Source organism: Neltuma alba, unplaced genomic scaffold (assembly GCF_004799145.2).
Source record: "Neltuma alba isolate B1F8T4 unplaced genomic scaffold, ASM479914v2 tig00000613_pilon, whole genome shotgun sequence".
Taxonomy (NCBI): domain Eukaryota; kingdom Viridiplantae; phylum Streptophyta; class Magnoliopsida; order Fabales; family Fabaceae; genus Neltuma; species Neltuma alba.
Genome location: NW_021632115.1, coordinates 69,970 through 124,645, shown reverse-complemented (window position 1 = coordinate 124,645; position 54,676 = coordinate 69,970). Strand labels below are relative to the sequence as shown.

Genomic DNA, 54,676 nt, shown 5'->3' with positions numbered 1-54,676 from the left:
GTCCTTTGTTTGCCCGCTTACCAAGATTAATTTGAACAGAAATGCTAGCCTGTGAGAGATCTAAACCAGCACTCTGTAGCGCTTGAGTCAGGTTGTGTAACAGCCTGTTCATCAAATATGTCAAGTTTATCATTAGAGCTGAAAAACCAACCACATTAGCATAACAAATGCCGCATGCTTATTTCACTCAACATCAAAGGCCAGAAATTCAACAAAATTTTCAAAATCAAATCAAAAGAAAATATATATCAGAATCAAGAACTCAAGTTCATATCATTTACTTCAATCAACTGAGATACTCGGGATACCACACAACAATTGCTTGCAATTATCCATCAGTCTACACACACGATTGGTGCTTTATAAACATCAATTACACTTTAAACTTCAGCACAAGGAGGAAACCAGCTTGAAACCCATTTCTCCCAACACATGTTTTCTTGCATAACATAAAATTAAAATGTTGAACTGAACAAACCCAAGAGAGTATCCCACACACAAACATTCAACTTCTATTCAGATTTTAGCGACACAAAAACTAAGGGAAGAAATGCTGTATGGCTAATTCATAAACAGCAGCTAGTGGTCCTAGAGGTTTTACTGCATTCTTCAAAAAGCAAGGAACCATCACTAGGCCAATTATGCATTAAGACCCACTTGATAATTCTTCTCCTTGATCACATCAAGAATTTCACAACTCAAGAAAGATAAAAGGGGCATGAGATCACGATAATGAATCAATAAGTATCAAATTAAAAAGTAGCAGATCTCAAAACAGAAAATCAGCAGGCTTAGACTTGCAAAATATAACAAGGGAACCATGATTTATAATAATATTAATAATATGAAAAGGAATACCAAATATTTATGGCAACAGATAAAGGAAAATTATCATCTTTTAGCAACCACCCACCCTTGAGAGTATACACTTGAGATGTTGATTGTTCCTCCCTCAATTGTCAGCTCTTCCTGTTGGTTCTGAGGTTCACTATTGGCTGGACATTCAGCTGATTGCCCATCAGAAACAGGCCCCTGAAGAGGATGGGCTAGTGCACCATCGCTTCTGACAGGAACAGACATGTTTGCATGCATAGGCATTGGAAGAGGTACTGCCTTGCATTCTAACTCAGCTTGCCTCTCCACTGTTTTACTGATAATATCCCTGCTCTGTTCAGGGTCGATCGTATTTTGGGAGCCACTGAGCACAGTGGGAGAGACACTAATGTTGCTTTCATCAAACTTCCCGGGAAAGGTGACACAGGACCAGAACCATTCTTCACAGCTTGATGTTGGCCATAGCCTTGAACACGCCAGTGACTGTTTCTCTCTGTACCATTGAGGTATGTAAGCAAACTAAACCATTATAAATTTAATGGTTCAACCAGAAAAAAGAGCCCAACAATTAGAGAACTAAAAACCAGTCCGTAACTGATATAATAAAAAAAAATTCTGATAAACTCTGGATCTTGGACAAATATAACAAGACAAATTCGATTTTTTTATCCAAATTTCTTAACTTTTTTCTATCTACTCTTTGATTCATCTGCTCATGTGTCCATTCAGATATGTGTTGGTCAAGCGTCCCATCATGGTTTCTGTAGAACAACAACTATACAATTTAACTCTTTTACATAGAGTTAAAAAAAACAAGAGATGAACACAATGTGGTTTCCACAATTTATTTGGATAGTTGCATCTGCTTTATCCACCTCTCCTCAAGTATAATAAGCTGCAAACTTTAAATTGATGTCACACATATTCTGAACAATGAAAACAGAAGAAAGACTAAGGTTGCTTTCTTTCTTTTGTTTTCTCTTTGCCAACGGCTAAGATTGCTTTCTGAAATAGTATGAAATGTAAAATATGATCAAATAATTGACCACGCAAAGTACTACTTTCCCCAATTCAACCAAGACATTTGATCTCTTTCTTTCTTCCATCTCCCTTTCGTCTCCTCTCATTGAGTAACAATAACAAGGTTGCAAATTTCAAATCAAATCATGAAATGCAATTTCAGAAAATCAAAATGGAAAAAAAATGTTATGCGGGTAATCGTATTCCAGAACTACACAGAACTAGGATGTTGTATAAATGAATAATATCATAAATCAAATTAAGTAAATTAAAAAAAAAATAAAGGGCCAAGAAACATGTAAACATGATTAAATTATCCTTTCATTTTATATTCATCCACACATTGTAGAAAAAATATTTAAAAATGAGCACATTAGCTACCGCAGTCGTGTGATGAAGTCAATGGCATATCAAACCAATAAGCAAGCATAAAATATCTTTCATTTACCCAAGGCATCAACTTTGTGGGCTCTTGACCCCAACCCTGATATGAACCTTCATACTTTTGCACCTTCTCTTGTAAGTACTGGACATACTCAATGACCTAAAAAAAAAAAAGTGAAGAAGAAGAAAAGTCAACACGTAATATGACTGTTAAGTCGATTTAACAAGTTTGAGTAGGCGATTGCCATCTCATAACATACCTCTAATAGGAATGATGCAGTATCCCTCTTTTGATCACTATGAGGTATGAGATCTCTTAATATCTGGAATCTGAAGCAAGGGGTTAATTTTCATCAATCTACAGCGTGATGACTCTTTGCAAGAACTGATACCAGAAAATTGCAGTAAACTTCCCAAGAGAAAAATAAATTCCAAGATATGCTACAGAGTGCTTATGTAGTGCCGGTGCAACATATAACTCTGTTGGCCTCCAAGTCCTATATGATAACATTATATGCTTTGCACCTCATAAAACATAGGAAACTCGATTTGATCTCTATGATTTTGTCTTACAATACATTATTAACCTGCTTTGCACCTCATAAAATACAAATTACACAAACTACATGAGAAACTTGTTCTGACCCTTTTTTGTTTTTGTCCTACAATACGTCGTTAACCTTTTGCAATAATTAAATTAACAGCTACTCTGAAAGTGATTAAATGTCCGAACAAAATCAATAAATTTACGCCTGAGATCTGATGTTTTGAGACTGTTGAAGCTTAATTGAGAGGCACAGAAATTTACTTTCAACGACAAACCTATCAATCTCAGCACAAGCATATAACATTTAGATTAATGGACCATCAAGGATATCACTCGTGCCCAAACACTTGTTTGAAAAATAACAGTCTCATTTATGGTGATGAGAAAGTTGAAATCATCACCATAATCAATGACTTGAATATTACACATGGTCCACCAAATTCTTGAGGCCCAAAGAACAATTTTTTGTACATACCTCTCATTTATCTTGCTCCGCCTTCGCTGCTCAGTAACTGAATGTTTCGATCTTATAGCACTAGCTTTATCAATAGCTTTTGTATCTGTTTTAACACCACGCTTCCCAACATAAGAACTCCAACTAATCCAGAGGCGACAGTAAAGAATTGCGCAAGAACTCAGAAATGATACATACATTTATACATAAACAAGTTAATTCCACCCAACTTTTTCCCAGACAAGGTAAGACAGCATAAAAAGTCGACCAAACATTTCTGATTAACAAACCTTGAAGTTCTAAGCCGATGGCTAATTTCAACATCTATGCCAAAACAACGCCAATGATATTCAGCATATTGAAAAACAAATACAATCTGAAGCTAAAAAGGTCAGAGAGGACAGAACTATTTTGCAACAACAATATGCAGATTTTCTGACAGACGCTGATAGACAGAGCCAAAAAAATTTTAGGACTGTCCAGATAAGATTAACACTTGACTGACAGAAATTGCAACGTGGTTTGTAATTACAAGATAACTGGACAGAAAGAAAATTAATTTAAGGGGGGGAAAAAAAGGTAACATGATGAGATAAGCCTACGAACGGAATAAATCGACAAGTAAAATAGGACCTCGTACCAATAAAACAAATACCCAATAACCGGATCTAACGCTCACGTAAAACTAGATGATAAATAACGAAAAGAACTACCTTTGCCGGTGTTATTGCTATTAGGCGTAGACGAAGGACCTTCCTTTTTAGAACCGAACTCCTCCTCCTCGTACTCATCGTCCTCCTGATTCCCTTTCCCTGCCCTCATTCTTCTCTGTACAAGAGGACGCAATTTCCTCGCTCAAATGTTGAGAAGATTAGCTTCCGAATCTAACGATCAGCCCAAAAGATTAAAAGGCAAAATTCAGAGCCCCAGAAGTGCTCAGATGCTGACCCCAGAAGAAAAAATTGAAGAAAGCAAAAGCTCAACCTGGACTAATTGATCAATTGATTAAAGATTCGAAGAGTTTCTAGTTGTTCGGCGCTGCGGCCACCGCGAGGAGGGGTTGCTATAGTGTTGAAGTGCGAGGCTCAACGGTTGGGAGCATGGCCTGAAAGGCACGAGTCACAGGGACTCATTCGACGGAGTGACGGGATGGGCTGGGGGTGGGGACTGGAGAGAGAGGGGGAATAGCATGTGGGTTGCCTCATGTGTCTCTCGTGAGGGCAATTATTCACGCATAATCAATAGGCTTGTAGGCTTTTCATTTTTTTCAAATAAAATTTGTTACTTTTTTTTTTTTTGCCCACACTTATTAAATTAACAATAAAAATAAGAGAAACGTCCTGAAAAATTGCTTGTGACAAAATTTTTTGCCTAATGTAGTTATAAGATTCTAGGTTTCTTTTTTAGTGCTTTTATTTTGCCTTCCGTGGGTGGTGTTTGTACTTATTTCTTTGGGTTGTTAATAAAATTGACCTTGTTTGGCAAAAAAAATTAATATATTTTTTAGTTTCTCAAGTTTGTTATCGTTTTACTTTTAGTCTTTTAAGTTTTAAATCATAGATTTTGATTTTTTTTTAAAAAAAATAGTTTGAATTTTTATTAAATTATAAGAACTAATATTTTAAATAAAAAGAAACTTAGTAGACCAAAAGTTATAGTTTAAAAGTTAAAGGACTAAACCTAAAATAAAAACAAACTTAAAAGGCTAAAGATTATATTAACCCAAAATATCTTAAGGACAATCTTTTTTAATTTGTGCAAATTTCTTTCCTTTACATATATAAAAAAAAAGAAAGGAAAAAGTATACTAGTTGAAAATAGGTTTATGAATTTTTAAACAAATTTTAAGTATTGTGGTAAATTTTTCCCCAATTTTCCTAAAAGTAATAATTAAAATTTCTGTTGACCTTCCGCAATAATTAAAATTTTAAAACTTATCAAACATAAAACAAAAGGAGCGCTGAACATTGACATGGGGCGGGGGAATGAGTCATGCCGCTCATAGTTTATAAATAATCGGCCTTTTTTTTCTTTTCTTTTTTTTATACAAGTTTGTGAGTAATTAATATTTTTATTAAAAATTTAATTAGGAATATATTACAATTAATTTCCTATCATAAAAAAGTAATTATACTTGGTATTAAATAAAGATAACGTTTAAAAAATATAACCATAGCTATTTAATTATAGAGTAAAATACATTGACTACCCTTCTATTTTACTTAAATTACAGAAACCTCCCTTCTATTTTGAAAATGTATATGAATTTTTCTTCGAATTAAAATATATGTTACACAAACCTCCTTTGTATTTTTAAGATTTAATTTATATCTATCTAACCATTAGTTGACCGTTAAGTTTGAGTTTTAAATTTTTATTTTGACCAAAATATCCCTCTTTAATATAAATGTTATTTAAACATCTATATCTATAAAAAATAATTTTGATACAACAAAAAATAATTATAATACATGTATTTTCCAAATTTTTAATTTCAATTATATTATAGAATTATATAATTTTAGTTTCTCAAGAAACATTGAAACTTAATATTTTTTAAATGGCTAGAAAAAATTTTGAATGCTTATTTTCTTATCACATAATATATATTGCGAGTTTGAAAACTTATATAAATTATTTAAATTTACGTTTACATTAACTAAATAACTTAATTTTTTGTAGGGGTGTTCATAGGCAGGACTGGGCAGGCCATGCCCCCTGCCCGATGCCCTGCCCGAAAGATGAGCGGACTGCATTTTGTAGCCCATTGCCCTGCCCTGCCCATAGAAGCCCTAACCATTTTCGGGTTGGATAATAACGGGTTGGGCAGGGCGGGCTTCCAAGCCCAAATAATGATACCCTGGTGAAAAATTTTTTAGTTGAAGTAAGGGTATCTTATAACAACTATAAAGAAATAAATACTTGAATAAACAATAAATTCAACAAATCAATAACTTTGATTTGTGTTAAATAGATATATCTTTTAATACAACACTAAAGTGAGTTTGTTTTTGCATCTTTGCAAGACAACCAACAATGAAAAAAAAACTAAAAGATACTAAACCAAATTAGAAAAACATTAAAAAGATACTAAGAAGGAAGAATTACACATACTACTAAATGTATCTAGGGCAAATGGAAGAGGGGAAAATAATATATATTATTATATATATTATATATCATTATAAGTATTTCTTGCAAAAAAAAAGAATTATAAATATATATCACAGGCAGGGCAGCATATCTTGCCCGCAGCCCAGCCCTACCCATAATATGCCCAGTCCAAAAATGCCCATTTTTCTTTGGGCTTTTTTTTTTGGGCTAGCGGGCTTGATGAACACCCCTAATTTTTTGGCCCAATACGATAAAAACATTAAACAAACAAAAATTTTCAAAAATGAAAAAATAAAATTAAGGTAAAGGAAAAAATCTTAAATCCTTCAATATAGTTTGAACCAAGATTTTGAGATTTAATATTATGAAGGGTAATTTAGCAAATAGAACGTATTTCAATATAAATTTAAATTTAAAAAAATCTTTTTGAAATATTCTAAACGAAGTTAACAGGTTGGATTTAAGTGTATGTTTTCAAAATCAAGGAGACGTATATGTAATTAAGACAAAATGCAAGGGAGGTTATAGTATTTTACTCCTAATTATAATAGTTGTGTTTTAAATAAAAATCCACTTACATTTTTTAACTAGAAAAATGCCTTACATTTGAACCAAAGGGAATTGGTTATTCTTCATATAAAAACTTAATTAAATAATTTGGATAAATTTAAAAAATTAAATAAAGCACTTACTTGCAATAAATGTTATCTAATCTTTCTTAACTATTTATATTACGTTAGATTTTTATAAATATATGTATAAAAATTTATAAGGTGAGCTAATAGGATTGAGGGAAAAAAAGATAAATATAAAAGATAAAATAAATTAATATCTTACTACCTCTGGTTTTTAATATTAGAGTTGGTTGACCAAGTTGAGTCGAATAAAAAAATTAGTTAAGTTAATTATTTATAATACAAAGTGTTGTCCTCTCTAAAATATCTTTGCTAATCAACTTTATTAGCTAAAACTACAATTTGATGTAACATTTAATATGTGTAACTATTATAAGAATTATTTTGATAAAAATAAATAAATATAAGAGACAAAATAAATTATGATCTTATATTTAAAATCAAATTAAAAATAAAACTAGTTTTTATCCTAAGAAAGGCAAGTAATATATTCTTTTATTAATTCTTCATTTGTGGATAGAGGGTTCTTGCCAGCCCCATTTTCGATTACACCAGTGATAAAGGGCTATCAATCGTGAAAAAACAAGACACTGCCTCTAATTTATGACAGATTAACCAAATTTGACTTTATGAGGCATCCAGAAATGTTTCATGGCGGCGAGCCGCCACCCCACCACACGGCGCCGCAGCCTTACTCATGATGGCGTCTTCAGTCAAAAAACCTGACTGAAAATAGTTTGGGAATGATGGACCAAAATGACAAGCTCTTCTTCTTCATCGTCTTATAACCCGTCGATCTTGCTCTGTGAAATTGGAAACTTTGGATAAGCTATTAATTAATTAAGCTCTCGGCGACCGGTTCACCTTGATTTGTTTGTGACTTTGGTTCATCAACTAACTACCTGTACGCATGTGTGTGTGTGTGTGTGTGTGAGAGAGCATATACAAAATTTTGATGGATATTTCTTTTTCGTTCAAACTATTTCTTCAACTTTGACTCTATTCAGTCAAAGTACTGAATTTCTGGGAATCTGCATGCGTTTTAGTTCCTGGATTACTCCTGAGGCTACTGTTCTGGGTGTGAAGCCGAACTGCCATGAAGATGAATAAGCTAAGCGGGAGCACGATGACTGGCTAGCCAATAAGAAGCAGCCACATCAAGATTCGACCTCCAGCTTTTGAATTAGTTTGATATTTAAAATAATAATCCTAAATATAAAACTCCAATTTATTTTATTTTTTATATCTGTTTATTTTTTTTAAAGTAATTCATATACTAATTACACATGTTAAAAGTTTCATCGAATTGTAGTTCTAGCTAACACACTTAATTAATAAAGATATTTTAAGGAAAACAACACACTCATTTATTATAAATAACTAACCTAACTAAAAAAATGGTAGTATAATTATTATATATTGCTTTGACCTATTTATTTTATATATTCTTGCATTTGATGTTTTTGCCACGTTTCTTATATGCCTCATTAGTCATTATTAGTCATTAAATTAATTAATCCAAACACCATGGTCAAAAAGAGTGATCCAAGCACATTCATTTAATTTGGACCATGATCTAATTGCATGCTTTATCAGCTTGGAAAATTATTTGTCGTCCCATAATCAAGCTATTATTTAACACGTGGTATATAACTTGAGATAAGAACAAGAAAGTGGAGGAACACTATTTCTGAGGCAAAAGGATCCTGTGGGAAAAAGGTGGTAGGCGAGCCTCCCTTTGGGTGTTTGGAAACCTACCTCAAAAGTATTTTTATGTCTTAGGATATAAAACTTTCATCACGTATTTAACTGTACAATGCAGAATTACTTAAAATAAGCTAACAAATGAAATTATCCAATTATTTTCTGAAGTTTATTAAACTTATAGCTCAATAAACCTAAGCATGGAGCCACGCCGAAATGTGATAGTATATCAAAGCGGGCTAAGCCATTAACATGTTATTTGTTCAACCTAATATATACTAACTCCAATCTTAATTATAAAACATTATTTATAATCTATAAATAAAGTCTTATAATTAGAATCGAAAATAGTATATATACACACACATATATATAACAAATTTTATCCCACGACATGAGATCAGTTATATAGTTACATAGATCTCATGATGTGTCACTCTCTCAAATCCTTAGAAAAATCATTAAAATAGTATATGGTATGAGAGATTGCTTGTCACGTGGGATTAGTCAAACCCATATATGTGAAATTGAGGAATACCATCTCTCCTCATGATATTATATAATCCTACATCTATAGGTTTGATTAATCCCATATAATAAGTAATCTCTCATTCAGAATCCCTGTCCTTAATTTTTAATACTTCTTATCAAATGAAACTATACTGTCTAAGATATATCAAGTCCAATATAATAGCCTTCTTTGTAGTTTATACAAGTTTAAATCATCATAAACAATTTTTTATAATTTTCTCTTCAATATGTGCCATGACAGCTCTTTCTTAAATATTTTCACTACAAGTCTTATCTTTTCTTGCATAACAATAACACATCTATCTCAACATTTTGGTCCCATTTACCCCCAACTTGACACTATTATTTAGTTAAAGCCCAATATTTACTACCATGGAGCTAGTATTGCTAGTCTCATAACAGATCAATGAAATTTCATTTTATTTTATTAAATAATTTCTTATTATAAATAACTCTGATAATTGTTTTCCATTCAAGCCACACAGCTTGAATTCTGTAAGTACCATCTCTGTTAATTTCACTATCTTTTGTATAATTGATTGATTCCAAATATTTGAACTTTGTCATTTGTGGAACAATTTAATCCCCTATTTTAATCTTCAAGTTAATTCTGGCTTGCCTCTTATTTTGTACTACCTCTGGTTCTATTTATAAGACTTTGTTTATAGTTTACAAATGAGGTTTATAATTAGAACAGGAGGTAGCAGTACATATATGATATCTTACTTCTTTTTTCCTCTTTTATTCGGCCAATGGATATTCTACCCTACTTCTACTCATATGAAAAACCTTGAACTCTGGGTCTTTTTAATAACTTAAGTTTAAAGTTAATTAACTTAAGTTTAGAGTTAATATAATCTCTCAAATGACTAGTCACCATATCATCATTAAAAAGCCTGCATTTATATAAGTTAAAACATCTAAAACCAAGTTAAGCAAATAAGAGCTAAGATATGATTCATGATTGCCCAAAGCAATTGTACTCTTAACTCCATACATGATCATGCAAAAGGTCCTGATATTTTAGGGGAGAGACCCAACGAGCAATCTTGCAAAACTGTTTCCAGGAGTTAAGCGATGAGAATATATAACCCATGGACTCACCAAGTCTGCACCATCAGAGTTGTAATAAATTAACTTTATGATTCCGTTAGTATTGAGACTTTTTGATATTCCATTCCTTTTATTTTTATAATTCTAAATTGATTCCTTAAATTAATACTCCTCCGATCCTTAATATAAGACCCATTTAACTAATTTGATTAGATTAAAGAAGTTAGGTAAGTTAGTTAATTATAAGAAATATGACACGTCTTTCATAAAACAGCATAATTATCTTTCTTAATACCCCATCCCCTCTTCTATTTGATTATAGCTGGGGGAGTATCTATAGGAGTAATTTAGATAAAATTGATAAATATGATAAATGGGTCTTATATTTAGGACCAAAACCAACATAATAATTAAGTCCTATATTAAGGACCGGATGAGTAGTATGTAATAAAGATAGTGTATAACTACTCTAGTTATATAACAGAGCACCTGATTAACGAGGATCCACTTGTGGGGTGACCGGGCTACTACCTATTAGCTAGTTGACTTCAATATATTATTTGCCATTTTCATGGTTACCCAGATCAGTCAGCAGCGGAAACACTGAGGAAAGCAATAAAAAGTAAAGCAGATTCCCAGAAAATAACAATTGGTTTGACTGAAGAGAGTCAACAAAGCAACATCGAACGTTCTTCAAAAGTTTAATTAGTTTCAATGAAAATATTATTAAGAAACTTGATCAACACGGTTTTAACTTATACATCAAGAAAAAAAATGCACACGCACACATATATATAAAAGATAGTTGACGAATCCCAAGTCGCAGATAAATCGATCTGAATCAGCAGTAATGGAGAGCTTTTTAATTGATAGTTGGCTCTGGCTCTGTTTGGGTCAGCGTTTGCTGACCCAAAAGCAGCTTATATTATAATTTAAGCTAGGTTGATCATACAGGTCTGTTTGGGAGAGCTTAAAACCTATTGAGTTTATTTATTTTTCAGCCTCCTAAACGCTCAATGAAAATAAGCTCCACACAGAAGCTTATTTGAGAAGAGCTTTTACCAAATGTGCATGTCAGGAGCTTACCAAATGTGCGTGTCAGGTCCTTTCTTTTTCACCTACAAGTCCTCCTTTCTTTTCCCAGACTCAAGTCCCACCCGCAAGTCCCACCAGCTTTCCTTTTTTTTTTTTTTATCATGTTTTATTTTATACTCAAAATATTTTTTATGGTTTCTCTCAATTTTAATTCAGTCATTAAATTTCACTTCTTTATTATATTATCTCAATTCTTTTTTTATGTTTCAATTTATATTTAAAATATTTTTTATGATTTCTTTAAAATTTTAAAATTTAATTCACTCATTAAATTTGATTTCTTTATATTAAATTATTTTAATTTCATTATATTATATGAAATCAATTTTTTTTATGTTTCATTATTTATTAAAACTCATACCCATTTTGGTAATTTTTCAGCCAAACTTATTTTTACTTAACTATAATCCAAACAAACTTTTACCAATCTGACTTTTGCAAACTAACTTTTCTGAACTCCAATCCAAACACAATTCAGCATATCCAATTTAACTTTTACCAACTTTACTTTTTCATAAGCTACTTTTCTTATAAGTTGCTTCTCCAATCACTGATCCAAACGGGCACAGTATTTCACAAAGTCCTGGGCTAAATGGGCTACAAGGTGGAGAAGAAAAGCTTGTCTTTGTCGGCCATGTTTTATGGGTTATTTTCTGTTAGGCCCTCAGTGGGTGGAAACGATGAGCAGACGAGCAAAGGCGAAGCAGCGCCTGGTAGTGCGGCGGAGGCCACCATGGTCGCCGCCATGAAGCATTTCTCTTCAACTACACGCAAAGTAAGGTTCGGGTAATTCAAGAAGACAAACCAAACCGTGGTTTGGAAAAGTGATTCTAGAGAATAGATTTTGGGAAGAATAAATTATGTAAAGAATAGATTTTATAAAAAAGTGATTTTGAGAAGTGAGAGTGTTTGGATAGTTTTTATCAGAAGCACTTTTTATATATACAAATTATTAAAAAAAAGACCTAAGTTAATATGATAATTACAGAAAAAATAGATTTTATGATATATTTTAATTTGAAGGAATGAAATTGTTAATAATAAATTTTTTATTAACATAATTAATAATACATAATATAATATAATTAATAAATAATTAATATGTATATATTTATAAAATATAAGATTAAATATGCTTATAAAAAAATATGTTTATAAAAAAATAACAAGATACATATCCTATAGGCTCTCACACTCTCCATTTTTTCTCCAAAAGCAAAAATTTTTTGCTTTTTCCAAAACCATAGTTTTGGAGCCAAAACCATGGTTTTGGTTTTTGAGTGGGTATTTGGGTGATTTATTCCCCAAATCATGGTTTAGGTCTCCAAACTATGGTTTGGGGTGTCACCCAAACACAGCCGTAGAGTTACAAGACAGCTGTAGGTTTGGCCTGGCCTGATGAGACCGCCATAGTTAATTGCTGCAATCATAGACCGCCTGATGAGGTAGACCGTGAGCCTTGTAAAATAGTTGGACTTATAGATTTCCAGATGAGATAAGATAGGGTTTTTGTTCTCTCGTATCCTGGGCTTCGTTTAACAGTATTAGTTATTTGTAAAAAAATTTGCGCGTACATGAGTTTTTTTAAAAAAATGTGTTTTTTAATTATTTACATTGAATGCTACTCATTTAATTTAAAAACCCCTTAATATAATAGTCTCTTTTTCATTAGTTGAATTCTATAATATTCAAGCAACTAATTAAATCATGAAATTATACACATATTTAAAATACTAAAAATAATCATTTATCCGCACACCAATTGAGAAATTTAAAAACACAGAATGAAAAAAAAAATACTGATAACATTATTTTCTAATCCCTGAACATAATAAAAAAATGACAAAAAATTAAAGAGATTGAGAAAAGAGATTAATTCAGCCCCAGTACTTTAAAACTTACTAGCTCCGATCCTTAATATAAAAACTAGTTGACTAATTTGAGGAGATTAAGTAAATTAGTTGAGTTAGTTATTTGTTATAAATAGGTGTTATCTTTCTTAGAATACCTTTGTTAATCAATAATCATGTATATTAGTTAAAATTATCATTTGATGAAACCTTTAACAAGTGTAACTATTATAAAGATTATTTTCAAAAATAAATATAAAAGACAGAATGGATTGAAATTTTATATTTAGAACCAAATTAAAAATCAAATAAGCTCTTATGATAAGGAACAGAAGTGGCATTACCCTAATAGCGGAGAGTTGCTGGTAAATTTTATTCTTATTATGAATTAATAAAAATATTATGATTTTTTTAGCTGAAAAAAATATTATGAATTTAATCAGATAAATTTCAAAAGCATGTCATTGTTTTTGTCCTTTATCCAAAAGTATAAAAGAGCAGACGGCTTCTAGAGAATTCTCAACGGCCTTCATACGCTGCCGTTTTGTGCATCACGTCCAGACTCATCCACAGTAACCTTAACGGTAACGACCGGGTTTTTCTAATCCTGCCATCGTCTTCCTCCCCATGAACATCCAAGGGCCGTACCTATCATCTGCCGGCGGCGAGCTCAGAATATCGGACGGCATTGACGCCTGGTACACTTGTCCTTCACTTGTTTTATTTCTTTTATCTGTCTGTTGAGCCTGCTTCATGGAATCCATGTTCGCTTGTGTTGTTCTCTTCACTTATTTTATTTCTTTTATCTGTCTGTTGAGCCTGCTTCATGGAATCCATGTTCGCTTGTGTTGTTCTCTGATTTTTTTGTTGCGTGTTCGTGGATACCAGAAGAATGTACTTGTTGGTTTTGAGATTGTTATTGGTTCGGATTCTTATGGAAGCTCTCTGTTTTGTCTAAATTAACCGCAGAAAAAGAAAATCGGATTAAGCCCCTCATATACAGAATCCAAGAATTCATCTGGCACTTATTCCTCCTGCAGATCAACTTCAACGCAGATTCTAGCATAGCTACCTCGATTTTAGTATCAATCTCTCTAACATAAGTAAGACTATGGAGGTCAACCATAATTGTCTCCGCAACTAAATCCGTGCTTTCTCTGGGCACTCCTTATTATAACAATGCATTGTTAGATTATGAATTGTTATCCATATTGCCATTTTTCCCGGTTTGTTGGTTAAAGGATTGAACTCAGGAGGCCAACGTTGAATGGCTAATGTGATGCTGCAAGATGTCCCAGGGCCCTTCATTTTATGAGCTTGGGAACCTCGCGACATACTAATTGTTTTCAAGGTCTGTTAACACAAAGTCAGGACCATTCCCCATAGAGGAGAGCCAACCTTTAAGTAACGATAGTTTAATTTGATTCCTAAGATGGTATAGTAAATACAATAGATTCCCTCCCTGTCTTACAACAACTTTTACAATCTTCATGTGATATTTTAAGAGAAGGATAAAGAGCTTCATCAGTTTCCTAGTTTCCTCTTTGATTGCCACTTATGATTGTTGTTACTTTTGTCGGATGACTCTGTATTTCACTCTTTTACTTGACTCCTGTTAATGACTGAAAGTTGATCACTATAAGAATTATGTTGATATTTCTCTGCATCATCTTGCTTCTTAGGAGAAGCAGGAGCAAACAAATTCTTCCTGTTTCTCCTCAGAAACGAGAGTTTCTTCTACAACTTCATCATTCTCACATATGTATTTGAACCATCCGCTTCATATTTGAGCCAATTATATTGTCTCCTTTTGTAAGAACCTGATCTTTCTGTTTCATATCTCAAAGTTTCGTCCATTAATCCTCTGGTATTCTTTTATCAAACATGTTCATAGATATCTTAGGTGAATCTCATAACCAACTCATAGAAAGTGCTAATGCTCGTCATAATTACAAACTACTTCTATAATTTGTCTTTTCTATCGATGATGATCCATATTTGTTTCGGTCATCTTTTATCTGATTTGGTCTTTATTCACAACAACTATTAATTTTCTGAAAACCATTTTATGCAGATTACCAATGGGAAAGAATGAGTTTCTTACACCAAAGGCTATTGCTAATCGAATCAAAGCAAAAGGGTTGCAAAAGCTTCGATGGTACTGTCAGATGTGTCAGAAACAATGCCGAGATGAGAATGGGTTCAAGTGTCATTGCATGAGTGAAAGTCACCAGCGCCAAATGCAAATCTTTGGACAAAATCCAAATAGGATCATTGAGGGCTACTCTGAAGAGTTTGAGAAGTCTTTTCTAGAACACATGAGGCGGAGCCACCGGTTCAGCCGGATAGCAGCTACAGTAGTTTACAATGAATACATTAGTGATAGACATCATGTTCATATGAATTCCACTAAATGGCTTACGCTAACTGAATTTGTCAAGTATTTGGGTCGGACTGGCAAGTGTAAGGTTGAAGAAACACCCAAAGGTTGGTTTATAACATACATTGATAGAGATTCTGAGACACTTTTCAAAGAGAGGATGAAGAACAAGAGGTTAAAGTCTGACATGGCTGAAGAAGAGAAGCAAGAGAAGGAGATACAGAGACAAATAGAAAAAGCAGAGCAGTTGATGAAGCAGCCATCTACCATTGGATCCGATCAACCTTCACAGGCTGAGCTTCCAAGAGAATTAAAAGTGGAAAATGGGGCTAAGGTTGGGTTTTCTCTTGGTTCATCAGCAAAACTTTCAACCGAGGAAAAACCAGAGGGACCAAATATAGTGTTCGACGAAGTTGAGGATGCCAAGAAGGAAGCAAGGAACCCCGTTGGCTCTTTGAAGAGTAAAGAGAGTGGTGGTGGGAAATCGACATTGGATGAACTGATGCGAGAAGAAGAGAAGAAGAAGGAGAAGATTAATAGAAAGGATTACTGGTTGTATCAGGGAATTGTTGTTAAGGTCATGAGCAAAGCTTTGGCTGATAAAGGGTATTACAAGCAAAAAGGTGTTGTATTAAAAGTGATCGACAAGTATGTTGGGGAAATAGAGATGGTTGAAAGCAAACATGTGCTCAGAGTTGATCAGGCTGAGCTTGAAACTGTGATTCCTCAAATTGGTTGTCTTGTCAAGATAGTAAATGGAGCTTATAGAGGATCCATAGCAAGATTATTAGGGGTTGATACCGATCACTTTTGTGCCAAGGTGCAGATAGAGAAAGGTCGTTATGATGGGAGAGTCCTCAAGGCAGTGGAGTACGAAGATATTTGCAAATTGGCCCAGTGAGTTTAACAGCAAAGGATAAGTATGTGTGTCATCTTGTAATGAAACATGTACTTTGCATGAACATTTTTGGTAATTTTTTCACTCTGACGAGTATTTCATTGCCCTATTCATTTCTTGCTTTGTTGATCTTAACAAGATTTGAAAACTGCTTTCTTGATTCTTCTCAATTAAGTGATAAGTGACAACTGAAGAATGCTTTGCGAGACAGAAAACGAAGAAAAGAAAACAGTCCATTTCGACATGCAATATTCTACGCTACATTTACTCTCTTCTCGGCACATTCTTGCAGAGGAAAACTGATCGCAACCATAGTAGTGATGAGAGTAACGTAAATAAGGTTGGGGTTAATATGTAAATTTGTTTTAAAAGTTTGTTAAAACAATGACGTTGATTATTAGTATTTTAACAATAAATGGGTAATGTTATTACGATTTTAAGCTTTCAGGATAAATTTACACCTTAATCTACATGGTTAAGTCAGCTATTTATTAAAACTCCAGATTTTACGTATTTTAATTGACATTTGACATCATAAAGTAACTCTTCATATTATTCCGAGGTGACCTCATGTAACTCATAAATTTTTCTTACATTAATGTCAAGAAAAACAACATTCATCTGTAGATGCATATATATCATATTCAATTATTTGTAAATAACAAACACTACTCTTCCAGTCCTAAATATAACACTTATTTTATAATGTAAATTTTATACTACAAAGTGAGTCTTACATTTAGGTTTAGAATTGGAAGTATCACACTGATTGAACTAGACTGTACAATGATTCCATATAACTTCCAAATATGCTCATGACTGGTTGAATCTTGAGACCTATTTTGGCTTCGGCTTTAACTGGTCCCAGGACCCTCTTCCCTAAACTAAGGATTCCCTTCGTGGATTAGCCCAAGTTTACTTTGTGAGGCAGAGAGAAATGCTTCATGGCGGCGACCATGGTGGTTTCTGTCGCAACAACCGGTGCTGCTACAGTCTTACTCGTCTTTGGGGTTCCACAGAGGAAACTGACTCCAAATAATCTATGAATCATTGACCAAAATGACAAGCTTTTCTTCTTCTTCGCCTTATAACCCATCGATCTTACTTTGTGGATTCTGTGAAATTGCAGAACTTGATAAAGCTCTTAACTAAACTCTCAGCTTCTTGTTCAGATTGAGTTCTCTGCTGATTTTGGTTCAAGAGCTATCCTTTATTTATAGATCAAGTTCTGATATATTTCTTGCTGAAAAAGCAAACTAAAACCGTGGTCATAAAGTTTCATGTCGTTCAAAGTAATAAAGCTTCCGAAAAATATTGCTTTTGACTCTTTTCAGTCAAAGTAATTGAATTGAATTTCTGGGAATCTGCTTACATTTTGGTTCCTCCATGTTCCCATGTGGTGGGTGTGGCGAAACTGCCATTGAAATGACAAATAGAAGGGGACGTCTCTGTGAGGCTAATCTAATATTGAAAGCATGACTAGCCGGCCAATAAGGGTTAGCCACACTAATACCTGTCAAACTCAGATAGTCCGCTCACATCCACGACGTTATGGAGGATAGTTACGTTCCAAAGAAAAAAAATACAAAATAAGCCTAAAACATTATCATTTTTTATTAGAAAAATTTGTCATTATATATTACTTAAGTTATTATTAAGACTTTTTAATAATTATTTTTTTAAAAAAATTCATTATAATTCTCCCATGTTATTAATCCAAGGCTCATGTTCAAATGAGGTGATATTCACCGGAATTGGAAAAAAAATTTAATTTTATTAATTTTGTCTTAAAATTTAATAACTTTTTAATTTTATCTGCATTTAATATATGCTTTATATTTTAAGGTCTTATTTTCATCAATAATAAATTTATAACACTGCTTTTTCGCTTTGTTTTTGGGTGAAATAAACTGCTTTTTCGCTGTACGAATAGAAACAGAAGAGTACGTGGATTTGTTTTTGTGTGAGAAAGTTGCGAGCCAAAAAAAAAAAGCATAATCAATATTTTAGGGTCTATTTTTCAAAATAAAAGTCCATATCTTCCAATAATCCTAAACGAGTCAGTACGCACAAAAAATATGGAGGTTTATGAGGAACAATAGAAGCCTAAACCTTAGTTTCATTATAAAGCGTCGTTCATCAAGCGGAGTAATTAAATTTAAAAATTATATTGGAGGTCCTTAAGAGTAATATTTGACTTCCTAAATTAGTCCCAAATTAAAATTCTCCCGAAATTTGTTTTGGAGACTGATTATTAAACGCGGCCTACCCAAGTTTGCCCCTTCTTCTTCCTCATATGTTTTCTTGTTCAAGTTTTAATTGGCTATAGAAATAATTTAGAATAAAATAATAAAACATAATTGACCACCTTTTTCATTCAATGGAAGGATTAATTTCCTAAAAAATTGTATGCTCAATGTGCCACCAGCACTTTTTACATTAGTCGAAAAAGAAATTTTATGTTGATTTTTGGATAAACATTAAAAAAAATGATGTCATAGTAAATAAGCTTATCCGGGTTGTAGTAAATCGTTAAGAAAAAAGGTGTGCCCAAAAAATGGCAAAAGAATTTTAAAGTGGTAATTGTTGAATAATGACACATATAGACACACAATAATTGAAATGAGTGGCTTCTTGCCAACCCCATATTCGATTTTATTAGCTCATAATGTGGATAAGACTGGAAGATGGTTCCTCTCTAATCATGGGTAATTATCTTATGAGGAAGGAAATCATCAATTTTTTTACTAAAAAACCCAAAAACAATTACTTCCTCCTCCGATTGTTAATATAAGACTTAGTTAATTAATTAGAGAGATTAAAAATGCTAAATAAATTATTTAATTATATAATATGTTACACAATTTCTATGAAATACTTTTGTGTATTATTATATTATATCTCACTTTGCTAATAAGATAGAGTTAGTTCAGTTGGTAAGGAGTCAGACTCATAACTTACAAGGTTATATATCATTTTATGAGTCAGACAAATTAATTAAGAAAAAAACAATAAATATATAAACAACAAGTTGTAATGCTTTTTTTTTTTTATTTTGTAGAGTTTTGAAAATGTTACATATGCATATATTACAAAAGCATGAAGACCAAGGTGTAGCATTTTGAAAAACGCTATAAGATATGTATTTTTTTTTAAAAAAAAATTCATAATATTCTATAATGCTTCTTGAAGAAAACGCTACAGAAAAATAGACATTCTATACATGTCTATATTTTTTAAAAAAACTATTGTAGCGCTTTCTTGAGAAATCGCTATGAAACTTTTTTTTTTTGGAAAAAATATTTTTTTATTTATAATGTTTTAAAACTAAATTTACAACAATCTTACTTACAAACTTTTATTGTCGCCCATAAAAATTTAAACAATATCACAATTAACTTACTATAAACACACAAACTTCTCTATTTATTATATAATTACAATAATTTTAGTGAAATCAATTTATTTCAATTCTATAATAAATACTCTTCCGGTACTTAATATAGTACCTAATTCTTGAATTAGTTTTAGTCTTAAATATAAGACTCATTTATCATATTTATCAATTTTTTCTAAATTACCCCTATAGATACTCCCTCAACCATAATCAAGTAGAAGAAGAAGATGGGTATTAAGAAAGAAGATTATGATATTTTAGAAAAAATGTGTCACTTTTCTTATAACTAACTAACTTATCTAAGTTTTTTAATCTAATCAAATTAATTAAATAGGTCTTATATTAAGGATCGAAAGAGTAACAACTACAACATGATTACAGCTATCACTATTAAATTAAACCATATACAACTTATTAGAACTATACTCTTATTAACTTTTTAAGTATAGCTAAAATACAGACAAAAAACTAAATGAAGTAGCCTACATAAGTGGTGGCAAGGAAAATAAAGAAATCTTATAAATATAAAATTACGGATAAAAACATACTATACTTGAATTATATATGCTTAATGTATCCAAACTTCAGAAGATCTAAAAAAAACAGAAATCAAGTTAGATCTAAAAGTTAAAGATAAAAAGAGCTACCGTCTCTGTCTCAAAAGTGCAAAAGTAAAGTTAGAGATCTTTGCTAATCTGTTTTTGTTAGGCATCTTAGGAATGAAAAAAAAGAAGAAGAAGAAGAAGAAAAGTTATAGCTCTCTTCCTTGCTTGCTTCTCATGAACATGTTTTGAAGAAAAGAATCAAAAGATCGATGATGATTGATTTTGATCGGATAAGAGAAGAGAAGTGTCAAAAAGACAATAAGAGGGATAAAAGATGAGAGAACCGGTCATGGGGAGAGTGAAAAAAAATGTGAAATATAAATAAAGGCATATAAAGCTTCTGGTAAGAATGAAATGGGATTTTTTTAAAAAAATAATGAGGAAGCACTACAAGTATAAATTTTTTATAGATATATATACACACACTTTTGTAGCGTTTTCTTAAAAAACACTGTAAGAAGTATTATATATTTTATAGCACTTTCTCAAAAAAGTGCCACAATAATTTGATATTTTAAAAAATGAAAATTATATGGTGCACTACTTATTTATATTTTATAGTAGTAAAATACTTTAAAGTAATTTACTTAATTTCTTAATCTCTCTAAATTGGTCAAGTCTTATACAGAGGTAGTATCAATTTTGTTTTATACTACTTCCAGTCCTTAATATAAGAGTCATTTGATTAATTAAAGTAGATTAATGAAACTAGTTAAGTTAGTTATTTGTAATAAATAAGTATTGTCATTTCTCAAATATCTTTGCTAATTAAGTATATTGGTTAGAATTACTATTATTATAAGGACTACTTTAGAAAAAATGGATAAATATGAGAGACAAAATGGATTAAGGTGTTATATTTAGGATCAAAATAAAAGTCAAATAAACTCCCATATTAAGGATCGAAGATAATATACGAGAACAGAGGGATTGGATTAGATATAATACTGAAACTATATTTATGTTTATCTCTCCCTCTCTTGAGCTGCCGATAATATTTAGCGAAAGGTGATTGACATGTTAACAACCTTAATTAATTATATTACATCAGATTGATTTGTCTGCGATCCTTTTTTTTAGTTAATTATATTTGTGTGTTTGAGTGAACCTCCAATATTATATTATATTTGTTGCTGAATAAGCTTAAAACGTGGTCATCAAGTTTCGTCTCTCATTCATTCAGAGTGACTGAACTTTAGAAAGTGATGCTCTTTTGACTTCTTTAAGCGTGGCATTAATTATTTATAAATTTCTGGTGGGAATCTATCTGCTTAGTTACTTTCTGCATCATCTTTAATGCTCTGTGTGCTTGCTTATAATCCGGGGGTGTCGAAACTGACATAAAAATGGCAAATAATATAAGAGATCAAAACGCATACATGGGTCTCGTATATAAAGTAAATGCGATCTTATATATATATATATAAATATATATATTATATATCCCATAGAATTTAAAAAAGCTTACATAAGGTCTAAATTTATCTTGAAAGTTTTCACACAAGAGCGTTAAGTACTTGGAAGAATTTTTTGATATAAATTCATCCTAAAAATTTAAAATCATAATAATATTGGCTTTTAACGTTAATAGTATCTGTCACTATTTTACCAATCAATATTAGTTTTTTATGATAAAGAGCAATATTCGTATAATTTTAAACTTCAGAAGTAAATTTACGTTTCAAAAAACTTTCGAACACCCAGTACTTCTAAATGAAAACTTACTGAACACATTTTCACATTAACCTTTTAAATAATGAGCCGTACCAATAATACACTAACTCTAAACTGATTTTCTCAATTTACTGCGTATAAGTTCGTACTTGAAATTAAAGTCTACAAATGTGAAAACTAACAGATTCAAATGGCAAAATGGCTTACTTACTATCTACACCAAGTCTCATTTTTTGAGCTTCACCATGAAGACATGAGGCAGTTCAAAAGATCCTCTAGAAGAAGAATCCTTAGACAGAATAATTAAAGCACTAGGTCGAAAGTAATCAATTGAATCGAACTTTGTGAGGAGAAGAGAAATGCTTTGAAGCAGCGACCACGGCGGCCTCAGGGCCTGCCTTGTGATGACCCTCCACCGTCGTCTTCTTCACCTCACCGCCAACATAGAAGCAGACCTTAAAGGATCTGAAAATGGATGAAACCCAGCTTCTTCTTCTTCTTCCCTTACTCTCACCATCATCACCCATATTTGCTTCTCTGGTCAGTCAAATTATAAAGTAAAAACCCAAAGAGAAAGATCGTGTCAAGCTCTGCAAGAAGAATATATCAGAGTAATGATAATTATATGCTGATATATATGAATCAACGACACAAACTGCAGAATCTGATATGAGTTTAATGAATAAACTGCTGGGTGTATTATATTATTCTTTTGATAAACGACGACATATGTTTGTCGTTGAATTGAAAAAGGTTAATTAAGACTTGGTCAACAAGTATTAAACTTGGTCAACAAGTGTCTTTGACCTTGTCGTGGTTTCAAAAAGATACTTTCACTTTGTTGAACTTGTCTCAAGTTTTATTCTATGCCGCGTGCTAGTCATTGTTTGAAAATCATATCATATTTACACAACTTTCTGGTGGGGTCCTTTGTTTTGTTCATGCTACTGTAATTTGATGGAAACGGCGTGGTTTAATTTGAAATCAATGATAATGCTCTTCTTTTAAAAGTAAAAAATTAACATTCATTCAATACCTTGAAGTATTTTTATAGATACGCTTATTTTGTGATTTATCTAATAAGTACTTTGAAATATTATTCCAGATATGTTCAATATTCTAAAGTATGTTATGGTTTATCCAGCATCTTTTGGAGTTATTTTTTTTCCAAAGACATTCTTAGAATATTTAATGGTGCAGGTTTGTCCAAAAAGTATTAAGATGCTAAAAGCATGCATAGAAAAATACTTCTAGGTACTGGATGAATTATAAAATATTTTAAGATGTTGGATATATCTAGAAAAATACCTCAGGGTGTTGGTTGAGTCAACTATAAAATACTTTAAAATATTAGACAGATGTGAAAAAAAATATTTGAGAATGTTAATTAGCTCAGGGTAAAATAAATATCATTAGTCGTGGTGCTGCAGTCACATATTAGAAGGAATTATATATGGTATCACTCCTGGAGGGTTTTTTTTTTTAATTTGTTGGTCAAGATTACATATTTTGAAAGTTAGATTGATTATTATATTGAAAATAAAGGCTGACGAAAAAAAGGATTGATTATTGAAAAGATGAACATTAATTTAACGTTATAAAATCTAATTGGTCTATGATTTGGTTGTTTCAAGTTCTATTTAAGGTCGCGTGGCATAGTAATAGTTTGATAATGATGCCAGTTTTTATCAATTTTCTCACTACAAAAAAATATGTATTTTCTAACAATTAAATTATGACATTTTTAGTGGTTTTAATCGCAACAAACAATATTTGTAGCGGTTAGCCACACTGCTAGAAAATTAAGTGTAAAAAACAGTTTTCCAACGGTTAAAAGAACCGCTATGCAGTATGGTTAAAACACCAGAAACTTTCTAGCGGTAAATATAACCGCTAGAAAAACCAAGGAGGCACAGGTGAATGAGATGACATTGTAGAGGTTAAAAACCGTTAGAAAATTTCAAAAATATTTCTAGCTGTTATGTAAACCGTTAGAAACTTTTGGACGAAATTACATTTTGTCGGGAAACGAAATTTTCATATTGGTGCCAAAAATTTCTAGTGATTGGTAACCGCTAGAAAGTTTAGTACGGAATTATATTTTGTCGGGAATTAAAATTTTCAAATTGACGCAAAAAATTTCTAGCGGTTTTTAACCACTAGAAATTTGCCACCAAGTGGAACCAAATTTAAATTTTGTGCAATTTTTCCCTCTTATTTAAAATTTGTAGCAATTTTAAATTGCTAGAAAGTTCATTCCAAACCAAAAAAAAATAAAATTCAAATATTTTATTATTAAAAAAATATAATTTTATAAATTAAAAAACCATTAAATCGATTATATTAGAGAATTTTTGTTAATATGTATATTTACCAATATATTACATGTTATATATTTGAATTTTGTGATCAATAATAAGTAATTAAATTATAATTATGTCAAATGAATTGAATTTAATAAGATAATTGAATTGGAGATGAGATAATTTATAATATTAAACCTTAACTCTTATGTTGAAAAGTGGTTGAATCAGTTGAGGAGGACATGATAAATTTGAAAAAGAAAAATCTGAAAGGAAAAGATAAATAAATATGTTAGTAAATTGTAAATGAAAATAAATAAAAGAAATTAAAATTTATAAAATAAGTACTATCTTACCATATAAAGAAGAGGAAAAAACTACCATATGAGAAAGTAAGAAGAAAAGAGAGAATTATAAAAAAGAAGAGGAGAGGAAGGAAAAGATATAGGATAAATGAATGAGGAAGTAATATGATATTTATAGAAATCAGTGAGACATTTCCAGCGGTTTTTTACAATTTGCAGCGGTTTAATTCATTTTGTGGTGGTTTTGTTATTTCTAGCGGTTCTGTAAGTGCTACAAATTGCAATTTTTTTAATTTTTTAAAAACAGAATCAATTTTAATTTATACATATTTATTTATAAAAAACAAATTATATGAATGATAAAAATTATTAAAACTGTTTTTCTTAATCATCATCTTGCCTAAAAGGAGATATTAAAAAAATTAGTGTTAGCATTATAATATATTTAAAAAAAATTAATAATTAGTAGTTAACTATTTAAATAATTTAAGAAAAAACATATACCTGATAATGACTAAATTATCGTCTCTTTGAGGAAAGAAATTTTCAAAATTCATGAGTTGGAAGAATTCGCTGTCGTAAATAATGTCATCATTACTCATATCATAAAGATCTCGTGACTTGAGCTTGACTAATAATAAAAATTGTTTTTTCAAGAAAAATTAAAAAGGCAAGTATTAACAATTTGATGCTATAAATGAAACAAGAATATGCTCTTTTTAAGTTTTGGAAAACTTGGTAAAAACATTCTCTTCAGTTATTTTGGTTTGAGACCATTAAGTTGCTTCCCAAATAGTCTCACATTATGCATGAAAATTTACTTACATAAAAAAAAATGAACATTTACAAGAATCAAATATAAGTGCTGAAAACATATGAAAGATATAAATATTAAACACTATTAAAAATTTAATTATTGAAAATGCAAAAAAATGTACAAGGAAAATGTGGAAGATGAGTGTTAAAAATAAAATAAAATATTGTAACCTCCCTTGCAGTTTGTCCTAGTTTCATAAAATTTTTCTCTATTTTGAAAATATACACTTAGATCTAAACTGTTAACTCTGTTAAAAATATTCTAAAAAAATATTTTTTAATTAAAAATTTATGTTGACATCATTTTTATTTACTAATTTATCTTTCATAATACTAAATCCCTAAATTTTGGCTAAAACCATTTTGAAGAATTTAAGATTTTTTTCTTTATCTTATTTTTATTTTTTATTTTTACAAATAGTTATTTTTTTAATGTTTTTATCATATTGGGATAGAAAATTAAGTAATTTACTTCAAATGAAAATTTGATTAATTTTTTTAAATAAATACTTAATCTATCAAATAAGTTATAAATGTTTGCAACAAACTTTTTTTTAAAATGTTAAATTGTAAATTTAAATTATTTATATAATTTACCAAACTCACATAATTTATATTATATGATAAAAAAATAAGTATTTAAAATATTTTTCATCCATTTAAAAGAAACCTAAATAATTTTCAATATTTCATAAAAAATTAAAATTATATAATTCTATAATATAATTAAAATTACATGTATTATAATTATTTTTTTAATCAAAAATTATTTTTTTTATAGATATTAATATTTAAATAATGTTTATTTTAAGAAGAGATATTTTAGTCGAAATAGAACTTTGAAAGTGAAACTTAATGGTCATCGGTTAGATGGATGAAAATAGAATCTCAAAAATACAAGGGATGTTTATATAAAATACATTAAGAGAGGTTTATATACATTTTCAAATAAAGGGGAGGTTTCTATAATTTAAGTAAAATAAAAAGATAATTAATGTATTTTTCTTTAAAAAATTGACTCAGAAAATTCTGATCCCAACTAAAAACCATAATCCTTTTTTCAAAATTTGAATATTTTTAATTGTCATTAATATTTTTAGGATAATATTTAAATGTTATTTCCCCTACTTTAACCCAACATAACTAAATAGGATTAGGCCAACTAAACTACTGCTCTATTAATTTTATCTTAAAATTTAATAACTTCTCAACTTTACTTTTATGTAATGATACATTGAAAAACAATGATTTACACAATAAAACACAAGAGTAAAATAGTAGGTCAATGTTAAATATTTAAGGGAGAATTTTTCAAAAAATACTTCTAAAATTTCAAAATCTCACATAAAAAATGACAACAAAAATGTTGTTTATTTTTTAAATGTTGTCAATTGTTATTAAATTATAGTGACGATTTGAAATTTTAAAATTCAAAGTTATTCTGTTAGGATTCTCCCAATATTTAATTATGTAATTTATAATATAATTAAAAAATTCTCTATCTTCCTCATAAATAGGAAAACTTATGACCTCCCATTTATAGAAAAACATTCATGCCATAAAAATACTTCAAAGGTTATTATGCCAATTAAGCTATCTATTCTATGTTACAAGTTGTAAGAATAGTGCTTATAAACATATTTAACAACGTAAATCGAAATAAAATTCTTTTCACATACTTATCTCATTTTTCATAAATCATGATTAAAAACTCCATAAAAGACATTTTAATGAGCCCAAGGTGATAAGCATTAACATGTGCAATGATATGATGTTTCACTAACAAATGGCTAATGAGGAATATTCATGGACACAAAATTCATCTCCAATTTCAAAAAGTTTCCATCTTTCACGCACCTAACAGCCTCGTCAAGCTAAAAATATCAAAACCTAATCTCATTTTCTTGGTTCCCTTACCTTTCCTCCATATCTAATCATGCTTTTGTTGTCATATGGAAACATTCAAAATTTTTAAAAGGATTAATACTATATTGCAGTTCCCAAAATTTAAAACTAGTATTTTTAGCTCTTAAAATTTGACTTTATTTTGATTTGTCTAAACAATTTTTGTCCCTAAAACAAATTTGTTTTAAGAACCAAAACCATTCGTTTGAAATTTTAGATATCAAAATCAAAATAAAGTCAGATTTTATGAATTAAAAATACTTTATTAACCCTTTTTAAAATAAATAAATTTTTTTAAGAGATTAAAGAGTTTCATGTGGAAAATAAAAGGAAAAACCCTAATTAAATTCAACTGAAAAGACCAAAATTCAAATTCAAACTTATATTTTTAACAAATTCCTAATGAGTCCAAGATGACTAATTAGAAATTTGTAAATATTGTCAAAAGATCAAAATGTCCGTCTATAAAAAAAATTAAAGGTAAGTATTTTAATTAGAGTTAATTGGGGATTTTTTTTACCTTACTTCAATTTTTAATATATTTTTCATTAACTTACATATATATATGTTTTCCTAACTAAAATTAAAATTTGATTCAGAATATTTTATAGTTAAAAATTAACATTAAATTTAAAGTCTTGAGTAAATTTACATTAATCTCATAAAGAATTATATAATCTCAAAAAATAAAGATATCTGTGCAATTTAAATAACATATATATAAATTTGGTGCAAAAATAAAAAAATAAAAAAAATTCGTAGAAGAAAAGTAAAATAAGAGAGGGCATGCGTTGCTGTTTTCGTTCTCACACAAAGTTAAAAAAAAAAAAAGAAGCTTTATATCCTGGATGATGTAAATTGTTTTTTTATTTAAATTGCATAAACATTTATGTTAGTGAAAAGCAAACCAAGACTTTATATTTAATTTTACCTTTTTAACTATAAAATATTGTGAATCAAATTTTTAGTGCCAAAAGTTATATATTTAAGGTAATAGCAATATACTAAAAAATTGAAGTAAGATAAAGAGAAAAATCCCAATTATATCTATTTGAAATAGGTACCTTTTTTTTTAACTACAAAAAAATATTTTTATCCTTTAACAACATTTATAAATCTCTAATTAGGCTTTTTGGCCTAATTAAGAATTTGCCAAAAATATAAGTTTAAATTTAAATTTTTGTATTTTGATTCAATTTCATATTAGGCGTTGGGTCAATCATGAGGGGGAGGCTACTTGTGGTGAACTTATATGTGAGATAATCTTGATTTTATAGCTGTAATATTTATAAAGAATTTCATAAACAACTTAAGTTAAACATAATTAAAAAAAATCACAAATTATCCATTTAAAAGTCTACCATACAAAATGGTTAGGCTTGCGGATATTTCAAACCAAGACATCAATTCACAATAAACAGGTTTAGGCACATTTGACGTAATCCATATATATATATATATATATATATATATATAATCCATCATACTCACAAGAAATCACATTTTCCTGGAAATCTTCATTATTCTTATCCAAACATGATTTAATAATGTGGATCCACAACATCCAAAACATTTTCTAAGCACTTGGTTACACCTACAAGTATGGCGAGTAATATAGGTTGAGTCTGTAAGCTGAAGGATTGGGTTAAAAAAAAAAAAAGGGACTCGGATGTAGTTTTTTTCAGCCTACTTGCCAATCTGCGGGTTAGCCTACTTTTTTTTAAATAATTTTTATTTTAATTTTAATAAAAAAAATTTCACATTTTTATTTAATTTGCATATAGCTTTGTATTTTGTTAGATACTTTAATTTTAAATTTGATTTCTCATTACCATTTTTATACTAATAAAATACTATTAAAATTGTATTATATTTTATATTTCAAGTTTTAAGATTAATTTAATTATATAATTATGTGAAAATATAAAAATAAGAAGAATTTCATTCATAAAAGTTTATAATTTTTTTTTTTTTTTAAAGATGAAGGTCGGAGGACCAAGCCACCCACCTGCTTGTTTTGTGGGCGGGAGGTTGACTAAATGTTAAGTTGCCATGAAACGGTCTTTTTAGGCATGACTTGTCTAGGTTCTAGTTCCCTTTACTTGCTCTACCTACAAGTTCAAATGCCTTGGTCATCATCCATACATAAAATCTAATAATTCAAATTTAAAACCAATAATTTTAAGAGTGAGCTGATTTTAAGGTAAATACTAACCCCTAAAATGAAGGGAGAATCTCAAAAAAGTACCTTTAAATTTTAAAATTTCAAATCAGCCTTATTTATTACACTGTTATAACAATGAACAATATTTAAAAAATAAATGATAATGTATTTTTGTAGTCATTCCTAATTTAAAATTTTAAAATTTTAGAAATACTTTTTTTTTGAATTTTTCTTAAAACAAATCACAGGATGAGACAAAAATACTAATAACTGACAGTTAATTTTATAAATTTGGTGGGAGCTAGTCACTTTTATTTACCTTCTCTCTCTCTCTCTTTCATTTTTCGAATGTTCACTAATGGTTGGAGCACTGATTTTCAGGGGGGTTAATAAATAAACCCCATTTTTTAAGTGTTTAAAAAAAACCCTTGATGAATTATTTTAGAGGAAAATAAACTGAAGAATATGGATGACAGCTAGAGAATAATGTTAAAAGGAAAAAGAGATAGAAAACATTAAAAAAATTAGCTCAAACAAATGCTTTATAGAGCACTTTATTAAACCATGAAATCTTTTGTCACTCATTATCTCTGTATATTATATTGGATGATCTGGGAATTAGGACCAACTTGTCATTAAATGCAATTAAGAAATTAAATTATTGTTCTGATAGATTATATTATATACTACAGCGCATATGTTTTTCGCATTTACAACCATTAAATACAAATTTAATACAAATCTCATATGTATTTATATATATATATATATATATTTGCATTGTATACTCTCAAATATGTGAAATCAGAGTAATGAAGAAAGATTTTATGGCTGAAATGGATGGCGAAATATCATAAACATAATTTTTAATGTTAATAGTGACTTAAGCTATATTAAATTCAGATAGGCTTATCCAGATGATTTTTTTTTTAAAAATTCATTCGTAGGTCTAGCACTTTGCAAGAAGTATAATATATGCCATCTATATTGTTTATGACTTGTAAAGTTAAAAAATAACGTTAGTCTTAATTTATTTACAACTTTTTGGATTGGATTGGCTTAAGGTCACGAACATTTTAAAGTATTTTGTCAAGTGTTTGTAGCATTCTAAAATATTTTATAATTTGTTGAATATTTTAAATACCCTAAAATATAATGAAAAGGAGTTTTAGGGTGTTTATGCACGTTCATTTAATGGGTTTTTTTTTAAGAGTTAATGAGAAAGTTAATATTATTCCCGAGAAAAAAATACTTTAAGCCATAAAGATAGGAATATGTGTTGCACCTGGGAGTCCAATTTGCCAAAAAATGACTGGTTGGGTTGGTAAAATATAAGCTCATTTTGATGTGATCTTTTTAGTTCTCAACCTGCTTATTTACCATGGGCTCCCAGTTTTTATTTATTTATTTATTTCAAATTTTAATTTTAATTTTAATAAGAAAAATTATCATTTTATAGGATAAACCATAACATATTTTAAAATGTTGGACATAGCTACAAAATTATTTTAGGATTTATAATTCTTGTTTATTTCAAAAGATCTCCTTTAATATAATAGTTGCTCATCAACATGAAGCTTCATCAATTGGCTTTTTTACCAGAATACTGCAAACAGTAAAGTTATTTACCAATATACTGTACTTTTAAAAGTATTTACTAATATGTTACATTTAACATCATTCTTCGGGTGAACAATTTTTAAAGTCATTTTTCTCGTGAATGACTTTCTCATAATCAGTCCTCGATGTGCGTGAAGTGAATGAAAATCGTTTTTCATGTGAACGATTTCAAAAATAATTCTTTAGATGAATGACTTCAAAAATCGTTCTTCTGGTGAACGACTTCAAAACTTCATCTGCCGCTAAACGACTTCTCACCTTCTCTCCTAATTAAAATAATTAGTATAATGATTTATCAATCATTTGAATGACAAAATTATGACTAAATAATAGGAGGAACTTATTGATAATTACATAATGATATTAAAACTAATTGTGAACTGAGCATAAGATGTATATTAATTAAAAATAAAACATAAAAATATTTTATTGTAAAAATATCCACCTAACTGATAGTGACTTCCAGTACTACATCTTAGCCTCCTTCTTATACGTTGTGGTTGTTGTTGTTGTACATCAATTTCTTGAGACTCAAATGTCTCATTTATTTGTGTAGTTAGCGTGTTCAAATCAAACCAAGGTGATTCATAAATGTTTAGATTGTCGAGGAGTGACAAATGCTTCATTTGATGGTTCATCATATTCAAAAGTAAAAGCATTGTATTTAGCTGAAAATGATCCAGGATTATCTGATAAAGTCATGAATGGTTGAAATTGAGAAGGATTGGCTGAGTTGGAAGGGGATGATGATGAGGGTGCCATGTAATGAGACTCAAGTTGTGTAAGATCGACAAAGGTGAAGAGGGATGATGGTGACAGTGATATGTCACAAGCCTAAGTAAAAATTAGAGGTCCCTGTTTCGTTACATTTTTGTTTTCAGTTAGAAAAAATAGAAGATAAACAACATACTCACTGTAACATCCTAAGTCTTATCGGGTTTTAATAGCCTTTTTTGGGTTGATTTCGAGGATAGATTAGCAATTTAATCTTGATTTTGGTGTTTGGGTTGGATTTGAGGTTAGTTGGAGGCATAGGTGAACATACCCCTCTCAGGGGCGAAGTTTACTTCGCCGCGGCGCACCGGGAGTTTCAGAGGGGAGTGTCTTCTCGGGAAGGTTTAGCCGCGGCGAAGTCTAGGGGACGTCGCGGCGAAGTTGTTCAGGTGGGCGAGGCTTCCCTTTCGGGAAGGTTTCACCGCGGCGAAGGTAGGGGTATGCCACGGCGAATGTTTTCTGGGCGAGCGAGAGTTTCCTTTCGGGAAGCTTTCACCGCGGCGAAGATTGGGGTTCACCGCGGCGAAGTCAGGTTTTCAAGCGACTAATCCCTCTCGGGATTAGTTCGCCGCGGCGAAAGGTCGCGAATCTATATATTCGCGGGAGCAGTCAGCGTGCGAAAAAAATAAGAAAATCTGAGGTAGAGAGAGAGGCTCTGCTAGGGTTTCGTTGTTGAGGCTTGGGAAAGGCATTTCTAAGGATCCATTACCTCAAGTAAGTGATTCTAACCTCTAATCTTCTTTCTTTCTTGGAATTTCTTGGAATCTATAAGGAATTATGGTGAAACCCTAGGATTTTCTAGGTTGTGATGGAACTGAGATTTTTGACCGATTGTTTTGGGTTTAATTGATTGCATTGGGTTAGTTTAAGTGTTTAATCGGTGTAGTTTTCTTGGATTTAAAGAATCTTAAGTTTTTGAAGCTAGGGTTTATGGAATTGGATGATTTGGGATTGAGGATGATAATGTAGAGATTGATTTTGAGTTTTGTGAATTGGGTTATGTTAAGGAGGGTTAAATTGGATGTTTAATCGGTTTAGATTTGTTGTTGGAACCTTAATTGCTCAAATGGGATGTTGGAGGTTGAATTCCTATAGTGGGTCCTTGAGGTTTGAACTCTAATTGATGCTTGGAAGGAGACTTGATGTTTTAATAGACTTTGAGGACTTTGGAGTGTTGTTTTGATAGTTATACCCTTTGAGTTGGGTAGAGTTTTGATGGGAGATAGGAATTTTGTGTTCCCAAATGTTGTTTTGGCCACATTATTAGTTTGAAAGCTAATATATGATGGTTGTGTGTTTGTGTGCTTGTGTAGACCGGTTGTGAGTCTTGGTGGTGCATGGGGCCACATCGTTGGTTTGTTGTTCCTTGCTCAGGCGAGAGGTAACCACTTTCCAATCCTTAGTACTTGCTTCTGTGGTATTGTGAGTAGATTTGTGTTTTGTGCTTTAAGTAGTAATTGTGTTCAAACTATATCTTGTATATAAAAAGGGAAAACCGTCTTGTGGGGTTTTTGATTGATGATGAATGAGTTTTGGAATTGTGAAAGATATGCCACTGAATGAGGTTAATTGTGAAATGATTATTACTCTTTGATTATGATTGAGCATGATGCATTAATTGGGAATTGGTAAGAGTGTTGTCTGTTACTACCACGTGGTAAGGCCTCCATTAATGCATGATGGTTGGCTTAGTACGTCCTCCATAGTGAGGGATAGGCCTTTTTGGCTCTCTACGTCCCCCAGAGTGAGGGATAGGCCTTTTGTGGCTCCTTACGTCCCCCATAGTGAGGGATAGGTCGGCTTCGGCTCTTGAAAATCCCCCAAAGTGAGGGATTTGGTTAGTGGGATAGTATCATTGCACTGGCATAACTTTTTGTGGCTATCTTGTTATCTTAGTATTTGTGAACTGCCCCACTTGACACCTCACGAGCACCTATTTAGTAGTACCTAGTATTGGAAAGGTTGGTTACTGGGACTTTGTCTCACCCCGTGGTTTATAATGTTTTCAGGTGAAGGTTCTAGGCGTGCGCCTTCGGGAAGAGACGCAGAGGCTTGAGCTTGGTTAGCTTTAGGCCTCTAGCTTTATTTATGTATGGATAGTTGTATATTGCCACAGCTAGGGTTTTCTTGAAATATTCTGATTTCCCGGCCTTATTGTAATCTGGAGAATATATTATCTACTCGTTTTGTTGGCCGGAGGCCATTCCTATTATTTTATGAAACTTTGTTAGTCGTGGTTGAGATCTATTGGGATGGGCTGATTTTGATGTATGTCGTTACCCGGGCCGGAGGCTCGGAGGCCCAGTGGATTATGAATGGATTATTTAAGTTGCATGCAACTTCTTACGGGTTGACCCGAGTTTGAAAGTCAATTTCTAAAAATATGAAAATTTCCTTCTACTATGGTAGCTCATTTTAACAGCTTTCTTTTTCTACCATAGTAGTGATTTCATGATGAGTTGTAATGTTTTGAGGAAAGGGTATTACACTCACAGTAGCAGTAAAAGAGCTTGTCTTGTTTGGAAGCAAGAGTAAAAAAATAACAGAACAAGAGAATAATGAAAATGAAACAATTGAGCAGAAGAAGTAAGCAAGAAGAGAGCTCGGATTTTAGAAATAAAATAAAAGAAGAAAAGAGTAGGAGATGAAGTAATTCACATATAATATATATAAAGCCACAAACAATCCTGTAGCCTCAAGGGAATAGGAAAAAAGTGAATAGGAAGAATTGGCAATGTCATAGTGTCAGAGATTTTTATTCTTGCACGTAAAATTGGCAGAGATTCCCTCACATGGTGATTGAATAGGAAAAAAGTGAAATTGTTCTTGGCATGAATGATTTCAGAAATCGTTTTTTACGTAAACGACTTGTGTATAATTTGAAAGTTATTCTTCTCAAGAATGATTTTAAATGCAGTATATTGATAAATAATTTTATTGTTTATAGTATTTCAATGAAAAAGCCTTCATCAGTCACATAGTAAAAAATTCTGGCTCTTACTTATGATTTTCATGCTTATCAAATTTCTCTTAATATATTTTCTTATTTTTTAGGACATAACTTAAATTCCTTCTACTTTAATACTTTGTCGACCTTAAAGCTTCATATATATATATATATATATATATATATCATTTTGTCTTTTTATAAAAAAAGTCAATCAATTAACTGTGAAAATAACAAAAGTTTAACAAAGGACTCCATTACGTGATTTAAGTTATTTTAAGTAATTTTATTTTATATGAGATTAATATTTGAGGAGTCTTTTATCTCACAAAATGTAAAATTGATTTTATTTTTATTTTTTTTCTTTTTTGAATTGTATGTATGCATCTTTTCAATTTAAGAATAAGATTGTCCCACTTGACCATCCACCATGGATCCACGCTGGTACCGCAGTCGTCTTCGCCCAGAAAAAGTGACCCCAGTCAAACAACAAGGGCATGGGATCGGCGCAGGAGAATTGAGAGAGAAAACCATCCTCCATTCGCCGAATACTCGCCGTTTAGACGGGGAGACCCACCACGTAATCGCCCAATACCGTATGTCCACGTCACCCCCTCCCATTCCTTCCTATTTTGCCAGTGGCTCAGATCTTTTCATGGTCCTCTGATCCGACGGCCGTCCTTGCCAGTTCTAGATTCTTCCATTGCATCGCTATAGGGAGAAAACAGATAGAAAGAGAGAGGGGTTAAGTGTTAACCGTGGTTAGTTTCTTAACCGGGCTTGACGCGTTTGGGGTTAAAGAACCTCCATCGGGAGCAGGCCTGAGCGAGCGGGAGGACAGAGACAGAGAGAGCAAGAAAGGAACAGAAGATTGGGAGAAGGATTTGGGATTGTCGCTTGGACAAGAAATCCCCTTCCGAGTCGACTCCTCCTTGTCTTTCCCTTTGATCATTGCTGTATTTCTAACGTCCTCGTCGTTCTCGGATTTGGATAGGGTTCCTTCGTCATAACCCTCTTCCAGTTCGTCCTCCAATTTCCTGGAACCGCAGGCCACTTCTGGGATTTGTTATTTGATTCAGATTTCGCATTGCGGGTGAGTTTTTACATTCTTGGCGGTCAGTTTGATCCCTTGATAGGGTGTATTTACATTTACATCTAATTCCTCTTCTGGTGTTTCTGATAGAGTTTATTTTGGATTTTCTGCGTGAACCATTGTTCTTTACGGGAGGGGAACCGTGCTAATGCCTGCTTTGGTAGTTTTTCCATACATTTATGGATAATATGTATCAAATCAGCTGGGGTCTGGCTTGCTTTTACTAGTTTTGGTTTTTCTGATTCTCAGGTGATGATATATTGGGGCTTTTTTCTTAGCAAACAAACTGAACTCTTCGAGTTATGAAAGCATTTCATTTCCGCGATTTCTCACTTCTAGATTTTTCTGTGAAATATTAACTGCTTGATGAGGTGATTGTGGTTGTTTTAATGATTATGATTGATGATACACTTGAATTGTAAGTTTTCTTGGAAAGACTAAGTGATACCTGGTAGATGCAAAACCTAGTCGCTGCAGTTTTCAAGTTTTCCGGAATTAAGACTTCGTTTAGGTTGTAGTTATGTAATCTGTTTCTGGCATTTACTGTTGTATGTCTTCCATCTCAAATCAGCTAAACTCATTCGGTGTTCTATGTATTGATTTTCTGTGTAATTTGTTTCCAATTTTTGTATTTGACTTTGAATTTTGATTTAATCTCCAAGTGTACGCAGATCTGGATTTTGCCATCTGGTTGTGATGGCCTGCTAACGTAGCCAGAGTATCAGTTAACCCTTGCTGTTTTAGTCCTTCTCTTTTCTCTCGTGGATCTGTGTTGAGATTGGGTACTTCACTTTTGGTTAATGATCACTGCGGGACAAGGAATTGGTTTCTTACGGTAATCATTGGCTCTGGAGCTTGGCAACTTCTGGAGAGGGAAGAAGCTCTCTTCCATTGCCATCTCGGCTGCCATCTGATCCCAGCCAAAGTTGATGTCTCGAAAACTGGACAGCCCTGTTCAAACCCAGATGGCTGTGTCAGTCATGATACGTCCACTTGTTGGGGAATTCCATGGGAGCAGCAGTGTGCAAGGGAGGCAACCTGCTGGAAGGAAACAAGTTTTTGTGCAAACTGACACCGGGTGTGTGCTGGGCATGGAATTGGATCGAAGTGACAATGCCCATACTGTGAAGAGGAAGTTACAGCTTGCACTTAACGTTCCAACAGATGAGAGCTCACTAACATTTGGAGATACTGTTTTGAAGAATGATCTTAGTGCAATTCGAAATGGTTCTCCCCTTCTCCTTACACGGAATATTATGCACAGAAGCTCATCCACGCCTTGTCTGTCTCCCACTGGAAGGGATATTCAACAGAGGGATAAGAGTGGTCCTATTGAGATCTTAGGGCAATCAAGTCGTCTTGACAGAATGAAAGAACTGGCTAAGGAAATTATGAAGGCCATAAAAATGGGAATTGATCCTCTTCCTGTTCATAGTGGGCTTGGAGGTGCATACTATTTCAGGAACAGCAGAGGTGACAGTGTCGCAATTGTAAAACCAACGGATGAAGAGCCCTTGGCTCCAAACAATCCGAAAGGCTTTGTTGGCAAAGCTCTTGGACAACCTGGTTTGAAGCGTTCAGTTCGAGTTGGTGAGACAGGGTTCAGGGAAGTTGCAGCATATCTTCTTGATTATGAACATTTTGCAAATGTTCCCCCAACTGCCTTGGTCAAGATTACTCACTCGATCTTTAATGTTAATGATGGGGTCAACGTGAACAATTTCCAGAGGAAGAGGCTAGTTAGCAAGATTGCATCTTTCCAGCAGTTCATACCGCATGATTTTGATGCCAGTGATCATGGGACATCTAGCTTCCCAGTTGCAGCTGTGCATCGTATAGGGATATTAGACATAAGGATTCTTAACACAGATAGGCATGCTGGAAATTTGTTAGTTAGGAAACTGGGAGTAGGAAAATTTGATCAGGTGGAGCTAATTCCTATTGATCATGGGCTTTGTCTGCCTGAAACTTTGGAAGACCCTTATTTTGAGTGGATTCATTGGCCTCAGGCTTCAATTCCATTCTCTGAAGATGAGCTTGAGTACATTAAGAATCTTGAGCCTGCTGTTGATTGTGAGATGCTACGAATGGAATTGCCCATGATTCGAGAAGCTTGTTTGAGGGTCTTGGAACTTTGCACCATTTTCCTCAAGGAGGCTGCTGCTTTTGGTCTGTGTCTTGCTGAAATTGGTGAGATGATGACTAGGGAATTCCGTCGTGGGGAGGAGGAGCCTAGTGAACTTGAGGTTATATGTTTGGAGGCAAGGAAGATGTTAGCTGAGAGAGAGGAGCTGTCTCCAAGGATGACTGAGCTGGGAGATGAGGAATTCCAGTTTGATTTAGACTGTGATGAAGTTGGGCCTGATTTCAATCCAAAGATCTCAGTTGATGATTTTTTTAGCAGGGCATGTTTTCAGCCTGGACTTGTTAATGGGCATGGCCGCAATCCACTTTCAAAACTAGAGGAGACTATAGAGGAGGAAGAGGAGGAGAGTGATGGAGAAGATCTGGGGCTTCCCACCCTACCTCCTCAAGAGGGGAACCCACATATTTCTAAAATTTCAATGTCACTTAAAAATACCATGTCAGATGAGAAGGACCAGAAACTCCAGAAATCTTCAGCAGGGAAAGTTGACACTGGCTATTTTGGTAATACATCAACATCTGGTCATAAGAGTGCCAATGAGCAGCTTCCTGGAAGCATAAGCTTTGTGAAGCTGGCGGATATGACTGAAGATGAGTGGAATGTGTTTCTGGAGAAGTTTCAGGAGCTTCTGCACCCGGCATTTGCTGAAAGGAAATCAATAACTTTAGGTCAAAGGCAGAGACAGAGGCTTGGTACTTCATGCCAGTTTTGAAGTTAAGAGCAATGTGGTAATGATATGATAGAGAAGACTATAGAATGGAGAATAAAAGCTTTATAGGTATATCAGAATGAAGGATTTGTTAGGACAGGTATGGGTTGGAAGTTTCGAATGAGTGCCTTTAGTTGGAGGAGAGAGCACGGGGTAGTGATGTAGATATTCTTGGCGTTTGCTGAGCAGTAAGCCTTGTAGGTTGTAATTTTATGTGATATGTTCTTTTTTGCTTGCCGAGTTCCCTAGGACATGTTTGATAAATAATTTTTATCCTTCGTGAAATGAAACTCCTGTATATAAAGAAGCCTTTGTTCCCGTTCGTTTTGATTTTGATTATCAGTCTTCCTGTTTTCACTGGGGTTCTGGGATTGTAGGGAAGTATCACTGGCCAAAATGAAAGTCCTGTGTTACTTAGAACAATGGAGTTGTATTTGTTTAAAACTTAGCTGTGGAAGTGGAAGTAATAGTTTTTATGAAACGCAGGTCGTTCTTTCCTTCATGATGAGCAAGGACATAATCTATGGGTCTTTTTTTTGGGGGGGGGGGGTAAATATTAGATATCAATGCAGTTGGTCAAGTGATGATGCTGGAGATAACTTTGGCTAAAAATTCAAAAGAATGATGCATCATAGTCACTTTTATTTTATCTTATCTAAGAAAAATGTTGATGAAACTTGTTTTCTAGAATAAAGCCGCCTTCTTTAGGCGGTGGTGGTGGGGTTGGGGAATCAACAAATCATCCTGTGTTTTGTTTCCTGTCTTCTCCTTTATTCTGTTTTTCTCACCCTGCACTGTCGGCGATATTATCAATTTATTTCACATTGAATGGGTTGATGATATCGATGAGTTGTGAAGTCACATTATAAAATAATTTACACCTGATATTTTTGTTGATATTAAGTATATAAAAATATTTTGAGAAAGGAACCAAGCATGATATGAAATTCATTTCTATTCTTAAAGTTTAACTGTCAATTAATGATATGGGAGGCCATCAATTTCATTAGGTAAAATAAGTAATTAGTTGCTGTCAAATTGATGGTGTGAGATGGGTATAGAATCAATTGACTATGAGAGAACTTGAAGATAAACCCACAAGCTCATAGCACTTGGTTTTGATCTCAATTGAGATGTAGAATGTCACTTTCAACCATTTTTTATATTCAAGTAAGCTAGAAAGCAGGATAATCACAAACAGATTCACCAAAGATATTGTTCAATATTAGCTTTTGTGGGTGTCCGTGTATTTTTCTCATTAGTTTGTCTGCCCATGATGATTATATTTTTGACCATGGCCAGCATGCTTACTGGCTTATGTATTTTACCGGCTTTAGAACTTGGAAGCGTCAAGCTAAACTTAATTTTGACACACAATGTTAAAACTAATCAGATCAAATTATTCAAATTTTTAAACCTTAAAACCTAACAGATTTGGCATCGTGGGTTTTTTTTAATAATAAAATAACTTAAAAATTCTTAGTTCTTAATAATTTAAATACTCCATGAATCAATATGTAAAAAGATACTAGCCGGCGAACATTGTGGGAAAGTGAAAAGTGAGATGGGATGAAGTGGAAGGCCAATCTGTCTGTAGGTATGATGACTGATTATTATTTGTGCTGTCAGTTGCTTTTGAAGGTGGCCAGTGATGATTGTCCCCTTAATGTGGGTGTGAAGCTTTTTTTGTTGCGAATGCAAGCTATAAATAAGACAAGAGAAGAGTGACACTGAGGCTTGTTTGGTTGTCCCCTTAATTAGCATCCCAAGGCAAAGCGATGGTGAAGTCTTTGATGCTAAATACTCGTACTTGTTAACAGAACAATAACGCATTACTGGGTTACAAACTCTGGTTCAACCGGACAACCAGCACAACCCTGAAAGAGAACCTGTACTGATCTCTGAGAAAGTTTCTGCTTCCAAGCATTGCATAGAATTAAGGTTCAGGCCAGGTCCTTGAAGATTCCATTCCTACTACTAACCTACGGGATTATTTGATTCCATTCCGACTACTAACCTACGGGATTATTTGTGAACGTAGGTAGTTAATATATGTCACAAGATAATTTGAGGGAGAACTTTATTTAAAGATCCCTGTGATTTTAATTTCATTGAACTCAAAAAAAATTTTGAATTAAAAGAATGGAAAATATTACGTTTGGATTTGGATGAAAACGAAACCATAATTTTAAAAAGTAATTTTAGGATATACAAAGTAAGTGTATGTAAGAAGAGTTTTGTCAAGAAGACTTTTAAAAAGTGCTTTTTTGAAGGTATCCAAATACTCTTTAAATTTACTTCTTTTATATTGTTTTTATAAATTGTATTATTGTTACTTGTTAAAATATGTATGTGTATTTGTATATTTATTCATGAATTTCTGTAAATTCCTATGTAACAAAAAAAAAATGCAATTTTGTAAACTGGGAGTTGTAAACTTCTATTTCTACACTTATAAGTTAAACTATTATTAGTTGTTAAAATGCATATATGTACTTATAAAATTACTCATGAACACTTGTAAATTTTAGCAAAACATGTGATTATGTAAATTGGGAGTTGTAAATTTTCATATGTATATTTGTAAATTTTTCTATTATAAGTTATCAAATCATTTATGCACAGTTTGTTAAAGTCGTTAAAAATGGACTAAGGGTATCTTGATAATTATTATCAAGACATAATTAATCTCACTTTAATTCTTTAATACTGTAGTGAAATTTCATATGTTTTAGATCCAATATGGCACCTTATAAAGATAGACAGAAGAAGACATAAATGTTGAAATTCCGATGGAGTCAAACAAGATTTGTAAAGTAAGTCCCACCACTCAATAGAAACAAAACGAATATAACTTCCTTCTTCAGATGGTTTCATCCATAGCCTTTGTATTTAAAGCCAAAAAAAAAAAAAACAGTATATTAGGATACTGTTCTCCATTTAAGCTCAATAGTATTTGAACTAAGTTAGTGATATCAAATATCAACCACTTGTGAAAAGAAATAGAGCTGTAGAAAAAGAGATTTTTTTAAATAAAATTTGGAGATTATTTGTGGTACTTGTGGTAAAACTATACCAAGAAATAGCTGGGCGAATCATTTGTGGGGTCTTTGTAAATGCACCATCATGTCTCACAAGAAAGGACATATTTGTTACTCATTTTGCTGGCAAAGTTCACATGTTTAACACTCGCGAGTTTCTTAATCTATGTGCTTGTGGCTGAAAATAGGTCAAAGGTTTTGAACGGTCCAAGTTTGTCGAACTTGGCATGCTAAGACTTTTTTGAGATGGGAATCTTTTAGTAAAACTAAGAACACATGAATCATGATGCCGCAAAGCATGAATATGAAGAATAAAGTGTGTAGAAACAATTTTAATTTTGAGACTTAAATTAATAACCTTAATCTTCAGCTTTATCCCATGGTTCAAGGGCTTAAATCTTTGTCCAAACATATATTCCATGAGCTAAAAATCCCAAAGTATCATACAAATGAATGGGAAAATGAATGGACTCTTTGATTATATTTTTTATAAACTTTTTTTTCAATTTTTTGTTCTTAAGAATAAAAAAATTATTTAGTTAGTTGTTTTGTATATGTTTGTTCACGGAATTTATTTCTGTCTTCTTTTTTTTTTCATTATGGAAAAATAAAAATAACTTGGATTTGTTTTTGTTTTTCCTCATTTGCCACTAACAATCACAGACTATTTCCCACGACCAACCCTATTTTTGAGATTTAAACAACTATGATCTTGAACTTTATTTGATAAATGAAAGTCTAAAATTATCCATACTCGTCTGTTCAAAGAGTTCGCAAGCCCCAAATAATCATAAAAAACATGCCACCTCTACTATGGCCGATCGGCATCAGTTCACCATTACTCATTTATGGATAAAGATATATCTAACACTCTAATCTTATTTCTTAGAAGCATCCAACATCCCGATATTTTTAAATTTTTTTTTTGTACATCCAGCATTCTAATATTATTTTTAGTGCCTTTTCAACGTGATAGATTTAACTAAAAAAATAACATCGGAATACTAGATGTACCTAAAATATAAGATCAAGTTGCTGGATGCACCTTTACCCTTTATTTATTGGTTACTAATTACAATAATACCCCCACTTTGAACATTCACATAGAGTGATTAAAACGCTTAAGTAAAAATACCTGCTTAAGAGCAACAAATTAAACATACATGCTCGATTCTTACCCAGGCCAATACTTTAAGTAAGCCCAGTAACGATAGAGGGGGCTTGTGCGACCCAAAACAACAGATAGTGTATAAGGTAGACAAAAATGCATTCTAGGCTTCACATCTTCAAGATAGAAATGCAGGTACAAAAGTTCACCAACGTTGTATATTTTCATTTGGTGCAAATCTACTTATGCAAGTTCAAAATGTGTGTAAAAGTGACACCACCATTAAAACACCCTGACGGCAGTGTTTTATCTCTCTTCAGTCTCTTTCATCCCACATACATTGAACACAATCCTCTTCAATTCATTTACAACTTCATGAACAACAATTTCTTTACTTGAGAAATCCCTTGCTTTGTGATCCTTTACGTTGGTCATCTTAGATTTCACCTTGAAGCTATGAGCTGCTATTGCCTCGAAGTTATGATCCTTCTCCCATCATGAACCCTAAAGCCTTATTTTAAGGTCTGATTATGAGGAAATAAAGAATTTGAATCCATTGTGTGTGAGGGAGAGCTTTTTTCTTGGGACGGAGCTGAACCGAGAAGACTATCAAAAGGCTGGAGGGAGAGGATAGTTTCTTTTCTTTTTTTTCCCCTCTTTTTCCTTAATTAAGAGTATTTTGGTATTTTCATTAAAAATATCATGGGCCCTACTCTCAAAAATGGCCTTAAATTCTCTCAAAAAGTTCAGTATAATCATAAAAGATATTTCAAGTTGACTGTTAAGTTTAATAATATAAAGTAGAGGATAAACATTCAACTCTATATGCCACTGATATAATCAACTTATCTTCAAAAGATACCCATAATATCTGCTAAAAAACCTAGTGGTATAAACAACTTATCATTGAAAACTAATTCAATTCAAGTTGAACCTTTTTTATATGAGTTATTCTAATTATAAAAATTTATTATAATTAATAATCTCTAATACACTCTAATGCAATAGCCGTTTGATATTGGGAGTATTTTGATACTTTTATTAAAAAGTATATGGTGTTTGGTGAACTTTTAGTATAATTTCGTGAGTATTTTTGACCATTAACCTTTTTTTATTAATTAGGGAGACATTGATACTTTTATTAAAAATATCATGGGTCCTACTATCAAAAGTAATAGACGTTCGGATGTTGTAACGTTGGTGTCATTTTTGCACTCAATTTGAACTAACATCTATAGATTTGCACCCAACGAAAGTATATGATGCTCAGTGAACTTTTAATATAAATTTATGGGTATTTTTAATCATTTACCTTTTTTCTATGCATAGAAAAATAAAAAGCGTTGGTATCATTTTTAATTCTTAAAATTTCATCTTATTTTAGTTTTGGTCCTTTAAATTTGAAACCAATAGTTTAAGTTTCTAAAATTTATCCTCATTTTAGTTTTAACTATTGTTTTAGGGATTAAAAATATTATTTCAAAGACTAAATCTTTAGGCAAATCAAAATGAAGTTAAAATTTAGGCTTTATTTGGTTGGAGGGTTGTTGAGGGGAGGGGAGGGATGAGATTAGTGTGTTTGGTTGAAAAAATAGAGGAGAGGGGAGGAAAAAATTTGTCTTTTAGTGCTATCCTATTTTCTTTTTACTCCCCTCCAAATTTGGAGTATTTTGGATGGGAGAGAAATATTATATTTAATATTGACTAAACTATCTATACTAGTTTTTTTTTCTTTCTATATTTCAAGTTTGCCCCTCTTATTAGAAACCTTTTTTTTTTTCACTTCTTTCTCTTTTCAACCGCTAATGATATTTGATAATATAATATTTCTATCATGACAGTAATTTTTTTCGTAATATAATATGATAAGTGTACATTAATAGAGGGTGGTGTATTATAATTATATAATATATACATATCATATATAATATTTACGCATATCTTAATGTGTGAGTATTATAATTTCAGATGGGCCGAAAACATGCATATATATTAATCTCAGATAGGTTGCACACATACATATATATTAATATACATATTATAACGTGTGTGTATTATAATTATATAATATATACATATCATATATATTAATATACATGCATATGTATTCTAATTATAAAATTCATGAGATAGAATGTTAAACCTTTTATCATATTTTCTAATTTTTTTTAGTTTTATCATAATTTTTTTTATCACATGTAATTGAGGTAATTGGTTTTTTTTTAAATTGATAAATTAAGAAATAATAATTTTGATATAAATATTGTAATAAAAGAATAAAGTAGTCTAAATATAGAGATAATGACATATTTGTCAATTTATAATTACCTCCTCTCCTCTCCTCTTATAAACCAAACAAGAAATCTCCCCTCCCTTCCCTTTCCCTCCAACCAAACAAAACCGATGACCTCTCTTCCTCTCCTGTCCCCTTCTTTTAATTAACCTTCCCTCCCCTCTCCTACGTTGAACCAAACAAAGCTTTAAGAAGTATAACCACTTATTTCATATTTCAGCAATTAAAAAAATTAAAAAAGGTTAAATTTTAAAGGCCAAAACTAAAACAAAATTTAATTTCTAAGACTAAAAATGATATTAGTCTAAAATAAAATTAAGCCCTTAAATTTTTATTTTTTGTTATTGTTTCAGGCGCCACATAATTGCCAATTTCGCCAGCCATTGCCAACATTATCATCCGCCAGCGATTATCATCAACTGCCACCGCCGCCAAACATGCCCAGTTCTCATCAACGACCGCTATCTGTCATCTGATAATCGATAACTACCATTCGCCGCCGCTAGCAGCCACTATCGATCTTTGATTCATTGTGCATTGTGGGTATTCAACATATCTGCATTAATTTTATCAAAGGATTTTTTTTCCTGCTTTTTAGGCGTAATTTTCAATATAGATCATCCAAACAAATATTCCCCAAAACTAATTATTCTTAAGAAAACGGAGAATAAAATCAAATAAGTCTAGAGTTACTTTGTTGTAAGATGAATTTGAGATTTGATATTAAGCCCACCAAATTACTCCCAAAGAATTTACGTTGACCATGTAACTTATTATAGTTTTGTGAAAAGTAGGACAAGGAATTACCCATATGGGCATGTTTCGAATATAACTATAATAATATAAATATTGTTAATAAAAAAATTTAAACAAACAAACAAATTATATAAATTCGAAAGGTAGGGGAGTCTTATAACTCAATGACATCAATCATTTCTTTTAAAGATTTTGTTAGGCATAAAATTGTGAGTTCCTCCCTTATTGTAAAAGGTATAATGCATACATGACTTATAGTATAAAAAAATAAAAGGAAAATTACTATAAGGTCCTAATGATAAGTAAGCAGCATGAACTTATTGTCATTTTTTACACTGAAACTTGTTATTACATGCTATTAAGTTATTGTGAGACTTTTTAATAATTACATTCATTTTTTGGGATCTTACACTAATTCTTCCAAAAATAAAAGACATGTTTAACTGTAAAAAAGTTATTTCAAATGGCATGGTTAACTTGAGTTGCATCTTTGGCTTGCAGTTTGAGACAGGTTTTTAGCCCCTTTCTTGTTGGCTATGAACATTTTCACCATGATCATCAAGCCAAGCCTATGACTAAAAAGTTCAATTCATCATAAAGACCAGCAGGATGGGTTGGTGGATGATTATTTTATTTCTATAATATTTTATTTTGAAATAAAGAAAATAAAGTTATCTAAATCTTTTGTTCACTAATAAATAGAGGAATCCTAGGCATCAAAGCCATTATTTTGGTGGTTGGCTTGTGACTAAAGTCATCATTATTCAAAAGAATAATAAATGCAAAAATTAGTCTTTTCATATTTATAATTATGGATTTTTTTTATTGTTCTTAAATTTGAATCTAACCCTAGCAAATACTTTGTTGTGTGGGACATGGAACCCAATTCAGCATAGTTGTGAATTTTTATATTCAATTTCATTAGAAAAGATTTTTAATTTTGTTATGATGGGTTTTTGAAATCAAATCATGTACTAGGTTGAGTTGGATGATAGCGACATTATGACACATGGCAAATCGAAATAAGTGTTGGAGTTTGTTGAAGGGGTTGCTTTAATCCTAAATGCAAAACCTAGGAGCCTAGTTTGTACTCCTTTGGTTCCATTTATAGGACAGAGAGAGAATTTTTTTGGGCCTTATTTATAAATCACTTCATTAAATTTTTACTATGAATGTATCATATTGTCTTTTATTTATTATAGTGTAGATAATTATTTATTTTGAAAGGTGTATATATTAAATAGGGATAAAATTGAAAAATTGCTAGATTTTAATGAAGAATTAATACCATTTAAGGTTTTTCTTGGTCTATATAAAACATACTAGAAGCACCTTGTAAATAGGACTAGAGGAGTATGTTAAATTTATAATTTTTTTCTTGAACTATTCTATTATTGGACATATTAAAAAGAAATTGCCATCAATTAGGTAATTTCTAGTATAAATGATTAAAATGAGTAATTTAGGAGAATCAAGCCACCTTTTTAATAAATTTTTTTTGCCAACTTTCTTTAAATAAAAAAAATTAACTTAACTAATGACAGTAATCTTTGTAAATTAGTTAATTAACTTTTTACATTTAAGAGTGAAGGGAGTTGTAAGCAACTAAACATCTCTCACTAAATTAAACTATAAATCCATAAATTATGATATATTCAAATTCGTAGCCACCACGCTGGTTCTACTTTTACCCTAAATTTTTTTTTAATTTTTACCCTAAATTTGAACTTAAAATTATTTAATACTCAGCCATTCAAACATAAAAGAAGAAAACAAAAATCTTGGTTTCAAATTGGGAAAAGGAAAACAAAGTAATGATATGTAAACTTCATCTAACAGCACTTAGCATATTATAGAATTATACTTTTAATTTTTAACTTTTATTTTACATTCTTATTGGTTCAATGCCCTTGCTTTACCAACCAACATATAAAGTGTCATCATACCTTCAAACACTAAGAGTTTAAATAATCATCCAAATACGGAGCAACACATTTTATTTATTGTGGCAATAATGGTACTTTATCATTATACATTGGACAAAAGAATAATAAAGAAACATCACCCAAAAATCCTCCAACAAAAAAAAAACTGGATTTGTTGGCTGTAATTATACATATATTTACATGCTCAACCAGAATACAAAGTTGAAAATTTTCTCTCATCAAATCCAATTGAAATATTTATAGCTGAATCATATTAAAAAAAATTTAGATATACTCAATCTATAAAGAATACCAAGTTAAAAACACTATGATCTGAGACTCAACTTCTGGATCTGCATGTTAAGTGAATCCCATGAATCTTTGTATCTCTTTTGTTTTTTTATATGGCCATATGACTAGGTCATATTCGAGCACTGTCGAGTCTAATTGGAGGCAATTTTCTCAAAGGCGTTTTTTGCATTCACACAATCATACTAACTCAAACTCAAGACCTACTTGAGCAGGATTTGTATCTCCTTTCTTATTGGACTGTACATTAGTTGCAGTCTTGCAGAAGATTCAAGTTGGTGATTTGATCCGCCAACTCTATAAATCAAGTGTTGATAAGAATGTCTTAGAATTCGTAAGTCAGATGTGCCTCCAAGGTCTTTCAGCTAGGCTTACACACTCACTGTGCCTATAGCAATCCACAAGGTGGTCAATGGTCAAACCTGCAGCTTGCATGAAGGAGTGAACTATAACTGGGCCCACTAACCGAAACCCTCTCTTGACCAAGTCCTTGCTTATGGCCTCTGCCTTTGGTGATCTCAGCGGAACATTCCTTGGGTATTTGTATCTGTTAATGGCTGGTTTGTGGTTTACATGCCCCCATATGTAATTACTGAAAGACCCACATTCCCTCACAATCTGATCACAAACATCAAATTCATATCAGATTCTTCATTAACTGCTAAAGATGGTTAAATGTTGGTTAAATATTAAAAATTTTAACAACTTTTGAATAGCAGTACTCTTTGAATGGTTTAATTCATTAAGGAGAGGGGATGAAACAGCCATTATAAAGAGGTAAGAAGATTTAACATAAATATTTCATTAAATTTTGTAAAGCGTCTTGTATCAAGGACTACTAGGTAGGACTAAGACCTTATAAATAGGACCAGAGGGGGAATTTTTTGAGTACAATGTAATATCTCCTGATGCCTAAGATAATAGAATCATAATGACGCTAGAGTTATAGTTAACTATTTTGAGGAAATTGAAGGAAGATCCACATAAGCAAAGTGGGACCGGTTCCTCCTTCTCTCTCTATTGACCATTTAGAAGATTAGCACTATTGGTTCGAATACTTGCCTTTACTATGCATTTGGCATTGTCTGCTATGCATCTTACTCTGCTTTCTGCTAGTGAAAGAGCTTTGTTTGATTCTATCTCCATGATGTCTTTCTCCTCCATTTTTGCAACTGTGTGCGGATCAAATCCAGCGAAAACTTCTCTGTATGAAGCATAAGATCATATAAATAGAAGATTATATTTTGTTTTAAATCTACATGTTTTGTGATCCTAAAAGAAACGTGAATACCTGAGAATTTCCTTCTTTTTCAGAATTTCTGTCCAGTTGTAGTCCATCAACAAGCCAGACATTGCAAGCAGCTCGAACAATTTGCTGTTTAATGATTCAACAGGTTAAGAGGGATCACATCACAGTGATTGCATGGAAAATAATAACTAGTTATGATTTTAATTCTGAAAGAAACTTACTTGTCATCATAAGCTGGAACCCCCCAGCATTCGTCATGGAATTCTATGTATACCTTATCTGCACAAGACCTCTGTCATTTTCATACTCACAATTTCTCTGACTGCAAATGACTAAAAGCAAACAGATTCATTGCTACAAGAGTACAAGTCAAGTAGGTGAAGCAGTAATTGATGTTACTAAAATTTCATGTAAAGTATGCAGTAAAAGCTTTCATCATTCCCTAAAAAGGGCATCAAGCTAATCATTTAGTTATGTTCATGATAAGAGGTATCAATTATACGCCTATACTAAACCTTATCTGAAGTTCTCTTCTGCGTATATACCCGTATAATCTATAAAAGTTTTACTTTAGCTTTTCAGTTGAAGGTCAGAACCTCACTGATAACAGCTTAGCAGCTTCAATGCTGACGAAGAGAGCATCAAACTTTCCAAAGTGATTAACATATATTGAAACTGAGAAAAATGAACATACCACTGTTCTTTGTGATCCAATTGCACCTTCTCAGTTCCCCAGGCTCTGTAGGATTGTTCTGTTGACTTGGTTGCTGCTGCTGCTGTGCAGTTTTAGTTGCAGGAGGAGGCTCTTTTTTCTCACGGGGCGAAATCAAACGAAGAGCCAATGAAATCTTCTGGTCTAATGGTGTCAGAGAATCTGCTGTGAGAGAAGAGTCATTTGAGTTCTGCGAGAGAGATAGAGACAATGATGATAAGGATAGAGATGAAGTGCTTTTCTGAAGCCCAATTGGATACACTTTCTTGAGATATTTGGGGAAAAAGCTCTGGCTTGGTTTCTGTGTCTCTTTGACACTTTTGCTCCTCTCAAGACCATACTTTCTCACATTTGCTTTGGACATAATGAGGAGGAGGAGGAAGAAGAAGAAGAAAAAGAATGACAAGAAGATCTAGTGTTATAAATGAAGGACTTAAAAGTGAATTGAGATTTATAGAAGTTTGGGCTATAAAAAGAGATGGGGTCAATCCAAATACGGGAAATTCTCAAGCCGGTTGGTAGAATGTGAGCTTCATATTATAATGGATTCTTATACTTCTTGCTTTCCAAGCAATATTCATGAATTCTTCAGCATGGGAAGCCTCACATTGTTGAAAATGATACTTCTGTGATTGACCCTTTAAAACTTTGTAAAATCAAACTATATATAGAGGAAAAAAACAAAAACTTCTTACCAAATCCAATGAATTGCTTCACTTGTTTATTATACATTACTCTCAATAATAATCAGATCAGCACTGGGTTTCCCATTATTTATATTCAAACAACCCCGTTTATTATGTATTAACAGACTAATCTACTATTTATAGATAAAATACTAACGAAAGATTAAAAGAGGTTAATGATGGTTGTTATAGTTGTGGGGTTTTTCTCAAAGCAAGGTGTGATGGGTCCAAGTGATTCTTAACTCTTACTCTTAAACCTCAAGTGTGAGGCATACCTGTGGCCTGCACAGACAAAGATATCCCATCCTTTTTATTTTTCGGGTTCTTAAACCAACTTGAAATTATTTTCACTTGAAATGATGAGACCTTTGATTTGATCTTGGTTGCTTTAGTGGTTGTTCCTGCTAAAGTGTTGCAGTAAAAGTGGTGGAAGGAACTGGGTTCTTAATTCCTATATGTTACTTCTCACTGAATCAAAGAATAAAGAATGGTTTTGGATAAGCAGAATTTTATTATTTTGAAGAGCATTTTAAAAGTCAAGTTCTAAGTGTCTAATCACTTTTTAAATGAATATTCTCTTAGGATTATGCAGAATTTAATCATGATAATTCATAATTAGACAGGCTTAATGATAAATATATGTAACACAAAGGGATGACCTTTGTCCAATAATTCATTGTTTTTTTAAAGGGAAAGAATAGTGTTATGTCGGAGCTTGGTTGACCTCAGCATATAAATACATAGGTAGGTTGGTTTGATTAAATATTATTTTTAGTTCAATAGTTATCTTTTTAAGATTCTTATATTCTAAATAATATTTTAACATGAAAGCTTTCTGTTGGCATTTCAACATCATGTTCATCTATATCTTAAATATTTTTATACCCCTTTTTGAGTTTGTGTTTCTCTTTCATTTATTTCAACTGATTTATCAAAGCGGAATTATTTAACATTTTGGCGGAGCAGTTATATATCTTTTCCTTTTATTTCAAGCGGTTTATATTTTATTTGTTTATATTTGTTTACTTGCAGAGAAAGGAAAGCAAATGAATGAATGATCAATCTTTTTTTATTTGTTTATATTAAGATGCCGGCAATTTTTTAATTTTAATTATTTATTACTATTTATCGAAATGGAAACTTACATTCTTAAAAGAATATTTTATTTTCATTCTATTTTTAAATTTTAAAAATATTTTTTAGATATTACATTCACGAAAAATATCTTAACAAATATGATTAAAATTTTAAACTTAAAAATTTAAACAGAAATTTAAATGCATCCTCAGTAATTATTTTTATATAATACGAGTAATAATTTTTTAACTCAAATTTCAATAAATTATAGTTATTTACATTAAATAATTTATTTAAAATGTCGATATTCATTCTGCTTTTGAGATGCAAAGCTTGAGCTATGACTTTATCTGCAATGATGTTGCCTCTTAGATCTTAATCCTCACAATTAGAATGTTTATAAAAAGAGAAACGCACACTTTTGATTGTTAAATGTAAAAGGCTCATAGGTAACTAAAGAATTAATGTAATTTTGTAAAGTAATTAATCAGAAAAACTAAAGAATTAATGTGACACTGTACAACCAAAAATTAATGAATCAAATTTATGCATAAAAATGCCAAAATATATTATTATACACTTCCTATTTAAAATGTAAGATATATATGTTTAGCTAATTTTAGGATTAAAGGAGAGAGTTGAAATTGACTAATTAAATTTAGAGTTATTATAATTTTTGGTTTTTCAAGTTTGTTTTCATTTTAGTTTTGATACCTTAAGTTTTGTTCTGTTTAAAATATTAGTCTTTATAATTTAATATAAATCTAGATCATTTTACCTTTTAGGAAACTAAAACGGCAAAACCATAGTTTAAAACTAGAGGAACTAAAGCAAATGTTCAAGCAAATTTAAGGGACCAAAATCGTGCAAATTTAAGAGACCAAAATGGTGTCAACCCCTTTAAATTTGCTAATAAATGACACGACTTTTCATTATTACTCTTATTAAAAGTAGATTTCGCATCTCATCATATAAGTTTAAGTCTCATATTTAATTGCAAATGAGAATAAATTAGGAAAAAGGTAAGCGTATTTCTAATCCTTTAATTTAGTTTCGTATAATGTTTCATTTTGATATCTTAATTTTATAAGGTCTATTATTAGTCTGTTAACTCAATTATCATTAATAAAAAATTGCCGGTATTGAAATTTTAAATATTGACAAATAAATGCGGACAGAATAAGTTTAATTTTTCAAAATAATAATGATAGTTGCAAAAATCTTCATTTGAGACTAATAGATCAAGAGTTAAAGAACTGAAAAGATATTTTTTAAAATTAAAACATCAAACTAAAATTTTATTTTAAATTATAGAATCAAATATACACTTTTGCCACAAGAAAAATCTTAATATACCCAGACATTACCCAAATGAGACTTCTATTCTCAATCAAGAATGCTTCAAGAACAAGTTACATATTTTGGATTGGAGCTGAGTACAAACTAAAGTATATAGTGTTTTTTTTTCGTTTTATGATTGTTGACTTTTTCTTTTTCTTCCCCTTTTTTCTTTTGTCAAAGGATCTCAAGATATCTATGCATGATAGAAATAAAAAGGATCTAATTTGTGAACATATCCAACTAAAATGTTATGCGTATCTTGGGTTGTTTGTCACAATTTTGTTCAAGAAGCAAGTAGATATGCAGAAAAGTGGGAAGGATCAAACAATGAAATGCTACAAGTTAAAGATGGCAAGTAGAGAAGTACCAAAGTGCAAAATATGACAAAAAGCTACAAGGAGTATCTTGAGGAGCTTTTACTAAAGATTGGATATGGAAATAGAAAATTAAATGGATGAATCAAGTTGAGGGAGGATTGATTATGTGTAACTCCAAACTTTTAACTTTTGTTTTATTATATGTGCGTGTTTTGTTGCAACTAATGTGCGTGGGTGTGTCAAAAGAAGAGTTCCACACTGCTTGGGATTATGGGGATCTAAATAATAAGTAGTCTTGGGTTACTAAATAGGTCAAGAAAAGAAGTGAGCTCACATGCACAACGGGCCACTAGAGGCAAATTCGACAATTTTCCTATCTTCTTTGTGCGTAGTCAAATGCGGTACTGGGCACTTTTATTGGAAATATTTATCTAACTAATATGTCATTTTAATTACAATTACGCCTTTTCAATATGCCTTTTCAATGTTTATAATTGAAGGTTTTATTCATCTTAAATAGTAATTGAACAAGTTAATTATTACTTAAAACCGTTGATTTGATTAAATGCATTTAAGTGTGCCCAATGTTCTTGTGACTTGCCGCCCATAAAAGGGGGCATGAAACTAACCTTTCGGGCAACTCTCTTCCCTCCTCTAGTGTCTTGCCTCGCCAAGTTCTTTTATCTTTCATTGTTCTATTTACTTTATTCTTATAGGAAGAATCCGTTTAATTTTGGTGAGTGTCACTTTTTGCTTTGCCAGTAAGCTCTCAAAAACATTATTCATAGGACATGACTTGGATTTATCGTTTCTCTACAGGTTTTGTTGTCAACAGGATTTGCGTAGCATTATTGAGGTGGAAGATTCGTTAAATTTCCAGAGAATTTAGGTGTTGCTATGAACAT

The 54,676-nt window shown here is 31.7% G+C and overlaps 4 protein-coding genes across 7 annotated transcripts; 2 read left to right on the top strand and 2 right to left on the bottom strand.

Moving 5' to 3' along the window:
• Positions 1–4: 4 nt before the first annotated feature.
• Positions 5–4,391, bottom strand: LOC114741973 (transcription factor BIM2-like; the record flags this gene model as incomplete). Its single annotated transcript, XM_028930221.1, is given in 8 exon segments — positions 5–104; positions 914–1,244; positions 1,247–1,325; positions 2,303–2,398; positions 2,499–2,568; positions 3,261–3,345; positions 3,953–4,123; positions 4,224–4,391. Coding segments are annotated over 7 exon segments (870 nt in total), but the record flags the coding sequence as incomplete, so codon positions are not given.
• A 9,467-nt stretch (positions 4,392–13,858) lies between these two features.
• LOC114742069 (KIN17-like protein) lies at positions 13,859–16,582 on the top strand. Of its 3 annotated transcripts, XM_028930337.1 has the most exons (3): positions 13,859–13,919; positions 14,191–14,572; positions 15,296–16,582. In XM_028930337.1, exon 3 carries the CDS (start codon positions 15,303–15,305, stop codon positions 16,500–16,502), a length of 1,200 nt encoding a protein of 399 aa, XP_028786170.1. In that variant the 5' UTR covers positions 13,859–13,919; positions 14,191–14,572; positions 15,296–15,302; the 3' UTR covers positions 16,503–16,582. The 3 variants fall into 3 exon arrangements, with proteins under 3 accessions (XP_028786170.1, XP_028786165.1, XP_028786178.1); XM_028930332.1 differs by lacking the exon at positions 14,191–14,572 and having other exon boundaries at positions 13,863–13,919; XM_028930345.1 differs by lacking the exon at positions 13,859–13,919 and having other exon boundaries at positions 14,037–14,572.
• Positions 16,583–35,830: 19,248 nt separating this feature from the next.
• Positions 35,831–39,299, top strand: LOC114742057 (phosphatidylinositol 4-kinase gamma 5-like). Of its 2 annotated transcripts, none has more exons than XM_028930310.1 (2): positions 35,831–36,102; positions 36,774–39,299. In XM_028930310.1, the coding sequence occupies exon 2, from the start codon at positions 37,032–37,034 to the stop codon at positions 38,958–38,960; it is 1,929 nt and encodes a 642-aa protein (XP_028786143.1). In that variant the 5' UTR covers positions 35,831–36,102; positions 36,774–37,031; the 3' UTR covers positions 38,961–39,299. The 2 variants fall into 2 exon arrangements, with proteins under 2 accessions (XP_028786143.1, XP_028786151.1); XM_028930318.1 differs by having other exon boundaries at positions 36,765–39,299.
• A 9,020-nt stretch (positions 39,300–48,319) lies between these two features.
• LOC114741963 (DNA-3-methyladenine glycosylase) lies at positions 48,320–50,771 on the bottom strand. Its single transcript, XM_028930209.1, has 5 exons — positions 50,333–50,771; positions 49,860–49,917; positions 49,681–49,764; positions 49,452–49,593; positions 48,320–49,007 (listed from the first exon to the last, which is right to left on the bottom strand). Exons 1-5 carry the CDS (start codon positions 50,712–50,714, stop codon positions 48,729–48,731), a joined length of 945 nt encoding a protein of 314 aa, XP_028786042.1. The 5' UTR covers positions 50,715–50,771; the 3' UTR covers positions 48,320–48,728.
• Positions 50,772–54,676: the final 3,905 nt, after the last annotated feature.

What these genes read in the sequence shown, in the direction of transcription:
- LOC114742069 (XM_028930337.1), top strand. Translation starts at nt 15,303, where the DNA reads ATGGGAAAGAATGAGTTTCTTACACCAAAGGCTATTGCTAATCGAATC.
- LOC114742057 (XM_028930310.1), top strand. Translation starts at nt 37,032, where the DNA reads ATGTCTCGAAAACTGGACAGCCCTGTTCAAACCCAGATGGCTGTGTCA.
- LOC114741963 (XM_028930209.1), bottom strand. Translation starts at nt 50,714, where the DNA reads ATGTCCAAAGCAAATGTGAGAAAGTATGGTCTTGAGAGGAGCAAAAGT. An exon ending in AAAAAGAAGGAAATTCTCAG is followed by an intron (nt 49,594 to 49,680) that starts GTATTCACGTTT and finishes TGCTTCATACAG; the next exon opens with AGAAGTTTTCGCTGGATTTG. An exon ending in ATGCCAAATGCATAGTAAAG is followed by an intron (nt 49,008 to 49,451) that starts GCAAGTATTCGA and finishes GTTTGTGATCAG; the next exon opens with ATTGTGAGGGAATGTGGGTC.